The sequence below is a fragment of the Maylandia zebra genome, linkage group LG18 (genome assembly GCF_041146795.1).
Source record: "Maylandia zebra isolate NMK-2024a linkage group LG18, Mzebra_GT3a, whole genome shotgun sequence".
Taxonomy (NCBI): Eukaryota; Metazoa; Chordata; class Actinopteri; order Cichliformes; family Cichlidae; genus Maylandia; species Maylandia zebra.
Window position 1 is genome coordinate 24,015,135 of NC_135184.1, and position 70,915 is coordinate 24,086,049.

A 70,915-nucleotide genomic window follows, 5' to 3' on the forward strand; every position below is an offset into this window, starting at 1 on the left:
AGAGCATATGAAGGTAATATTGAAGTAGGCGCAGTTTTGAAGTGGTGAAAGGCAAAGGCATGAGTGCAAGCGTAATAAAAGGTAATAGGAGAGAGAGCCGGCAGAGGACTTGGCAAGAGCAGGAAAAAGCAAAAAGGAAAGGCGAGTGCACGTCTCCCCGCCCCCCAAGCCAGGCCGAGAGAAGGCTTGAAAAAAAAGGACATTTATCATTTCTTCTTCAGCCAGCTGTTTTTCTCATGGTTTTTACAAAGTACACAGCACTGCAGATTCTGCAATATTCTTACACACTAATTAAGCATTGGAAACCTACCTACTTCTTTGTTCATTGTAAACAATTGTACTTTCTGTAAAGTGGTTTGAATTAAAGAGAAAAGAAAAGTATGTTTTGTTTTCTTTTTTTTCTTCAAGATCTGTTCACATGTACTTAGCAAGAGTGAGTACACAGCGTTAAAAAATGGTACTTAGTGTAGTGAGGAAGGCGAAAAGCAAAGAGAGCATATGAAGGTAATATTGAAGTAGGCGCAGTTTTGAAGTGGTGAAAGGCAAAGGCATGAGTGCAAGCGTAATAAAAGGTAATAGGAGAGAGAGCCGGCAGAGGACTTGGCAAGAGCAGGAAAAAGCAAAAAGGAAAGGCGAGTGCACGTCTCCCCGCCCCCCAAGCCAGGCCGAGAGAAGGCTTGAAAAAAAAGGACATTTATCATTTCTTCTTCAGCCAGCTGTTTTTCTCATGGTTTTTACAAAGTACACAGCACTGCAGATTCTGCAATATTCTTACACACTAATTAAGCATTGGAAACCTACCTACTTCTTTGTTCATTGTAAACAATTGTACTTTCTGTAAAGTGGTTTGAATTAAAGAGAAAAGAAAAGTATGTTTTGTTTTCTTTTTTTTCTTCAAGATCTGTTCACATGTACTTAGCAAGAGTGAGTACACAGCGTTAAAAAATGGTACTTAGTGTAGTGAGGAAGGCGAAAAGCAAAGAGAGCATATGAAGGTAATATTGAAGTAGGCGCAGTTTTGAAGTGGTGAAAGGCAAAGGCATGAGTGCAAGCGTAATAAAGGGTAATAGGAGAGATGTCGAGCAGGCGGAGGACTTGGCTGGAGCAGGCAAAAGGGGAAACGCGAATGCGCATCCCCGCCCCCCAAGCTAGGGCCGTGGCAGCGAGATCGTGGGGGTTCGAACTGGCGGCGCTCTGTACCAGAGTGCTCTGCCACACATCATACGCCAAACGGCCGGCCGAGAGAACGCTTAAAAAAAAGGACATTTATCATTTCTTCTCCAGCCAGCCAGCCAGCCAGCCCTTCTCATGGTTTTTACAAAGTACACAGCACAGCAGATTCTGCAATATTCTTACACACTAATTAAGCATTGGAAACCTACCTACTTCTTTGTTCATTGTAAACAATTGTACTTTCTGTAAAGTGGTTTGAATTAAAGAGAAAAGAAAAGTATGTTTTGTTTTCTTTTTTTTCTTCAAGATCTGTTCACATGTACTTAGCAAGAGTGAGTACACAGCGTTAAAAAATGGTACTTAGTGTAGTGAGGAAGGCGAAAAGCAAAGAGAGCATATGAAGGTAATATTGAAGTAGGCGCAGTTTTGAAGTGGTGAAAGGCAAAGGCATGAGTGCAAGCGTAATAAAAGGTAATAGGAGAGATGTCGAGCAGGCGGAGGACTTGGCTGGAGCAGGAAAAGGCAAAAGGGGAAACGCAAATGCGCATCCCCGCCCCCCAAGCTAGGGCCGTGGCAGCGGGATCGTGGGGGTTCGAACTGGCGGCGCTCTGTACCAGAGTGCTCTGCCACACATCATACGCCAAACGGCCGGCCGAGAGAATGCTTAAAAAAAAGGACATTTATCATTTCTTCTCCAGCCAGCCAGCCAGCCAGCCCTTCTCATGGTTTTTACAAAGTACACAGCACTGCAGATTCTGCAATATTCTTACACACTAATTAAGCATTGGAAACCTACCTACTTCTTTGTTCATTGTAAACAATTGTACTTTCTGTAAAGTGGTTTGAATTAAAGAGAAAAGAAAAGTATGTTTTGTTTTCTTTTTTTTCTTCAAGATCTGTTCACATGTACTTAGCAAGAGTGAGTACACAGCGTTAAAAAATGGTACTTAGTGTAGTGAGGAAGGCGAAAAGCAAAGAGAGCATATGAAGGTAATATTGAAGTAGGCGCAGTTTTGAAGTGGTGAAAGGCAAAGGCATGAGTGCAAGCGTAATAAAAGGTAATAGGAGAGAGAGCCGGCAGAGGACTTGGCAAGAGCAGGAAAAAGCAAAAAGGAAAGGCGAGTGCACGTCTCCCCGCCCCCCAAGCCAGGCCGAGAGAAGGCTTGAAAAAAAAGGACATTTATCATTTCTTCTTCAGCCAGCTGTTTTTCTCATGGTTTTTACAAAGTACACAGCACTGCAGATTCTGCAATATTCTTACACACTAATTAAGCATTGGAAACCTACCTACTTCTTTGTTCATTGTAAACAATTGTACTTTCTGTAAAGTGGTTTGAATTAAAGAGAAAAGAAAAGTATGTTTTGTTTTGTTTTTTTTCTTCAAGATCTGTTCACATGTACTTAGCAAGAGTGAGTACACAGCGTTAAAAAATGGTACTTAGTGTAGTGAGGAAGGCGAAAAGCAAAGAGAGCATATGAAGGTAATATTGAAGTAGGCGCAGTTTTGAAGTGGTGAAAGGCAAAGGCATGAGTGCAAGCGTAATAAAAGGTAATAGGAGAGATGTCGAGCAGGCGGAGGACTTGGCTGGAGCAGGCAAAAGGGGAAACGCGAATGCGCATCCCCGCCCCCCAAGCTAGGGCCGTGGCAGCGAGATCGTGGGGGTTCGAACTGGCGGCGCTCTGTACCAGAGTGCTCTGCCACACATCATACGCCAAACGGCCGGCCGAGAGAACGCTTAAAAAAAAGGACATTTATCATTTCTTCTCCAGCCAGCCAGCCAGCCAGCCCTTCTCATGGTTTTTACAAAGTACACAGCACAGCAGATTCTGCAATATTCTTACACACTAATTAAGCATTGGAAACCTACCTACTTCTTTGTTCATTGTAAACAATTGTACTTTCTGTAAAGTGGTTTGAATTAAAGAGAAAAGAAAAGTATGTTTTGTTTTCTTTTTTTTCTTCAAGATCTGTTCACATGTACTTAGCAAGAGTGAGTACACAGCGTTAAAAAATGGTACTTAGTGTAGTGAGGAAGGCGAAAAGCAAAGAGAGCATATGAAGGTAATATTGAAGTAGGCGCAGTTTTGAAGTGGTGAAAGGCAAAGGCATGAGTGCAAGCGTAATAAAAGGTAATAGGAGAGATGTCGAGCAGGCGGAGGACTTGGCTGGAGCAGGAAAAGGCAAAAGGGGAAACGCAAATGCGCATCCCCGCCCCCCAAGCTAGGGCTGTGGCAGCGAGATCGTGGGGGTTCGAACTGGCGGCGCTCTGTACCAGAGTGCTCTGCCACACATCATACGCCAAACGGCCGGCCAAGAGAATGCTTAAAAAAAAGGACATTTATCATTTCTTCTCCAGCCAGCCAGCCAGCCAGCCCTTCTCATGGTTTTTACAAAGTACACAGCACAGCAGATTCTGCAATATTCTTACACACTAATTAAGCATTGGAAACCTACCTACTTCTTTGTTCATTGTAAACAATTGTACTTTCTGTAAAGTGGTTTGAATTAAAGAGAAAAGAAAAGTATGTTTTGTTTTCTTTTTTTTCTTCAAGATCTGTTCACATGTACTTAGCAAGAGTGAGTACACAGCGTTAAAAAATGGTACTTAGTGTAGTGAGGAAGGCGAAAAGCAAAGAGAGCATATGAAGGTAATATTGAAGTAGGCGCAGTTTTGAAGTGGTGAAAGGCAAAGGCATGAGTGCAAGCGTAATAAAAGGTAATAGGAGAGATGTCGAGCAGGCGGAGGACTTGGCTGGAGCAGGAAAAGGCAAAAGGGGAAACGCAAATGCGCATCCCCGCCCCCCAAGCTAGGGCCGTGGCAGCGAGATCGTGGGGGTTCGAACTGGCGGCGCTCTGTACCAGAGTGCTCTGCCACACATCATACGCCAAACGGCCGGCCGAGAGAATGCTTAAAAAAAAGGACATTTATCATTTCTTCTCCAGCCAGCCAGCCAGCCAGCCCTTCTCATGGTTTTTACAAAGTACACAGCACAGCAGATTCTGCAATATTCTTACACACTAATTAAGCATTGGAAACCTACCTACTTCTTTGTTCATTGTAAACAATTGTACTTTCTGTAAAGTGGTTTGAATTAAAGAGAAAAGAAAAGTATGTTTTGTTTTCTTTTTTTTCTTCAAGATCTGTTCACATGTACTTAGCAAGAGTGAGTACACAGCGTTAAAAAATGGTACTTAGTGTAGTGAGGAAGGCGAAAAGCAAAGAGAGCATATGAAGGTAATATTGAAGTAGGCGCAGTTTTGAAGTGGTGAAAGGCAAAGGCATGAGTGCAAGCGTAATAAAAGGTAATAGGAGAGAGAGCCGGCAGAGGACTTGGCAAGAGCAGGAAAAAGCAAAAAGGAAAGGCGAGTGCACGTCTCCCCGCCCCCCAAGCCAGGCCGAGAGAAGGCTTGAAAAAAAAGGACATTTATCATTTCTTCTTCAGCCAGCTGTTTTTCTCATGGTTTTTACAAAGTACACAGCACTGCAGATTCTGCAATATTCTTACACACTAATTAAGCATTGGAAACCTACCTACTTCTTTGTTCATTGTAAACAATTGTACTTTCTGTAAAGTGGTTTGAATTAAAGAGAAAAGAAAAGTATGTTTTGTTTTGTTTTTTTTCTTCAAGATCTGTTCACATGTACTTAGCAAGAGTGAGTACACAGCGTTAAAAAATGGTACTTAGTGTAGTGAGGAAGGCGAAAAGCAAAGAGAGCATATGAAGGTAATATTGAAGTAGGCGCAGTTTTGAAGTGGTGAAAGGCAAAGGCATGAGTGCAAGCGTAATAAAAGGTAATAGGAGAGAGAGCCGGCAGAGGACTTGGCAAGAGCAGGAAAAAGCAAAAAGGAAAGGCGAGTGCACGTCTCCCCGCCCCCCAAGCCAGGCCGAGAGAAGGCTTGAAAAAAAAGGACATTTATCATTTCTTCTTCAGCCAGCTGTTTTTCTCATGGTTTTTACAAAGTACACAGCACTGCAGATTCTGCAATATTCTTACACACTAATTAAGCATTGGAAACCTACCTACTTCTTTGTTCATTGTAAACAATTGTACTTTCTGTAAAGTGGTTTGAATTAAAGAGAAAAGAAAAGTATGTTTTGTTTTCTTTTTTTTCTTCAAGATCTGTTCACATGTACTTAGCAAGAGTGAGTACACAGCGTTAAAAAATGGTACTTAGTGTAGTGAGGAAGGCGAAAAGCAAAGAGAGCATATGAAGGTAATATTGAAGTAGGCGCAGTTTTGAAGTGGTGAAAGGCAAAGGCATGAGTGCAAGCGTAATAAAGGGTAATAGGAGAGATGTCGAGCAGGCGGAGGACTTGGCTGGAGCAGGCAAAAGGGGAAACGCGAATGCGCATCCCCGCCCCCCAAGCTAGGGCCGTGGCAGCGAGATCGTGGGGGTTCGAACTGGCGGCGCTCTGTACCAGAGTGCTCTGCCACACATCATACGCCAAACGGCCGGCCGAGAGAACGCTTAAAAAAAAGGACATTTATCATTTCTTCTCCAGCCAGCCAGCCAGCCAGCCCTTCTCATGGTTTTTACAAAGTACACAGCACAGCAGATTCTGCAATATTCTTACACACTAATTAAGCATTGGAAACCTACCTACTTCTTTGTTCATTGTAAACAATTGTACTTTCTGTAAAGTGGTTTGAATTAAAGAGAAAAGAAAAGTATGTTTTGTTTTCTTTTTTTTCTTCAAGATCTGTTCACATGTACTTAGCAAGAGTGAGTACACAGCGTTAAAAAATGGTACTTAGTGTAGTGAGGAAGGCGAAAAGCAAAGAGAGCATATGAAGGTAATATTGAAGTAGGCGCAGTTTTGAAGTGGTGAAAGGCAAAGGCATGAGTGCAAGCGTAATAAAAGGTAATAGGAGAGATGTCGAGCAGGCGGAGGACTTGGCTGGAGCAGGAAAAGGCAAAAGGGGAAACGCAAATGCGCATCCCCGCCCCCCAAGCTAGGGCCGTGGCAGCGGGATCGTGGGGGTTCGAACTGGCGGCGCTCTGTACCAGAGTGCTCTGCCACACATCATACGCCAAACGGCCGGCCGAGAGAATGCTTAAAAAAAAGGACATTTATCATTTCTTCTCCAGCCAGCCAGCCAGCCAGCCCTTCTCATGGTTTTTACAAAGTACACAGCACTGCAGATTCTGCAATATTCTTACACACTAATTAAGCATTGGAAACCTACCTACTTCTTTGTTCATTGTAAACAATTGTACTTTCTGTAAAGTGGTTTGAATTAAAGAGAAAAGAAAAGTATGTTTTGTTTTCTTTTTTTTCTTCAAGATCTGTTCACATGTACTTAGCAAGAGTGAGTACACAGCGTTAAAAAATGGTACTTAGTGTAGTGAGGAAGGCGAAAAGCAAAGAGAGCATATGAAGGTAATATTGAAGTAGGCGCAGTTTTGAAGTGGTGAAAGGCAAAGGCATGAGTGCAAGCGTAATAAAAGGTAATAGGAGAGAGAGCCGGCAGAGGACTTGGCAAGAGCAGGAAAAAGCAAAAAGGAAAGGCGAGTGCACGTCTCCCCGCCCCCCAAGCCAGGCCGAGAGAAGGCTTGAAAAAAAAGGACATTTATCATTTCTTCTTCAGCCAGCTGTTTTTCTCATGGTTTTTACAAAGTACACAGCACTGCAGATTCTGCAATATTCTTACACACTAATTAAGCATTGGAAACCTACCTACTTCTTTGTTCATTGTAAACAATTGTACTTTCTGTAAAGTGGTTTGAATTAAAGAGAAAAGAAAAGTATGTTTTGTTTTGTTTTTTTTCTTCAAGATCTGTTCACATGTACTTAGCAAGAGTGAGTACACAGCGTTAAAAAATGGTACTTAGTGTAGTGAGGAAGGCGAAAAGCAAAGAGAGCATATGAAGGTAATATTGAAGTAGGCGCAGTTTTGAAGTGGTGAAAGGCAAAGGCATGAGTGCAAGCGTAATAAAAGGTAATAGGAGAGATGTCGAGCAGGCGGAGGACTTGGCTGGAGCAGGAAAAGGCAAAAGGGGAAACGCAAATGCGCATCCCCGCCCCCCAAGCTAGGGCCGTGGCAGCGAGATCGTGGGGGTTCGAACTGGCGGCGCTCTGTACCAGAGTGCTCTGCCACACATCATACGCCAAACGGCCGGCCGAGAGAACGCTTAAAAAAAAGGACATTTATCATTTCTTCTCCAGGAAGCCAGCCAGCCAGCCCTTCTCATGGTTTTTACAAAGTACACAGCACAGCAGATTCTGCAATATTCTTACACACTAATTAAGCATTGGAAACCTACCTACTTCTTTGTTCATTGTAAACAATTGTACTTTCTGTAAAGTGGTTTGAATTAAAGAGAAAAGAAAAGTATGTTTTGTTTTCTTTTTTTTCTTCAAGATCTGTTCACATGTACTTAGCAAGAGTGAGTACACAGCGTTAAAAAATGGTACTTAGTGTAGTGAGGAAGGCGAAAAGCAAAGAGAGCATATGAAGGTAATATTGAAGTAGGCGCAGTTTTGAAGTGGTGAAAGGCAAAGGCATGAGTGCAAGCGTAATAAAAGGTAATAGGAGAGATGTCGAGCAGGCGGAGGACTTGGCTGGAGCAGGAAAAGGCAAAAGGGGAAACGCAAATGCGCATCCCCGCCCCCCAAGCTAGGGCTGTGGCAGCGAGATCGTGGGGGTTCGAACTGGCGGCGCTCTGTACCAGAGTGCTCTGCCACACATCATACGCCAAACGGCCGGCCAAGAGAATGCTTAAAAAAAAGGACATTTATCATTTCTTCTCCAGCCAGCCAGCCAGCCAGCCCTTCTCATGGTTTTTACAAAGTACACAGCACAGCAGATTCTGCAATATTCTTACACACTAATTAAGCATTGGAAACCTACCTACTTCTTTGTTCATTGTAAACAATTGTACTTTCTGTAAAGTGGTTTGAATTAAAGAGAAAAGAAAAGTATGTTTTGTTTTCTTTTTTTTCTTCAAGATCTGTTCACATGTACTTAGCAAGAGTGAGTACACAGCGTTAAAAAATGGTACTTAGTGTAGTGAGGAAGGCGAAAAGCAAAGAGAGCATATGAAGGTAATATTGAAGTAGGCGCAGTTTTGAAGTGGTGAAAGGCAAAGGCATGAGTGCAAGCGTAATAAAAGGTAATAGGAGAGATGTCGAGCAGGCGGAGGACTTGGCTGGAGCAGGAAAAGGCAAAAGGGGAAACGCAAATGCGCATCCCCGCCCCCCAAGCTAGGGCCGTGGCAGCGAGATCGTGGGGGTTCGAACTGGCGGCGCTCTGTACCAGAGTGCTCTGCCACACATCATACGCCAAACGGCCGGCCGAGAGAATGCTTAAAAAAAAGGACATTTATCATTTCTTCTCCAGCCAGCCAGCCAGCCAGCCCTTCTCATGGTTTTTACAAAGTACACAGCACAGCAGATTCTGCAATATTCTTACACACTAATTAAGCATTGGAAACCTACCTACTTCTTTGTTCATTGTAAACAATTGTACTTTCTGTAAAGTGGTTTGAATTAAAGAGAAAAGAAAAGTATGTTTTGTTTTCTTTTTTTTCTTCAAGATCTGTTCACATGTACTTAGCAAGAGTGAGTACACAGCGTTAAAAAATGGTACTTAGTGTAGTGAGGAAGGCGAAAAGCAAAGAGAGCATATGAAGGTAATATTGAAGTAGGCGCAGTTTTGAAGTGGTGAAAGGCAAAGGCATGAGTGCAAGCGTAATAAAAGGTAATAGGAGAGAGAGCCGGCAGAGGACTTGGCAAGAGCAGGAAAAAGCAAAAAGGAAAGGCGAGTGCACGTCTCCCCGCCCCCCAAGCCAGGCCGAGAGAAGGCTTGAAAAAAAAGGACATTTATCATTTCTTCTTCAGCCAGCTGTTTTTCTCATGGTTTTTACAAAGTACACAGCACTGCAGATTCTGCAATATTCTTACACACTAATTAAGCATTGGAAACCTACCTACTTCTTTGTTCATTGTAAACAATTGTACTTTCTGTAAAGTGGTTTGAATTAAAGAGAAAAGAAAAGTATGTTTTGTTTTCTTTTTTTTCTTCAAGATCTGTTCACATGTACTTAGCAAGAGTGAGTACACAGCGTTAAAAAATGGTACTTAGTGTAGTGAGGAAGGCGAAAAGCAAAGAGAGCATATGAAGGTAATATTGAAGTAGGCGCAGTTTTGAAGTGGTGAAAGGCAAAGGCATGAGTGCAAGCGTAATAAAAGGTAATAGGAGAGAGAGCCGGCAGAGGACTTGGCAAGAGCAGGAAAAAGCAAAAAGGAAAGGCGAGTGCACGTCTCCCCGCCCCCCAAGCCAGGCCGAGAGAAGGCTTGAAAAAAAAGGACATTTATCATTTCTTCTTCAGCCAGCTGTTTTTCTCATGGTTTTTACAAAGTACACAGCACTGCAGATTCTGCAATATTCTTACACACTAATTAAGCATTGGAAACCTACCTACTTCTTTGTTCATTGTAAACAATTGTACTTTCTGTAAAGTGGTTTGAATTAAAGAGAAAAGAAAAGTATGTTTTGTTTTCTTTTTTTTCTTCAAGATCTGTTCACATGTACTTAGCAAGAGTGAGTACACAGCGTTAAAAAATGGTACTTAGTGTAGTGAGGAAGGCGAAAAGCAAAGAGAGCATATGAAGGTAATATTGAAGTAGGCGCAGTTTTGAAGTGGTGAAAGGCAAAGGCATGAGTGCAAGCGTAATAAAGGGTAATAGGAGAGATGTCGAGCAGGCGGAGGACTTGGCTGGAGCAGGCAAAAGGGGAAACGCGAATGCGCATCCCCGCCCCCCAAGCTAGGGCCGTGGCAGCGAGATCGTGGGGGTTCGAACTGGCGGCGCTCTGTACCAGAGTGCTCTGCCACACATCATACGCCAAACGGCCGGCCGAGAGAACGCTTAAAAAAAAGGACATTTATCATTTCTTCTCCAGCCAGCCAGCCAGCCAGCCCTTCTCATGGTTTTTACAAAGTACACAGCACAGCAGATTCTGCAATATTCTTACACACTAATTAAGCATTGGAAACCTACCTACTTCTTTGTTCATTGTAAACAATTGTACTTTCTGTAAAGTGGTTTGAATTAAAGAGAAAAGAAAAGTATGTTTTGTTTTCTTTTTTTTCTTCAAGATCTGTTCACATGTACTTAGCAAGAGTGAGTACACAGCGTTAAAAAATGGTACTTAGTGTAGTGAGGAAGGCGAAAAGCAAAGAGAGCATATGAAGGTAATATTGAAGTAGGCGCAGTTTTGAAGTGGTGAAAGGCAAAGGCATGAGTGCAAGCGTAATAAAAGGTAATAGGAGAGATGTCGAGCAGGCGGAGGACTTGGCTGGAGCAGGAAAAGGCAAAAGGGGAAACGCAAATGCGCATCCCCGCCCCCCAAGCTAGGGCTGTGGCAGCGAGATCGTGGGGGTTCGAACTGGCGGCGCTCTGTACCAGAGTGCTCTGCCACACATCATACGCCAAACGGCCGGCCGAGAGAATGCTTAAAAAAAAGGACATTTATCATTTCTTCTCCAGCCAGCCAGCCAGCCAGCCCTTCTCATGGTTTTTACAAAGTACACAGCACAGCAGATTCTGCAATATTCTTACACACTAATTAAGCATTGGAAACCTACCTACTTCTTTGTTCATTGTAAACAATTGTACTTTCTGTAAAGTGGTTTGAATTAAAGAGAAAAGAAAAGTATGTTTTGTTTTCTTTTTTTTCTTCAAGATCTGTTCACATGTACTTAGCAAGAGTGAGTACACAGCGTTAAAAAATGGTACTTAGTGTAGTGAGGAAGGCGAAAAGCAAAGAGAGCATATGAAGGTAATATTGAAGTAGGCGCAGTTTTGAAGTGGTGAAAGGCAAAGGCATGAGTGCAAGCGTAATAAAAGGTAATAGGAGAGAGAGCCGGCAGAGGACTTGGCAAGAGCAGGAAAAAGCAAAAAGGAAAGGCGAGTGCACGTCTCCCCGCCCCCCAAGCCAGGCCGAGAGAAGGCTTGAAAAAAAAGGACATTTATCATTTCTTCTTCAGCCAGCTGTTTTTCTCATGGTTTTTACAAAGTACACAGCACTGCAGATTCTGCAATATTCTTACACACTAATTAAGCATTGGAAACCTACCTACTTCTTTGTTCATTGTAAACAATTGTACTTTCTGTAAAGTGGTTTGAATTAAAGAGAAAAGAAAAGTATGTTTTGTTTTCTTTTTTTTCTTCAAGATCTGTTCACATGTACTTAGCAAGAGTGAGTACACAGCGTTAAAAAATGGTACTTAGTGTAGTGAGGAAGGCGAAAAGCAAAGAGAGCATATGAAGGTAATATTGAAGTAGGCGCAGTTTTGAAGTGGTGAAAGGCAAAGGCATGAGTGCAAGCGTAATAAAAGGTAATAGGAGAGAGAGCCGGCAGAGGACTTGGCAAGAGCAGGAAAAAGCAAAAAGGAAAGGCGAGTGCACGTCTCCCCGCCCCCCAAGCCAGGCCGAGAGAAGGCTTGAAAAAAAAGGACATTTATCATTTCTTCTTCAGCCAGCTGTTTTTCTCATGGTTTTTACAAAGTACACAGCACTGCAGATTCTGCAATATTCTTACACACTAATTAAGCATTGGAAACCTACCTACTTCTTTGTTCATTGTAAACAATTGTACTTTCTGTAAAGTGGTTTGAATTAAAGAGAAAAGAAAAGTATGTTTTGTTTTCTTTTTTTTCTTCAAGATCTGTTCACATGTACTTAGCAAGAGTGAGTACACAGCGTTAAAAAATGGTACTTAGTGTAGTGAGGAAGGCGAAAAGCAAAGAGAGCATATGAAGGTAATATTGAAGTAGGCGCAGTTTTGAAGTGGTGAAAGGCAAAGGCATGAGTGCAAGCGTAATAAAGGGTAATAGGAGAGATGTCGAGCAGGCGGAGGACTTGGCTGGAGCAGGCAAAAGGGGAAACGCGAATGCGCATCCCCGCCCCCCAAGCTAGGGCCGTGGCAGCGAGATCGTGGGGGTTCGAACTGGCGGCGCTCTGTACCAGAGTGCTCTGCCACACATCATACGCCAAACGGCCGGCCGAGAGAACGCTTAAAAAAAAGGACATTTATCATTTCTTCTCCAGCCAGCCAGCCAGCCAGCCCTTCTCATGGTTTTTACAAAGTACACAGCACAGCAGATTCTGCAATATTCTTACACACTAATTAAGCATTGGAAACCTACCTACTTCTTTGTTCATTGTAAACAATTGTACTTTCTGTAAAGTGGTTTGAATTAAAGAGAAAAGAAAAGTATGTTTTGTTTTCTTTTTTTTCTTCAAGATCTGTTCACATGTACTTAGCAAGAGTGAGTACACAGCGTTAAAAAATGGTACTTAGTGTAGTGAGGAAGGCGAAAAGCAAAGAGAGCATATGAAGGTAATATTGAAGTAGGCGCAGTTTTGAAGTGGTGAAAGGCAAAGGCATGAGTGCAAGCGTAATAAAAGGTAATAGGAGAGATGTCGAGCAGGCGGAGGACTTGGCTGGAGCAGGAAAAGGCAAAAGGGGAAACGCAAATGCGCATCCCCGCCCCCCAAGCTAGGGCCGTGGCAGCGAGATCGTGGGGGTTCGAACTGGCGGCGCTCTGTACCAGAGTGCTCTGCCACACATCATACGCCAAACGGCCGGCCGAGAGAATGCTTAAAAAAAAGGACATTTATCATTTCTTCTCCAGCCAGCCAGCCAGCCAGCCCTTCTCATGGTTTTTACAAAGTACACAGCACAGCAGATTCTGCAATATTCTTACACACTAATTAAGCATTGGAAACCTACCTACTTCTTTGTTCATTGTAAACAATTGTACTTTCTGTAAAGTGGTTTGAATTAAAGAGAAAAGAAAAGTATGTTTTGTTTTCTTTTTTTTCTTCAAGATCTGTTCACATGTACTTAGCAAGAGTGAGTACACAGCGTTAAAAAATGGTACTTAGTGTAGTGAGGAAGGCGAAAAGCAAAGAGAGCATATGAAGGTAATATTGAAGTAGGCGCAGTTTTGAAGTGGTGAAAGGCAAAGGCATGAGTGCAAGCGTAATAAAAGGTAATAGGAGAGAGAGCCGGCAGAGGACTTGGCAAGAGCAGGAAAAAGCAAAAAGGAAAGGCGAGTGCACGTCTCCCCGCCCCCCAAGCCAGGCCGAGAGAAGGCTTGAAAAAAAAGGACATTTATCATTTCTTCTTCAGCCAGCTGTTTTTCTCATGGTTTTTACAAAGTACACAGCACTGCAGATTCTGCAATATTCTTACACACTAATTAAGCATTGGAAACCTACCTACTTCTTTGTTCATTGTAAACAATTGTACTTTCTGTAAAGTGGTTTGAATTAAAGAGAAAAGAAAAGTATGTTTTGTTTTCTTTTTTTTCTTCAAGATCTGTTCACATGTACTTAGCAAGAGTGAGTACACAGCGTTAAAAAATGGTACTTAGTGTAGTGAGGAAGGCGAAAAGCAAAGAGAGCATATGAAGGTAATATTGAAGTAGGCGCAGTTTTGAAGTGGTGAAAGGCAAAGGCATGAGTGCAAGCGTAATAAAAGGTAATAGGAGAGAGAGCCGGCAGAGGACTTGGCAAGAGCAGGAAAAAGCAAAAAGGAAAGGCGAGTGCACGTCTCCCCGCCCCCCAAGCCAGGCCGAGAGAAGGCTTGAAAAAAAAGGACATTTATCATTTCTTCTTCAGCCAGCTGTTTTTCTCATGGTTTTTACAAAGTACACAGCACTGCAGATTCTGCAATATTCTTACACACTAATTAAGCATTGGAAACCTACCTACTTCTTTGTTCATTGTAAACAATTGTACTTTCTGTAAAGTGGTTTGAATTAAAGAGAAAAGAAAAGTATGTTTTGTTTTGTTTTTTTTCTTCAAGATCTGTTCACATGTACTTAGCAAGAGTGAGTACACAGCGTTAAAAAATGGTACTTAGTGTAGTGAGGAAGGCGAAAAGCAAAGAGAGCATATGAAGGTAATATTGAAGTAGGCGCAGTTTTGAAGTGGTGAAAGGCAAAGGCATGAGTGCAAGCGTAATAAAAGGTAATAGGAGAGATGTCGAGCAGGCGGAGGACTTGGCTGGAGCAGGAAAAGGCAAAAGGGGAAACGCAAATGCGCATCCCCGCCCCCCAAGCTAGGGCCGTGGCAGCGAGATCGTGGGGGTTCGAACTGGCGGCGCTCTGTACCAGAGTGCTCTGCCACACATCATACGCCAAACGGCCGGCCGAGAGAATGCTTAAAAAAAAGGACATTTATCATTTCTTCTCCAGCCAGCCAGCCAGCCAGCCCTTCTCATGGTTTTTACAAAGTACACAGCACAGCAGATTCTGCAATATTCTTACACACTAATTAAGCATTGGAAACCTACCTACTTCTTTGTTCATTGTAAACAATTGTACTTTCTGTAAAGTGGTTTGAATTAAAGAGAAAAGAAAAGTATGTTTTGTTTTCTTTTTTTTCTTCAAGATCTGTTCACATGTACTTAGCAAGAGTGAGTACACAGCGTTAAAAAATGGTACTTAGTGTAGTGAGGAAGGCGAAAAGCAAAGAGAGCATATGAAGGTAATATTGAAGTAGGCGCAGTTTTGAAGTGGTGAAAGGCAAAGGCATGAGTGCAAGCGTAATAAAAGGTAATAGGAGAGAGAGCCGGCAGAGGACTTGGCAAGAGCAGGAAAAAGCAAAAAGGAAAGGCGAGTGCACGTCTCCCCGCCCCCCAAGCCAGGCCGAGAGAAGGCTTGAAAAAAAAGGACATTTATCATTTCTTCTTCAGCCAGCTGTTTTTCTCATGGTTTTTACAAAGTACACAGCACTGCAGATTCTGCAATATTCTTACACACTAATTAAGCATTGGAAACCTACCTACTTCTTTGTTCATTGTAAACAATTGTACTTTCTGTAAAGTGGTTTGAATTAAAGAGAAAAGAAAAGTATGTTTTGTTTTCTTTTTTTTCTTCAAGATCTGTTCACATGTACTTAGCAAGAGTGAGTACACAGCGTTAAAAAATGGTACTTAGTGTAGTGAGGAAGGCGAAAAGCAAAGAGAGCATATGAAGGTAATATTGAAGTAGGCGCAGTTTTGAAGTGGTGAAAGGCAAAGGCATGAGTGCAAGCGTAATAAAAGGTAATAGGAGAGAGAGCCGGCAGAGGACTTGGCAAGAGCAGGAAAAAGCAAAAAGGAAAGGCGAGTGCACGTCTCCCCGCCCCCCAAGCCAGGCCGAGAGAAGGCTTGAAAAAAAAGGACATTTATCATTTCTTCTTCAGCCAGCTGTTTTTCTCATGGTTTTTACAAAGTACACAGCACTGCAGATTCTGCAATATTCTTACACACTAATTAAGCATTGGAAACCTACCTACTTCTTTGTTCATTGTAAACAATTGTACTTTCTGTAAAGTGGTTTGAATTAAAGAGAAAAGAAAAGTATGTTTTGTTTTGTTTTTTTTCTTCAAGATCTGTTCACATGTACTTAGCAAGAGTGAGTACACAGCGTTAAAAAATGGTACTTAGTGTAGTGAGGAAGGCGAAAAGCAAAGAGAGCATATGAAGGTAATATTGAAGTAGGCGCAGTTTTGAAGTGGTGAAAGGCAAAGGCATGAGTGCAAGCGTAATAAAAGGTAATAGGAGAGATGTCGAGCAGGCGGAGGACTTGGCTGGAGCAGGAAAAGGCAAAAGGGGAAACGCGAATGCGCATCCCCGCCCCCCAAGCTAGGGCCGTGGCAGCGAGATCGTGGGGGTTCGAACTGGCGGCGCTCTGTACCAGAGTGCTCTGCCACACATCATACGCCAAACGGCCGGCCGAGAGAACGCTTAAAAAAAAGGACATTTATCATTTCTTCTCCAGCCAGCCAGCCAGCCAGCCCTTCTCATGGTTTTTACAAAGTACACAGCACAGCAGATTCTGCAATATTCTTACACACTAATTAAGCATTGGAAACCTACCTACTTCTTTGTTCATTGTAAACAATTGTACTTTCTGTAAAGTGGTTTGAATTAAAGAGAAAAGAAAAGTATGTTTTGTTTTCTTTTTTTTCTTCAAGATCTGTTCACATGTACTTAGCAAGAGTGAGTACACAGCGTTAAAAAATGGTACTTAGTGTAGTGAGGAAGGCGAAAAGCAAAGAGAGCATATGAAGGTAATATTGAAGTAGGCGCAGTTTTGAAGTGGTGAAAGGCAAAGGCATGAGTGCAAGCGTAATAAAAGGTAATAGGAGAGATGTCGAGCAGGCGGAGGACTTGGCTGGAGCAGGAAAAGGCAAAAGGGGAAACGCAAATGCGCATCCCGGCCCCCCAAGCTAGGGCTGTGGCAGCGAGATCGTGGGGGTTCGAACTGGCGGCGCTCTGTACCAGAGTGCTCTGCCACACATCATACGCCAAACGGCCGGCCGAGAGAACGCTTAAAAAAAAGGACATTTATCATTTCTTCTCCAGCCAGCCAGCCAGCCAGCCCTTCTCATGGTTTTTACAAAGTACACAGCACAGCAGATTCTGCAATATTCTTACACACTAATTAAGCATTGGAAACCTACCTACTTCTTTGTTCATTGTAAACAATTGTACTTTCTGTAAAGTGGTTTGAATTAAAGAGAAAAGAAAAGTATGTTTTGTTTTCTTTTTTTTCTTCAAGATCTGTTCACATGTACTTAGCAAGAGTGAGTACACAGCGTTAAAAAATGGTACTTAGTGTAGTGAGGAAGGCGAAAAGCAAAGAGAGCATATGAAGGTAATATTGAAGTAGGCGCAGTTTTGAAGTGGTGAAAGGCAAAGGCATGAGTGCAAGCGTAATAAAAGGTAATAGGAGAGATGTCGAGCAGGCGGAGGACTTGGCTGGAGCAGGAAAAGGCAAAAGGGGAAACGCAAATGCGCATCCCCGCCCCCCAAGCTAGGGCCGTGGCAGCGAGATCGTGGGGGTTCGAACTGGCGGCGCTCTGTACCAGAGTGCTCTGCCACACATCATACGCCAAACGGCCGGCCGAGAGAATGCTTAAAAAAAAGGACATTTATCATTTCTTCTCCAGCCAGCCAGCCAGCCAGCCCTTCTCATGGTTTTTACAAAGTACACAGCACAGCAGATTCTGCAATATTCTTACACACTAATTAAGCATTGGAAACCTACCTACTTCTTTGTTCATTGTAAACAATTGTACTTTCTGTAAAGTGGTTTGAATTAAAGAGAAAAGAAAAGTATGTTTTGTTTTCTTTTTTTTCTTCAAGATCTGTTCACATGTACTTAGCAAGAGTGAGTACACAGCGTTAAAAAATGGTACTTAGTGTAGTGAGGAAGGCGAAAAGCAAAGAGAGCATATGAAGGTAATATTGAAGTAGGCGCAGTTTTGAAGTGGTGAAAGGCAAAGGCATGAGTGCAAGCGTAATAAAAGGTAATAGGAGAGAGAGCCGGCAGAGGACTTGGCAAGAGCAGGAAAAAGCAAAAAGGAAAGGCGAGTGCACGTCTCCCCGCCCCCCAAGCCAGGCCGAGAGAAGGCTTGAAAAAAAAGGACATTTATCATTTCTTCTTCAGCCAGCTGTTTTTCTCATGGTTTTTACAAAGTACACAGCACTGCAGATTCTGCAATATTCTTACACACTAATTAAGCATTGGAAACCTACCTACTTCTTTGTTCATTGTAAACAATTGTACTTTCTGTAAAGTGGTTTGAATTAAAGAGAAAAGAAAAGTATGTTTTGTTTTCTTTTTTTTCTTCAAGATCTGTTCACATGTACTTAGCAAGAGTGAGTACACAGCGTTAAAAAATGGTACTTAGTGTAGTGAGGAAGGCGAAAAGCAAAGAGAGCATATGAAGGTAATATTGAAGTAGGCGCAGTTTTGAAGTGGTGAAAGGCAAAGGCATGAGTGCAAGCGTAATAAAAGGTAATAGGAGAGATGTCGAGCAGGCGGAGGACTTGGCTGGAGCAGGAAAAGGCAAAAGGGGAAACGCGAATGCGCATCCCCGCCCCCCAAGCTAGGGCCGTGGCAGCGAGATCGTGGGGGTTCGAACTGGCGGCGCTCTGTACCAGAGTGCTCTGCCACACATCATACGCCAAACGGCCGGCCAGAGAATGCTTAAAAAAAAGGACATTTATCATTTCTTCTCCAGCCAGCCAGCCAGCCAGCCCTTCTCATGGTTTTTACAAAGTACACAGCACAGCAGATTCTGCAATATTCTTACACACTAATTAAGCATTGGAAACCTACCTACTTCTTTGTTCATTGTAAACAATTGTACTTTCTGTAAAGTGGTTTGAATTAAAGAGAAAAGAAAAGTATGTTTTGTTTTCTTTTTTTTCTTCAAGATCTGTTCACATGTACTTAGCAAGAGTGAGTACACAGCGTTAAAAAATGGTACTTAGTGTAGTGAGGAAGGCGAAAAGCAAAGAGAGCATATGAAGGTAATATTGAAGTAGGCGCAGTTTTGAAGTGGTGAAAGGCAAAGGCATGAGTGCAAGCGTAATAAAAGGTAATAGGAGAGATGTCGAGCAGGCGGAGGACTTGGCTGGAGCAGGAAAAGGCAAAAGGGGAAACGCAAATGCGCATCCCCGCCCCCCAAGCTAGGGCTGTGGCAGCGAGATCGTGGGGGTTCGAACTGGCGGCGCTCTGTACCAGAGTGCGCTGCCACACATCATACGCCAAACGGCCGGCCGAGAGAACGCTTAAAAAAAAGGACATTTATCATTTCTTCTCCAGCCAGCCAGCCAGCCAGCCCTTCTCATGGTTTTTACAAAGTACACAGCACAGCAGATTCTGCAATATTCTTACACACTAATTAAGCATTGGAAACCTACCTACTTCTTTGTTCATTGTAAACAATTGTACTTTCTGTAAAGTGGTTTGAATTAAAGAGAAAAGAAAAGTATGTTTTGTTTTCTTTTTTTTCTTCAAGATCTGTTCACATGTACTTAGCAAGAGTGAGTACACAGCGTTAAAAAATGGTACTTAGTGTAGTGAGGAAGGCGAAAAGCAAAGAGAGCATATGAAGGTAATATTGAAGTAGGCGCAGTTTTGAAGTGGTGAAAGGCAAAGGCATGAGTGCAAGCGTAATAAAAGGTAATAGGAGAGATGTCGAGCAGGCGGAGGACTTGGCTGGAGCAGGAAAAGGCAAAAGGGGAAACGCAAATGCGCATCCCCGCCCCCCAAGCTAGGGCCGTGGCAGCGAGATCGTGGGGGTTCGAACTGGCGGCGCTCTGTACCAGAGTGCTCTGCCACACATCATACGCCAAACGGCCGGCCGAGAGAATGCTTAAAAAAAAGGACATTTATCATTTCTTCTCCAGCCAGCCAGCCAGCCAGCCCTTCTCATGGTTTTTACAAAGTACACAGCACAGCAGATTCTGCAATATTCTTACACACTAATTAAGCATTGGAAACCTACCTACTTCTTTGTTCATTGTAAACAATTGTACTTTCTGTAAAGTGGTTTGAATTAAAGAGAAAAGAAAAGTATGTTTTGTTTTCTTTTTTTTCTTCAAGATCTGTTCACATGTACTTAGCAAGAGTGAGTACACAGCGTTAAAAAATGGTACTTAGTGTAGTGAGGAAGGCGAAAAGCAAAGAGAGCATATGAAGGTAATATTGAAGTAGGCGCAGTTTTGAAGTGGTGAAAGGCAAAGGCATGAGTGCAAGCGTAATAAAAGGTAATAGGAGAGATGTCGAGCAGGCGGAGGACTTGGCTGGAGCAGGAAAAGGCAAAAGGGGAAACGCGAATGCGCATCCCCGCCCCCCAAGCTAGGGCCGTGGCAGCGAGATCGTGGGGGTTCGAACTGGCGGCGCTCTATACCAGAGTGCTCTGCCACACATCATACGCCAAACGGCCGGCCGAGAGAACGCTTAAAAAAAAGGACATTTATCATTTCTTCTCCAGCCAGCCAGCCAGCCAGCCCTTCTCATGGTTTTTACAAAGTACACAGCACAGCAGATTCTGCAATATTCTTACACACTAATTAAGCATTGGAAACCTACCTACTTCTTTGTTCATTGTAAACAATTGTACTTTCTGTAAAGTGGTTTGAATTAAAGAGAAAAGAAAAGTATGTTTTGTTTTCTTTTTTTTCTTCAAGATCTGTTCACATGTACTTAGCAAGAGTGAGTACACAGCGTTAAAAAATGGTACTTAGTGTAGTGAGGAAGGCGAAAAGCAAAGAGAGCATATGAAGGTAATATTGAAGTAGGCGCAGTTTTGAAGTGGTGAAAGGCAAAGGCATGAGTGCAAGCGTAATAAAAGGTAATAGGAGAGAGAGCCGGCAGAGGACTTGGCAAGAGCAGGAAAAAGCAAAAAGGAAAGGCGAGTGCACGTCTCCCCGCCCCCCAAGCCAGGCCGAGAGAAGGCTTGAAAAAAAAGGACATTTATCATTTCTTCTTCAGCCAGCTGTTTTTCTCATGGTTTTTACAAAGTACACAGCACTGCAGATTCTGCAATATTCTTACACACTAATTAAGCATTGGAAACCTACCTACTTCTTTGTTCATTGTAAACAATTGTACTTTCTGTAAAGTGGTTTGAATTAAAGAGAAAAGAAAAGTATGTTTTGTTTTCTTTTTTTTCTTCAAGATCTGTTCACATGTACTTAGCAAGAGTGAGTACACAGCGTTAAAAAATGGTACTTAGTGTAGTGAGGAAGGCGAAAAGCAAAGAGAGCATATGAAGGTAATATTGAAGTAGGCGCAGTTTTGAAGTGGTGAAAGGCAAAGGCATGAGTGCAAGCGTAATAAAAGGTAATAGGAGAGATGTCGAGCAGGCGGAGGACTTGGCTGGAGCAGGAAAAGGCAAAAGGGGAAACGCGAATGCGCATCCCCGCCCCCAAAGCTAGGGCCGTGGCAGCGAGATCGTGGGGGTTCGAACTGGCGGCGCTCTGCACCAGAGTGCTCTGCCACACATCATACGCCAAACGGCCGGCCGAGAGAATGCTTAAAAAAAAGGACATTTATCATTTCTTCTCCAGCCAGCCAGCCAGCCAGCCCTTCTCATGGTTTTTACAAAGTACACAGCACAGCAGATTCTGCAATATTCTTACACACTAATTAAGCATTGGAAACCTACCTACTTCTTTGTTCATTGTAAACAATTGTACTTTCTGTAAAGTGGTTTGAATTAAAGAGAAAAGAAAAGTATGTTTTGTTTTCTTTTTTTTCTTCAAGATCTGTTCACATGTACTTAGCAAGAGTGAGTACACAGCGTTAAAAAATGGTACTTAGTGTAGTGAGGAAGGCGAAAAGCAAAGAGAGCATATGAAGGTAATATTGAAGTAGGCGCAGTTTTGAAGTGGTGAAAGGCAAAGGCATGAGTGCAAGCGTAATAAAAGGTAATAGGAGAGAGAGCCGGCAGAGGACTTGGCAAGAGCAGGAAAAAGCAAAAAGGAAAGGCGAGTGCACGTCTCCCCGCCCCCCAAGCCAGGCCGAGAGAAGGCTTGAAAAAAAAGGACATTTATCATTTCTTCTTCAGCCAGCTGTTTTTCTCATGGTTTTTACAAAGTACACAGCACTGCAGATTCTGCAATATTCTTACACACTAATTAAGCATTGGAAACCTACCTACTTCTTTGTTCATTGTAAACAATTGTACTTTCTGTAAAGTGGTTTGAATTAAAGAGAAAAGAAAAGTATGTTTTGTTTTCTTTTTTTTCTTCAAGATCTGTTCACATGTACTTAGCAAGAGTGAGTACACAGCGTTAAAAAATGGTACTTAGTGTAGTGAGGAAGGCGAAAAGCAAAGAGAGCATATGAAGGTAATATTGAAGTAGGCGCAGTTTTGAAGTGGTGAAAGGCAAAGGCATGAGTGCAAGCGTAATAAAAGGTAATAGGAGAGAGAGCCGGCAGAGGACTTGGCAAGAGCAGGAAAAAGCAAAAAGGAAAGGCGAGTGCACGTCTCCCCGCCCCCCAAGCCAGGCCGAGAGAAGGCTTGAAAAAAAAGGACATTTATCATTTCTTCTTCAGCCAGCTGTTTTTCTCATGGTTTTTACAAAGTACACAGCACTGCAGATTCTGCAATATTCTTACACACTAATTAAGCATTGGAAACCTACCTACTTCTTTGTTCATTGTAAACAATTGTACTTTCTGTAAAGTGGTTTGAATTAAAGAGAAAAGAAAAGTATGTTTTGTTTTCTTTTTTTTCTTCAAGATCTGTTCACATGTACTTAGCAAGAGTGAGTACACAGCGTTAAAAAATGGTACTTAGTGTAGTGAGGAAGGCGAAAAGCAAAGAGAGCATATGAAGGTAATATTGAAGTAGGCGCAGTTTTGAAGTGGTGAAAGGCAAAGGCATGAGTGCAAGCGTAATAAAGGGTAATAGGAGAGATGTCGAGCAGGCGGAGGACTTGGCTGGAGCAGGCAAAAGGGGAAAGGCGAATGCGCATCCCCGCCCCCCAAGCTAGGGCCGTGGCAGCGAGATCGTGGGGGTTCGAACTGGCGGCGCTCTGTACCAGAGTGCTCTGCCACACATCATACGCCAAACGGCCGGCCGAGAGAACGCTTAAAAAAAAGGACATTTATCATTTCTTCTCCAGCCAGCCAGCCAGCCAGCCCTTCTCATGGTTTTTACAAAGTACACAGCACAGCAGATTCTGCAATATTCTTACACACTAATTAAGCATTGGAAACCTACCTACTTCTTTGTTCATTGTAAACAATTGTACTTTCTGTAAAGTGGTTTGAATTAAAGAGAAAAGAAAAGTATGTTTTGTTTTCTTTTTTTTCTTCAAGATCTGTTCACATGTACTTAGCAAGAGTGAGTACACAGCGTTAAAAAATGGTACTTAGTGTAGTGAGGAAGGCGAAAAGCAAAGAGAGCATATGAAGGTAATATTGAAGTAGGCGCAGTTTTGAAGTGGTGAAAGGCAAAGGCATGAGTGCAAGCGTAATAAAAGGTAATAGGAGAGATGTCGAGCAGGCGGAGGACTTGGCTGGAGCAGGAAAAGGCAAAAAGGGAAACGCAAATGCGCATCCCCGCCCCCCAAGCTAGGGCCGTGGCAGCGAGATCGTGGGGGTTCGAACTGGCGGCGCTCTGTACCAGAGTGCTCTGCCACACATCATACGCCAAACGGCCGGCCGAGAGAATGCTTAAAAAAAAGGACATTTATCATTTCTTCTCCAGCCAGCCAGCCAGCCAGCCCTTCTCATGGTTTTTACAAAGTACACAGCACAGCAGATTCTGCAATATTCTTACACACTAATTAAGCATTGGAAACCTACCTACTTCTTTGTTCATTGTAAACAATTGTACTTTCTGTAAAGTGGTTTGAATTAAAGAGAAAAGAAAAGTATGTTTTGTTTTCTTTTTTTTCTTCAAGATCTGTTCACATGTACTTAGCAAGAGTGAGTACACAGCGTTAAAAAATGGTACTTAGTGTAGTGAGGAAGGCGAAAAGCAAAGAGAGCATATGAAGGTAATATTGAAGTAGGCGCAGTTTTGAAGTGGTGAAAGGCAAAGGCATGAGTGCAAGCGTAATAAAAGGTAATAGGAGAGAGAGCCGGCAGAGGACTTGGCAAGAGCAGGAAAAAGCAAAAAGGAAAGGCGAGTGCACGTCTCCCCGCCCCCCAAGCCAGGCCGAGAGAAGGCTTGAAAAAAAAGGACATTTATCATTTCTTCTTCAGCCAGCTGTTTTTCTCATGGTTTTTACAAAGTACACAGCACTGCAGATTCTGCAATATTCTTACACACTAATTAAGCATTGGAAACCTACCTACTTCTTTGTTCATTGTAAACAATTGTACTTTCTGTAAAGTGGTTTGAATTAAAGAGAAAAGAAAAGTATGTTTTGTTTTGTTTTTTTTCTTCAAGATCTGTTCACATGTACTTAGCAAGAGTGAGTACACAGCGTTAAAAAATGGTACTTAGTGTAGTGAGGAAGGCGAAAAGCAAAGAGAGCATATGAAGGTAATATTGAAGTAGGCGCAGTTTTGAAGTGGTGAAAGGCAAAGGCATGAGTGCAAGCGTAATAAAAGGTAATAGGAGAGAGAGCCGGCAGAGGACTTGGCAAGAGCAGGAAAAAGCAAAAAGGAAAGGCGAGTGCACGTCTCCCCGCCCCCCAAGCCAGGCCGAGAGAAGGCTTGAAAAAAAAGGACATTTATCATTTCTTCTTCAGCCAGCTGTTTTTCTCATGGTTTTTACAAAGTACACAGCACTGCAGATTCTGCAATATTCTTACACACTAATTAAGCATTGGAAACCTACCTACTTCTTTGTTCATTGTAAACAATTGTACTTTCTGTAAAGTGGTTTGAATTAAAGAGAAAAGAAAAGTATGTTTTGTTTTGTTTTTTTTCTTCAAGATCTGTTCACATGTACTTAGCAAGAGTGAGTACACAGCGTTAAAAAATGGTACTTAGTGTAGTGAGGAAGGCGAAAAGCAAAGAGAGCATATGAAGGTAATATTGAAGTAGGCGCAGTTTTGAAGTGGTGAAAGGCAAAGGCATGAGTGCAAGCGTAATAAAAGGTAATAGGAGAGATGTCGAGCAGGCGGAGGACTTGGCTGGAGCAGGAAAAGGCAAAAGGGGAAACGCAAATGCGCATCCCCGCCCCCCAAGCTAGGGCCGTGGCAGCGAGATCGTGGGGGTTCGAACTGGCGGCGCTCTGTACCAGAGTGCTCTGCCACACATCATACGCCAAACGGCCGGCCGAGAGAATGCTTAAAAAAAAGGACATTTATCATTTCTTCTCCAGCCAGCCAGCCAGCCAGCCCTTCTCATGGTTTTTACAAAGTACACAGCACAGCAGATTCTGCAATATTCTTACACACTAATTAAGCATTGGAAACCTACCTACTTCTTTGTTCATTGTAAACAATTGTACTTTCTGTAAAGTGGTTTGAATTAAAGAGAAAAGAAAAGTATGTTTTGTTTTCTTTTTTTTCTTCAAGATCTGTTCACATGTACTTAGCAAGAGTGAGTACACAGCGTTAAAAAATGGTACTTAGTGTAGTGAGGAAGGCGAAAAGCAAAGAGAGCATATGAAGGTAATATTGAAGTAGGCGCAGTTTTGAAGTGGTGAAAGGCAAAGGCATGAGTGCAAGCGTAATAAAAGGTAATAGGAGAGAGAGCCGGCAGAGGACTTGGCAAGAGCAGGAAAAAGCAAAAAGGAAAGGCGAGTGCACGTCTCCCCGCCCCCCAAGCCAGGCCGAGAGAAGGCTTGAAAAAAAAGGACATTTATCATTTCTTCTTCAGCCAGCTGTTTTTCTCATGGTTTTTACAAAGTACACAGCACTGCAGATTCTGCAATATTCTTACACACTAATTAAGCATTGGAAACCTACCTACTTCTTTGTTCATTGTAAACAATTGTACTTTCTGTAAAGTGGTTTGAATTAAAGAGAAAAGAAAAGTATGTTTTGTTTTCTTTTTTTTCTTCAAGATCTGTTCACATGTACTTAGCAAGAGTGAGTACACAGCGTTAAAAAATGGTACTTAGTGTAGTGAGGAAGGCGAAAAGCAAAGAGAGCATATGAAGGTAATATTGAAGTAGGCGCAGTTTTGAAGTGGTGAAAGGCAAAGGCATGAGTGCAAGCGTAATAAAAGGTAATAGGAGAGAGAGCCGGCAGAGGACTTGGCAAGAGCAGGAAAAAGCAAAAAGGAAAGGCGAGTGCACGTCTCCCCGCCCCCCAAGCCAGGCCGAGAGAAGGCTTGAAAAAAAAGGACATTTATCATTTCTTCTTCAGCCAGCTGTTTTTCTCATGGTTTTTACAAAGTACACAGCACTGCAGATTCTGCAATATTCTTACACACTAATTAAGCATTGGAAACCTACCTACTTCTTTGTTCATTGTAAACAATTGTACTTTCTGTAAAGTGGTTTGAATTAAAGAGAAAAGAAAAGTATGTTTTGTTTTGTTTTTTTTCTTCAAGATCTGTTCACATGTACTTAGCAAGAGTGAGTACACAGCGTTAAAAAATGGTACTTAGTGTAGTGAGGAAGGCGAAAAGCAAAGAGAGCATATGAAGGTAATATTGAAGTAGGCGCAGTTTTGAAGTGGTGAAAGGCAAAGGCATGAGTGCAAGCGTAATAAAAGGTAATAGGAGAGATGTCGAGCAGGCGGAGGACTTGGCTGGAGCAGGAAAAGGCAAAAGGGGAAACGCGAATGCGCATCCCCGCCCCCCAAGCTAGGGCCGTGGCAGCGAGATCGTGGGGGTTCGAACTGGCGGCGCTCTGTACCAGAGTGCTCTGCCACACATCATACGCCAAACGGCCGGCCGAGAGAACGCTTAAAAAAAAGGACATTTATCATTTCTTCTCCAGCCAGCCAGCCAGCCAGCCCTTCTCATGGTTTTTACAAAGTACACAGCACAGCAGATTCTGCAATATTCTTACACACTAATTAAGCATTGGAAACCTACCTACTTCTTTGTTCATTGTAAACAATTGTACTTTCTGTAAAGTGGTTTGAATTAAAGAGAAAAGAAAAGTATGTTTTGTTTTCTTTTTTTTCTTCAAGATCTGTTCACATGTACTTAGCAAGAGTGAGTACACAGCGTTAAAAAATGGTACTTAGTGTAGTGAGGAAGGCGAAAAGCAAAGAGAGCATATGAAGGTAATATTGAAGTAGGCGCAGTTTTGAAGTGGTGAAAGGCAAAGGCATGAGTGCAAGCGTAATAAAAGGTAATAGGAGAGATGTCGAGCAGGCGGAGGACTTGGCTGGAGCAGGAAAAGGCAAAAGGGGAAACGCAAATGCGCATCCCGGCCCCCCAAGCTAGGGCTGTGGCAGCGAGATCGTGGGGGTTCGAACTGGCGGCGCTCTGTACCAGAGTGCTCTGCCACACATCATACGCCAAACGGCCGGCCGAGAGAACGCTTAAAAAAAAGGACATTTATCATTTCTTCTCCAGCCAGCCAGCCAGCCAGCCCTTCTCATGGTTTTTACAAAGTACACAGCACAGCAGATTCTGCAATATTCTTACACACTAATTAAGCATTGGAAACCTACCTACTTCTTTGTTCATTGTAAACAATTGTACTTTCTGTAAAGTGGTTTGAATTAAAGAGAAAAGAAAAGTATGTTTTGTTTTCTTTTTTTTCTTCAAGATCTGTTCACATGTACTTAGCAAGAGTGAGTACACAGCGTTAAAAAATGGTACTTAGTGTAGTGAGGAAGGCGAAAAGCAAAGAGAGCATATGAAGGTAATATTGAAGTAGGCGCAGTTTTGAAGTGGTGAAAGGCAAAGGCATGAGTGCAAGCGTAATAAAAGGTAATAGGAGAGATGTCGAGCAGGCGGAGGACTTGGCTGGAGCAGGAAAAGGCAAAAGGGGAAACGCGAATGCGCATCCCCGCCCCCCAAGCTAGGGCCGTGGCAGCGAGATCGTGGGGGTTCGAACTGGCGGCGCTCTATACCAGAGTGCTCTGCCACACATCATACGCCAAACGGCCGGCCGAGAGAACGCTTAAAAAAAAGGACATTTATCATTTCTTCTCCAGCCAGCCAGCCAGCCAGCCCTTCTCATGGTTTTTACAAAGTACACAGCACAGCAGATTCTGCAATATTCTTACACACTAATTAAGCATTGGAAACCTACCTACTTCTTTGTTCATTGTAAACAATTGTACTTTCTGTAAAGTGGTTTGAATTAAAGAGAAAAGAAAAGTATGTTTTGTTTTCTTTTTTTTCTTCAAGATCTGTTCACATGTACTTAGCAAGAGTGAGTACACAGCGTTAAAAAATGGTACTTAGTGTAGTGAGGAAGGCGAAAAGCAAAGAGAGCATATGAAGGTAATATTGAAGTAGGCGCAGTTTTGAAGTGGTGAAAGGCAAAGGCATGAGTGCAAGCGTAATAAAAGGTAATAGGAGAGAGAGCCGGCAGAGGACTTGGCAAGAGCAGGAAAAAGCAAAAAGGAAAGGCGAGTGCACGTCTCCCCGCCCCCCAAGCCAGGCCGAGAGAAGGCTTGAAAAAAAAGGACATTTATCATTTCTTCTTCAGCCAGCTGTTTTTCTCATGGTTTTTACAAAGTACACAGCACTGCAGATTCTGCAATATTCTTACACACTAATTAAGCATTGGAAACCTACCTACTTCTTTGTTCATTGTAAACAATTGTACTTTCTGTAAAGTGGTTTGAATTAAAGAGAAAAGAAAAGTATGTTTTGTTTTCTTTTTTTTCTTCAAGATCTGTTCACATGTACTTAGCAAGAGTGAGTACACAGCGTTAAAAAATGGTACTTAGTGTAGTGAGGAAGGCGAAAAGCAAAGAGAGCATATGAAGGTAATATTGAAGTAGGCGCAGTTTTGAAGTGGTGAAAGGCAAAGGCATGAGTGCAAGCGTAATAAAAGGTAATAGGAGAGATGTCGAGCAGGCGGAGGACTTGGCTGGAGCAGGAAAAGGCAAAAGGGGAAACGCGAATGCGCATCCCCGCCCCCAAAGCTAGGGCCGTGGCAGCGAGATCGTGGGGGTTCGAACTGGCGGCGCTCTGCACCAGAGTGCTCTGCCACACATCATACGCCAAACGGCCGGCCGAGAGAATGCTTAAAAAAAAGGACATTTATCATTTCTTCTCCAGCCAGCCAGCCAGCCAGCCCTTCTCATGGTTTTTACAAAGTACACAGCACAGCAGATTCTGCAATATTCTTACACACTAATTAAGCATTGGAAACCTACCTACTTCTTTGTTCATTGTAAACAATTGTACTTTCTGTAAAGTGGTTTGAATTAAAGAGAAAAGAAAAGTATGTTTTGTTTTCTTTTTTTTCTTCAAGATCTGTTCACATGTACTTAGCAAGAGTGAGTACACAGCGTTAAAAAATGGTACTTAGTGTAGTGAGGAAGGCGAAAAGCAAAGAGAGCATATGAAGGTAATATTGAAGTAGGCGCAGTTTTGAAGTGGTGAAAGGCAAAGGCATGAGTGCAAGCGTAATAAAAGGTAATAGGAGAGAGAGCCGGCAGAGGACTTGGCAAGAGCAGGAAAAAGCAAAAAGGAAAGGCGAGTGCACGTCTCCCCGCCCCCCAAGCCAGGCCGAGAGAAGGCTTGAAAAAAAAGGACATTTATCATTTCTTCTTCAGCCAGCTGTTTTTCTCATGGTTTTTACAAAGTACACAGCACTGCAGATTCTGCAATATTCTTACACACTAATTAAGCATTGGAAACCTACCTACTTCTTTGTTCATTGTAAACAATTGTACTTTCTGTAAAGTGGTTTGAATTAAAGAGAAAAGAAAAGTATGTTTTGTTTTCTTTTTTTTCTTCAAGATCTGTTCACATGTACTTAGCAAGAGTGAGTACACAGCGTTAAAAAATGGTACTTAGTGTAGTGAGGAAGGCGAAAAGCAAAGAGAGCATATGAAGGTAATATTGAAGTAGGCGCAGTTTTGAAGTGGTGAAAGGCAAAGGCATGAGTGCAAGCGTAATAAAAGGTAATAGGAGAGAGAGCCGGCAGAGGACTTGGCAAGAGCAGGAAAAAGCAAAAAGGAAAGGCGAGTGCACGTCTCCCCGCCCCCCAAGCCAGGCCGAGAGAAGGCTTGAAAAAAAAGGACATTTATCATTTCTTCTTCAGCCAGCTGTTTTTCTCATGGTTTTTACAAAGTACACAGCACTGCAGATTCTGCAATATTCTTACACACTAATTAAGCATTGGAAACCTACCTACTTCTTTGTTCATTGTAAACAATTGTACTTTCTGTAAAGTGGTTTGAATTAAAGAGAAAAGAAAAGTATGTTTTGTTTTCTTTTTTTTCTTCAAGATCTGTTCACATGTACTTAGCAAGAGTGAGTACACAGCGTTAAAAAATGGTACTTAGTGTAGTGAGGAAGGCGAAAAGCAAAGAGAGCATATGAAGGTAATATTGAAGTAGGCGCAGTTTTGAAGTGGTGAAAGGCAAAGGCATGAGTGCAAGCGTAATAAAGGGTAATAGGAGAGATGTCGAGCAGGCGGAGGACTTGGCTGGAGCAGGCAAAAGGGGAAAGGCGAATGCGCATCCCCGCCCCCCAAGCTAGGGCCGTGGCAGCGAGATCGTGGGGGTTCGAACTGGCGGCGCTCTGTACCAGAGTGCTCTGCCACACATCATACGCCAAACGGCCGGCCGAGAGAACGCTTAAAAAAAAGGACATTTATCATTTCTTCTCCAGCCAGCCAGCCAGCCAGCCCTTCTCATGGTTTTTACAAAGTACACAGCACAGCAGATTCTGCAATATTCTTACACACTAATTAAGCATTGGAAACCTACCTACTTCTTTGTTCATTGTAAACAATTGTACTTTCTGTAAAGTGGTTTGAATTAAAGAGAAAAGAAAAGTATGTTTTGTTTTCTTTTTTTTCTTCAAGATCTGTTCACATGTACTTAGCAAGAGTGAGTACACAGCGTTAAAAAATGGTACTTAGTGTAGTGAGGAAGGCGAAAAGCAAAGAGAGCATATGAAGGTAATATTGAAGTAGGCGCAGTTTTGAAGTGGTGAAAGGCAAAGGCATGAGTGCAAGCGTAATAAAAGGTAATAGGAGAGATGTCGAGCAGGCGGAGGACTTGGCTGGAGCAGGAAAAGGCAAAAAGGGAAACGCAAATGCGCATCCCCGCCCCCCAAGCTAGGGCCGTGGCAGCGAGATCGTGGGGGTTCGAACTGGCGGCGCTCTGTACCAGAGTGCTCTGCCACACATCATACGCCAAACGGCCGGCCGAGAGAATGCTTAAAAAAAAGGACATTTATCATTTCTTCTCCAGCCAGCCAGCCAGCCAGCCCTTCTCATGGTTTTTACAAAGTACACAGCACAGCAGATTCTGCAATATTCTTACACACTAATTAAGCATTGGAAACCTACCTACTTCTTTGTTCATTGTAAACAATTGTACTTTCTGTAAAGTGGTTTGAATTAAAGAGAAAAGAAAAGTATGTTTTGTTTTCTTTTTTTTCTTCAAGATCTGTTCACATGTACTTAGCAAGAGTGAGTACACAGCGTTAAAAAATGGTACTTAGTGTAGTGAGGAAGGCGAAAAGCAAAGAGAGCATATGAAGGTAATATTGAAGTAGGCGCAGTTTTGAAGTGGTGAAAGGCAAAGGCATGAGTGCAAGCGTAATAAAAGGTAATAGGAGAGAGAGCCGGCAGAGGACTTGGCAAGAGCAGGAAAAAGCAAAAAGGAAAGGCGAGTGCACGTCTCCCCGCCCCCCAAGCCAGGCCGAGAGAAGGCTTGAAAAAAAAGGACATTTATCATTTCTTCTTCAGCCAGCTGTTTTTCTCATGGTTTTTACAAAGTACACAGCACTGCAGATTCTGCAATATTCTTACACACTAATTAAGCATTGGAAACCTACCTACTTCTTTGTTCATTGTAAACAATTGTACTTTCTGTAAAGTGGTTTGAATTAAAGAGAAAAGAAAAGTATGTTTTGTTTTGTTTTTTTTCTTCAAGATCTGTTCACATGTACTTAGCAAGAGTGAGTACACAGCGTTAAAAAATGGTACTTAGTGTAGTGAGGAAGGCGAAAAGCAAAGAGAGCATATGAAGGTAATATTGAAGTAGGCGCAGTTTTGAAGTGGTGAAAGGCAAAGGCATGAGTGCAAGCGTAATAAAAGGTAATAGGAGAGAGAGCCGGCAGAGGACTTGGCAAGAGCAGGAAAAAGCAAAAAGGAAAGGCGAGTGCACGTCTCCCCGCCCCCCAAGCCAGGCCGAGAGAAGGCTTGAAAAAAAAGGACATTTATCATTTCTTCTTCAGCCAGCTGTTTTTCTCATGGTTTTTACAAAGTACACAGCACTGCAGATTCTGCAATATTCTTACACACTAATTAAGCATTGGAAACCTACCTACTTCTTTGTTCATTGTAAACAATTGTACTTTCTGTAAAGTGGTTTGAATTAAAGAGAAAAGAAAAGTATGTTTTGTTTTGTTTTTTTTCTTCAAGATCTGTTCACATGTACTTAGCAAGAGTGAGTACACAGCGTTAAAAAATGGTACTTAGTGTAGTGAGGAAGGCGAAAAGCAAAGAGAGCATATGAAGGTAATATTGAAGTAGGCGCAGTTTTGAAGTGGTGAAAGGCAAAGGCATGAGTGCAAGCGTAATAAAAGGTAATAGGAGAGATGTCGAGCAGGCGGAGGACTTGGCTGGAGCAGGAAAAGGCAAAAGGGGAAACGCAAATGCGCATCCCCGCCCCCCAAGCTAGGGCCGTGGCAGCGAGATCGTGGGGGTTCGAACTGGCGGCGCTCTGTACCAGAGTGCTCTGCCACACATCATACGCCAAACGGCCGGCCGAGAGAATGCTTAAAAAAAAGGACATTTATCATTTCTTCTCCAGCCAGCCAGCCAGCCAGCCCTTCTCATGGTTTTTACAAAGTACACAGCACAGCAGATTCTGCAATATTCTTACACACTAATTAAGCATTGGAAACCTACCTACTTCTTTGTTCATTGTAAACAATTGTACTTTCTGTAAAGTGGTTTGAATTAAAGAGAAAAGAAAAGTATGTTTTGTTTTCTTTTTTTTCTTCAAGATCTGTTCACATGTACTTAGCAAGAGTGAGTACACAGCGTTAAAAAATGGTACTTAGTGTAGTGAGGAAGGCGAAAAGCAAAGAGAGCATATGAAGGTAATATTGAAGTAGGCGCAGTTTTGAAGTGGTGAAAGGCAAAGGCATGAGTGCAAGCGTAATAAAAGGTAATAGGAGAGAGAGCCGGCAGAGGACTTGGCAAGAGCAGGAAAAAGCAAAAAGGAAAGGCGAGTGCACGTCTCCCCGCCCCCCAAGCCAGGCCGAGAGAAGGCTTGAAAAAAAAGGACATTTATCATTTCTTCTTCAGCCAGCTGTTTTTCTCATGGTTTTTACAAAGTACACAGCACTGCAGATTCTGCAATATTCTTACACACTAATTAAGCATTGGAAACCTACCTACTTCTTTGTTCATTGTAAACAATTGTACTTTCTGTAAAGTGGTTTGAATTAAAGAGAAAAGAAAAGTATGTTTTGTTTTCTTTTTTTTCTTCAAGATCTGTTCACATGTACTTAGCAAGAGTGAGTACACAGCGTTAAAAAATGGTACTTAGTGTAGTGAGGAAGGCGAAAAGCAAAGAGAGCATATGAAGGTAATATTGAAGTAGGCGCAGTTTTGAAGTGGTGAAAGGCAAAGGCATGAGTGCAAGCGTAATAAAAGGTAATAGGAGAGAGAGCCGGCAGAGGACTTGGCAAGAGCAGGAAAAAGCAAAAAGGAAAGGCGAGTGCACGTCTCCCCGCCCCCCAAGCCAGGCCGAGAGAAGGCTTGAAAAAAAAGGACATTTATCATTTCTTCTTCAGCCAGCTGTTTTTCTCATGGTTTTTACAAAGTACACAGCACTGCAGATTCTGCAATATTCTTACACACTAATTAAGCATTGGAAACCTACCTACTTCTTTGTTCATTGTAAACAATTGTACTTTCTGTAAAGTGGTTTGAATTAAAGAGAAAAGAAAAGTATGTTTTGTTTTGTTTTTTTTCTTCAAGATCTGTTCACATGTACTTAGCAAGAGTGAGTACACAGCGTTAAAAAATGGTACTTAGTGTAGTGAGGAAGGCGAAAAGCAAAGAGAGCATATGAAGGTAATATTGAAGTAGGCGCAGTTTTGAAGTGGTGAAAGGCAAAGGCATGAGTGCAAGCGTAATAAAAGGTAATAGGAGAGATGTCGAGCAGGCGGAGGACTTGGCTGGAGCAGGAAAAGGCAAAAGGGGAAACGCGAATGCGCATCCCCGCCCCCCAAGCTAGGGCCGTGGCAGCGAGATCGTGGGGGTTCGAACTGGCGGCGCTCTGTACCAGAGTGCTCTGCCACACATCATACGCCAAACGGCCGGCCGAGAGAACGCTTAAAAAAAAGGACATTTATCATTTCTTCTCCAGCCAGCCAGCCAGCCAGCCCTTCTCATGGTTTTTACAAAGTACACAGCACAGCAGATTCTGCAATATTCTTACACACTAATTAAGCATTGGAAACCTACCTACTTCTTTGTTCATTGTAAACAATTGTACTTTCTGTAAAGTGGTTTGAATTAAAGAGAAAAGAAAAGTATGTTTTGTTTTCTTTTTTTTCTTCAAGATCTGTTCACATGTACTTAGCAAGAGTGAGTACACAGCGTTAAAAAATGGTACTTAGTGTAGTGAGGAAGGCGAAAAGCAAAGAGAGCATATGAAGGTAATATTGAAGTAGGCGCAGTTTTGAAGTGGTGAAAGGCAAAGGCATGAGTGCAAGCGTAATAAAAGGTAATAGGAGAGATGTCGAGCAGGCGGAGGACTTGGCTGGAGCAGGAAAAGGCAAAAGGGGAAACGCAAATGCGCATCCCGGCCCCCCAAGCTAGGGCTGTGGCAGCGAGATCGTGGGGGTTCGAACTGGCGGCGCTCTGTACCAGAGTGCTCTGCCACACATCATACGCCAAACGGCCGGCCGAGAGAACGCTTAAAAAAAAGGACATTTATCATTTCTTCTCCAGCCAGCCAGCCAGCCAGCCCTTCTCATGGTTTTTACAAAGTACACAGCACAGCAGATTCTGCAATATTCTTACACACTAATTAAGCATTGGAAACCTACCTACTTCTTTGTTCATTGTAAACAATTGTACTTTCTGTAAAGTGGTTTGAATTAAAGAGAAAAGAAAAGTATGTTTTGTTTTCTTTTTTTTCTTCAAGATCTGTTCACATGTACTTAGCAAGAGTGAGTACACAGCGTTAAAAAATGGTACTTAGTGTAGTGAGGAAGGCGAAAAGCAAAGAGAGCATATGAAGGTAATATTGAAGTAGGCGCAGTTTTGAAGTGGTGAAAGGCAAAGGCATGAGTGCAAGCGTAATAAAAGGTAATAGGAGAGATGTCGAGCAGGCGGAGGACTTGGCTGGAGCAGGAAAAGGCAAAAGGGGAAACGCAAATGCGCATCCCCGCCCCCCAAGCTAGGGCCGTGGCAGCGAGATCGTGGGGGTTCGAACTGGCGGCGCTCTGTACCAGAGTGCTCTGCCACACATCATACGCCAAACGGCCGGCCGAGAGAATGCTTAAAAAAAAGGACATTTATCATTTCTTCTCCAGCCAGCCAGCCAGCCAGCCCTTCTCATGGTTTTTACAAAGTACACAGCACAGCAGATTCTGCAATATTCTTACACACTAATTAAGCATTGGAAACCTACCTACTTCTTTGTTCATTGTAAACAATTGTACTTTCTGTAAAGTGGTTTGAATTAAAGAGAAAAGAAAAGTATGTTTTGTTTTCTTTTTTTTCTTCAAGATCTGTTCACATGTACTTAGCAAGAGTGAGTACACAGCGTTAAAAAATGGTACTTAGTGTAGTGAGGAAGGCGAAAAGCAAAGAGAGCATATGAAGGTAATATTGAAGTAGGCGCAGTTTTGAAGTGGTGAAAGGCAAAGGCATGAGTGCAAGCGTAATAAAAGGTAATAGGAGAGAGAGCCGGCAGAGGACTTGGCAAGAGCAGGAAAAAGCAAAAAGGAAAGGCGAGTGCACGTCTCCCCGCCCCCCAAGCCAGGCCGAGAGAAGGCTTGAAAAAAAAGGACATTTATCATTTCTTCTTCAGCCAGCTGTTTTTCTCATGGTTTTTACAAAGTACACAGCACTGCAGATTCTGCAATATTCTTACACACTAATTAAGCATTGGAAACCTACCTACTTCTTTGTTCATTGTAAACAATTGTACTTTCTGTAAAGTGGTTTGAATTAAAGAGAAAAGAAAAGTATGTTTTGTTTTGTTTTTTTTCTTCAAGATCTGTTCACATGTACTTAGCAAGAGTGAGTACACAGCGTTAAAAAATGGTACTTAGTGTAGTGAGGAAGGCGAAAAGCAAAGAGAGCATATGAAGGTAATATTGAAGTAGGCGCAGTTTTGAAGTGGTGAAAGGCAAAGGCATGAGTGCAAGCGTAATAAAAGGTAATAGGAGAGATGTCGAGCAGGCGGAGGACTTGGCTGGAGCAGGAAAAGGCAAAAGGGGAAACGCGAATGCGCATCCCCGCCCCCCAAGCTAGGGCCGTGGCAGCGAGATCGTGGGGGTTCGAACTGGCGGCGCTCTGTACCAGAGTGCTCTGCCACACATCATACGCCAAACGGCCGGCCAGAGAATGCTTAAAAAAAAGGACATTTATCATTTCTTCTCCAGCCAGCCAGCCAGCCAGCCCTTCTCATGGTTTTTACAAAGTACACAGCACAGCAGATTCTGCAATATTCTTACACACTAATTAAGCATTGGAAACCTACCTACTTCTTTGTTCATTGTAAACAATTGTACTTTCTGTAAAGTGGTTTGAATTAAAGAGAAAAGAAAAGTATGTTTTGTTTTCTTTTTTTTCTTCAAGATCTGTTCACATGTACTTAGCAAGAGTGAGTACACAGCGTTAAAAAATGGTACTTAGTGTAGTGAGGAAGGCGAAAAGCAAAGAGAGCATATGAAGGTAATATTGAAGTAGGCGCAGTTTTGAAGTGGTGAAAGGCAAAGGCATGAGTGCAAGCGTAATAAAAGGTAATAGGAGAGATGTCGAGCAGGCGGAGGACTTGGCTGGAGCAGGAAAAGGCAAAAGGGGAAACGCAAATGCGCATCCCCGCCCCCCAAGCTAGGGCTGTGGCAGCGAGATCGTGGGGGTTCGAACTGGCGGCGCTCTGTACCAGAGTGCTCTGCCACACATCATACGCCAAACGGCCGGCCGAGAGAACGCTTAAAAAAAAGGACATTTATCATTTCTTCTCCAGCCAGCCAGCCAGCCAGCCCTTCTCATGGTTTTTACAAAGTACACAGCACAGCAGATTCTGCAATATTCTTACACACTAATTAAGCATTGGAAACCTACCTACTTCTTTGTTCATTGTAAACAATTGTACTTTCTGTAAAGTGGTTTGAATTAAAGAGAAAAGAAAAGTATGTTTTGTTTTCTTTTTTTTCTTCAAGATCTGTTCACATGTACTTAGCAAGAGTGAGTACACAGCGTTAAAAAATGGTACTTAGTGTAGTGAGGAAGGCGAAAAGCAAAGAGAGCATATGAAGGTAATATTGAAGTAGGCGCAGTTTTGAAGTGGTGAAAGGCAAAGGCATGAGTGCAAGCGTAATAAAAGGTAATAGGAGAGATGTCGAGCAGGCGGAGGACTTGGCTGGAGCAGGAAAAGGCAAAAGGGGAAACGCAAATGCGCATCCCCGCCCCCCAAGCTAGGGCCGTGGCAGCGAGATCGTGGGGGTTCGAACTGGCGGCGCTCTGTACCAGAGTGCTCTGCCACACATCATACGCCAAACGGCCGGCCGAGAGAATGCTTAAAAAAAAGGACATTTATCATTTCTTCTCCAGCCAGCCAGCCAGCCAGCCCTTCTCATGGTTTTTACAAAGTACACAGCACAGCAGATTCTGCAATATTCTTACACACTAATTAAGCATTGGAAACCTACCTACTTCTTTGTTCATTGTAAACAATTGTACTTTCTGTAAAGTGGTTTGAATTAAAGAGAAAAGAAAAGTATGTTTTGTTTTCTTTTTTTTCTTCAAGATCTGTTCACATGTACTTAGCAAGAGTGAGTACACAGCGTTAAAAAATGGTACTTAGTGTAGTGAGGAAGGCGAAAAGCAAAGAGAGCATATGAAGGTAATATTGAAGTAGGCGCAGTTTTGAAGTGGTGAAAGGCAAAGGCATGAGTGCAAGCGTAATAAAAGGTAATAGGAGAGATGTCGAGCAGGCGGAGGACTTGGCTGGAGCAGGAAAAGGCAAAAGGGGAAACGCAAATGCGCATCCCCGCCCCCCAAGCTAGGGCCGTGGCAGCGAGATCGTGGGGGTTCGAACTGGCGGCGCTCTATACCAGAGTGCTCTGCCACACATCATACGCCAAACGGCCGGCCGAGAGAACGCTTAAAAAAAAGGACATTTATCATTTCTTCTCCAGCCAGCCAGCCAGCCAGCCCTTCTCATGGTTTTTACAAAGTACACAGCACAGCAGATTCTGCAATATTCTTACACACTAATTAAGCATTGGAAACCTACCTACTTCTTTGTTCATTGTAAACAATTGTACTTTCTGTAAAGTGGTTTGAATTAAAGAGAAAAGAAAAGTATGTTTTGTTTTCTTTTTTTTCTTCAAGATCTGTTCACATGTACTTAGCAAGAGTGAGTACACAGCGTTAAAAAATGGTACTTAGTGTAGTGAGGAAGGCGAAAAGCAAAGAGAGCATATGAAGGTAATATTGAAGTAGGCGCAGTTTTGAAGTGGTGAAAGGCAAAGGCATGAGTGCAAGCGTAATAAAAGGTAATAGGAGAGATGTCGAGCAGGCGGAGGACTTGGCTGGAGCAGGAAAAGGCAAAAGGGGAAACGCAAATGCGCATCCCCGCCCCCCAAGCTAGGGCTGTGGCAGCGAGATCGTGGGGGTTCGAACTGGCGGCGCTCTGTACCAGAGTGCTCTGCCACACATCATACGCCAAACGGCCGGCCAAGAGAATGCTTAAAAAAAAGGACATTTATCATTTCTTCTCCAGCCAGCCAGCCAGCCAGCCCTTCTCATGGTTTTTACAAAGTACACAGCACAGCAGATTCTGCAATATTCTTACACACTAATTAAGCATTGGAAACCTACCTACTTCTTTGTTCATTGTAAACAATTGTACTTTCTGTAAAGTGGTTTGAATTAAAGAGAAAAGAAAAGTATGTTTTGTTTTCTTTTTTTTCTTCAAGATCTGTTCACATGTACTTAGCAAGAGTGAGTACACAGCGTTAAAAAATGGTACTTAGTGTAGTGAGGAAGGCGAAAAGCAAAGAGAGCATATGAAGGTAATATTGAAGTAGGCGCAGTTTTGAAGTGGTGAAAGGCAAAGGCATGAGTGCAAGCGTAATAAAAGGTAATAGGAGAGAGAGCCGGCAGAGGACTTGGCAAGAGCAGGAAAAAGCAAAAAGGAAAGGCGAGTGCACGTCTCCCCGCCCCCCAAGCCAGGCCGAGAGAAGGCTTGAAAAAAAAGGACATTTATCATTTCTTCTTCAGCCAGCTGTTTTTCTCATGGTTTTTACAAAGTACACAGCACTGCAGATTCTGCAATATTCTTACACACTAATTAAGCATTGGAAACCTACCTACTTCTTTGTTCATTGTAAACAATTGTACTTTCTGTAAAGTGGTTTGAATTAAAGAGAAAAGAAAAGTATGTTTTGTTTTCTTTTTTTTCTTCAAGATCTGTTCACATGTACTTAGCAAGAGTGAGTACACAGCGTTAAAAAATGGTACTTAGTGTAGTGAGGAAGGCGAAAAGCAAAGAGAGCATATGAAGGTAATATTGAAGTAGGCGCAGTTTTGAAGTGGTGAAAGGCAAAGGCATGAGTGCAAGCGTAATAAAAGGTAATAGGAGAGAGAGCCGGCAGAGGACTTGGCAAGAGCAGGAAAAAGCAAAAAGGAAAGGCGAGTGCACGTCTCCCCGCCCCCCAAGCCAGGCCGAGAGAAGGCTTGAAAAAAAAGGACATTTATCATTTCTTCTTCAGCCAGCTGTTTTTCTCATGGTTTTTACAAAGTACACAGCACTGCAGATTCTGCAATATTCTTACACACTAATTAAGCATTGGAAACCTACCTACTTCTTTGTTCATTGTAAACAATTGTACTTTCTGTAAAGTGGTTTGAATTAAAGAGAAAAGAAAAGTATGTTTTGTTTTCTTTTTTTTCTTCAAGATCTGTTCACATGTACTTAGCAAGAGTGAGTACACAGCGTTAAAAAATGGTACTTAGTGTAGTGAGGAAGGCGAAAAGCAAAGAGAGCATATGAAGGTAATATTGAAGTAGGCGCAGTTTTGAAGTGGTGAAAGGCAAAGGCATGAGTGCAAGCGTAATAAAGGGTAATAGGAGAGATGTCGAGCAGGCGGAGGACTTGGCTGGAGCAGGCAAAAGGGGAAACGCGAATGCGCATCCCCGCCCCCCAAGCTAGGGCCGTGGCAGCGAGATCGTGGGGGTTCGAACTGGCGGCGCTCTGTACCAGAGTGCTCTGCCACACATCATACGCCAAACGGCCGGCCGAGAGAACGCTTAAAAAAAAGGACATTTATCATTTCTTCTCCAGCCAGCCAGCCAGCCAGCCCTTCTCATGGTTTTTACAAAGTACACAGCACAGCAGATTCTGCAATATTCTTACACACTAATTAAGCATTGGAAACCTACCTACTTCTTTGTTCATTGTAAACAATTGTACTTTCTGTAAAGTGGTTTGAATTAAAGAGAAAAGAAAAGTATGTTTTGTTTTGTTTTTTTTCTTCAAGATCTGTTCACATGTACTTAGCAAGAGTGAGTACACAGCGTTAAAAAATGGTACTTAGTGTAGTGAGGAAGGCGAAAAGCAAAGAGAGCATATGAAGGTAATATTGAAGTAGGCGCAGTTTTGAAGTGGTGAAAGGCAAAGGCATGAGTGCAAGCGTAATAAAAGGTAATAGGAGAGATGTCGAGCAGGCGGAGGACTTGGCTGGAGCAGGAAAAGGCAAAAGGGGAAACGCAAATGCGCATCCCCGCCCCCCAAGCTAGGGCCGTGGCAGCGAGATCGTGGGGGTTCGAACTGGCGGCGCTCTGTACCAGAGTGCTCTGCCACACATCATACGCCAAACGGCCGGCCGAGAGAATGCTTAAAAAAAAGGACATTTATCATTTCTTCTCCAGCCAGCCAGCCAGCCAGCCCTTCTCATGGTTTTTACAAAGTACACAGCACAGCAGATTCTGCAATATTCTTACACACTAATTAAGCATTGGAAACCTACCTACTTCTTTGTTCATTGTAAACAATTGTACTTTCTGTAAAGTGGTTTGAATTAAAGAGAAAAGAAAAGTATGTTTTGTTTTCTTTTTTTTCTTCAAGATCTGTTCACATGTACTTAGCAAGAGTGAGTACACAGCGTTAAAAAATGGTACTTAGTGTAGTGAGGAAGGCGAAAAGCAAAGAGAGCATATGAAGGTAATATTGAAGTAGGCGCAGTTTTGAAGTGGTGAAAGGCAAAGGCATGAGTGCAAGCGTAATAAAAGGTAATAGGAGAGAGAGCCGGCAGAGGACTTGGCAAGAGCAGGAAAAAGCAAAAAGGAAAGGCGAGTGCACGTCTCCCCGCCCCCCAAGCCAGGCCGAGAGAAGGCTTGAAAAAAAAGGACATTTATCATTTCTTCTTCAGCCAGCTGTTTTTCTCATGGTTTTTACAAAGTACACAGCACTGCAGATTCTGCAATATTCTTACACACTAATTAAGCATTGGAAACCTACCTACTTCTTTGTTCATTGTAAACAATTGTACTTTCTGTAAAGTGGTTTGAATTAAAGAGAAAAGAAAAGTATGTTTTGTTTTGTTTTTTTTCTTCAAGATCTGTTCACATGTACTTAGCAAGAGTGAGTACACAGCGTTAAAAAATGGTACTTAGTGTAGTGAGGAAGGCGAAAAGCAAAGAGAGCATATGAAGGTAATATTGAAGTAGGCGCAGTTTTGAAGTGGTGAAAGGCAAAGGCATGAGTGCAAGCGTAATAAAAGGTAATAGGAGAGAGAGCCGGCAGAGGACTTGGCAAGAGCAGGAAAAAGCAAAAAGGAAAGGCGAGTGCACGTCTCCCCGCCCCCCAAGCCAGGCCGAGAGAAGGCTTGAAAAAAAAGGACATTTATCATTTCTTCTTCAGCCAGCTGTTTTTCTCATGGTTTTTACAAAGTACACAGCACTGCAGATTCTGCAATATTCTTACACACTAATTAAGCATTGGAAACCTACCTACTTCTTTGTTCATTGTAAACAATTGTACTTTCTGTAAAGTGGTTTGAATTAAAGAGAAAAGAAAAGTATGTTTTGTTTTGTTTTTTTTCTTCAAGATCTGTTCACATGTACTTAGCAAGAGTGAGTACACAGCGTTAAAAAATGGTACTTAGTGTAGTGAGGAAGGCGAAAAGCAAAGAGAGCATATGAAGGTAATATTGAAGTAGGCGCAGTTTTGAAGTGGTGAAAGGCAAAGGCATGAGTGCAAGCGTAATAAAAGGTAATAGGAGAGATGTCGAGCAGGCGGAGGACTTGGCTGGAGCAGGAAAAGGCAAAAGGGGAAACGCAAATGCGCATCCCCGCCCCCCAAGCTAGGGCCGTGGCAGCGAGATCGTGGGGGTTCGAACTGGCGGCGCTCTGTACCAGAGTGCTCTGCCACACATCATACGCCAAACGGCCGGCCGAGAGAATGCTTAAAAAAAAGGACATTTATCATTTCTTCTCCAGCCAGCCAGCCAGCCAGCCCTTCTCATGGTTTTTACAAAGTACACAGCACAGCAGATTCTGCAATATTCTTACACACTAATTAAGCATTGGAAACCTACCTACTTCTTTGTTCATTGTAAACAATTGTACTTTCTGTAAAGTGGTTTGAATTAAAGAGAAAAGAAAAGTATGTTTTGTTTTCTTTTTTTTCTTCAAGATCTGTTCACATGTACTTAGCAAGAGTGAGTACACAGCGTTAAAAAATGGTACTTAGTGTAGTGAGGAAGGCGAAAAGCAAAGAGAGCATATGAAGGTAATATTGAAGTAGGCGCAGTTTTGAAGTGGTGAAAGGCAAAGGCATGAGTGCAAGCGTAATAAAAGGTAATAGGAGAGAGAGCCGGCAGAGGACTTGGCAAGAGCAGGAAAAAGCAAAAAGGAAAGGCGAGTGCACGTCTCCCCGCCCCCCAAGCCAGGCCGAGAGAAGGCTTGAAAAAAAAGGACATTTATCATTTCTTCTTCAGCCAGCTGTTTTTCTCATGGTTTTTACAAAGTACACAGCACTGCAGATTCTGCAATATTCTTACACACTAATTAAGCATTGGAAACCTACCTACTTCTTTGTTCATTGTAAACAATTGTACTTTCTGTAAAGTGGTTTGAATTAAAGAGAAAAGAAAAGTATGTTTTGTTTTCTTTTTTTTCTTCAAGATCTGTTCACATGTACTTAGCAAGAGTGAGTACACAGCGTTAAAAAATGGTACTTAGTGTAGTGAGGAAGGCGAAAAGCAAAGAGAGCATATGAAGGTAATATTGAAGTAGGCGCAGTTTTGAAGTGGTGAAAGGCAAAGGCATGAGTGCAAGCGTAATAAAAGGTAATAGGAGAGATGTCGAGCAGGCGGAGGACTTGGCTGGAGCAGGAAAAGGCAAAAGGGGAAACGCGAATGTGCATCCCCGCCCCCCAAGCTAGGGCCGTGGCAGCGAGATCGTGGGGGTTCGAACTGGCGGCGCTCTGTACCAGAGTGCTCTGCCACACATCATACGCCAAACGGCCGGCCGAGAGAACGCTTAAAAAAAAGGACATTTATCATTTCTTCTCCAGCCAGCCAGCCAGCCAGCCCTTCTCATGGTTTTTACAAAGTACACAGCACAGCAGATTCTGCAATATTCTTACACACTAATTAAGCATTGGAAACCTACCTACTTCTTTGTTCATTGTAAACAATTGTACTTTCTGTAAAGTGGTTTGAATTAAAGAGAAAAGAAAAGTATGTTTTGTTTTCTTTTTTTTCTTCAAGATCTGTTCACATGTACTTAGCAAGAGTGAGTACACAGCGTTAAAAAATGGTACTTAGTGTAGTGAGGAAGGCGAAAAGCAAAGAGAGCATATGAAGGTAATATTGAAGTAGGCGCAGTTTTGAAGTGGTGAAAGGCAAAGGCATGAGTGCAAGCGTAATAAAAGGTAATAGGAGAGATGTCGAGCAGGCGGAGGACTTGGCTGGAGCAGGAAAAGGCAAAAGGGGAAACGCAAATGCGCATCCCGGCCCCCCAAGCTAGGGCTGTGGCAGCGAGATCGTGGGGGTTCGAACTGGCGGCGCTCTGTACCAGAGTGCTCTGCCACACATCATACGCCAAACGGCCGGCCGAGAGAACGCTTAAAAAAAAGGACATTTATCATTTCTTCTCCAGCCAGCCAGCCAGCCAGCCCTTCTCATGGTTTTTACAAAGTACACAGCACAGCAGATTCTGCAATATTCTTACACACTAATTAAGCATTGGAAACCTACCTACTTCTTTGTTCATTGTAAACAATTGTACTTTCTGTAAAGTGGTTTGAATTAAAGAGAAAAGAAAAGTATGTTTTGTTTTCTTTTTTTTCTTCAAGATCTGTTCACATGTACTTAGCAAGAGTGAGTACACAGCGTTAAAAAATGGTACTTAGTGTAGTGAGGAAGGCGAAAAGCAAAGAGAGCATATGAAGGTAATATTGAAGTAGGCGCAGTTTTGAAGTGGTGAAAGGCAAAGGCATGAGTGCAAGCGTAATAAAAGGTAATAGGAGAGATGTCGAGCAGGCGGAGGACTTGGCTGGAGCAGGAAAAGGCAAAAGGGGAAACGCAAATGCGCATCCCCGCCCCCCAAGCTAGGGCCGTGGCAGCGAGATCGTGGGGGTTCGAACTGGCGGCGCTCTGTACCAGAGTGCTCTGCCACACATCATACGCCAAACGGCCGGCCGAGAGAATGCTTAAAAAAAAGGACATTTATCATTTCTTCTCCAGCCAGCCAGCCAGCCAGCCCTTCTCATGGTTTTTACAAAGTACACAGCACAGCAGATTCTGCAATATTCTTACACACTAATTAAGCATTGGAAACCTACCTACTTCTTTGTTCATTGTAAACAATTGTACTTTCTGTAAAGTGGTTTGAATTAAAGAGAAAAGAAAAGTATGTTTTGTTTTCTTTTTTTTCTTCAAGATCTGTTCACATGTACTTAGCAAGAGTGAGTACACAGCGTTAAAAAATGGTACTTAGTGTAGTGAGGAAGGCGAAAAGCAAAGAGAGCATATGAAGGTAATATTGAAGTAGGCGCAGTTTTGAAGTGGTGAAAGGCAAAGGCATGAGTGCAAGCGTAATAAAAGGTAATAGGAGAGAGAGCCGGCAGAGGACTTGGCAAGAGCAGGAAAAAGCAAAAAGGAAAGGCGAGTGCACGTCTCCCCGCCCCCCAAGCCAGGCCGAGAGAAGGCTTGAAAAAAAAGGACATTTATCATTTCTTCTTCAGCCAGCTGTTTTTCTCATGGTTTTTACAAAGTACACAGCACTGCAGATTCTGCAATATTCTTACACACTAATTAAGCATTGGAAACCTACCTACTTCTTTGTTCATTGTAAACAATTGTACTTTCTGTAAAGTGGTTTGAATTAAAGAGAAAAGAAAAGTATGTTTTGTTTTGTTTTTTTTCTTCAAGATCTGTTCACATGTACTTAGCAAGAGTGAGTACACAGCGTTAAAAAATGGTACTTAGTGTAGTGAGGAAGGCGAAAAGCAAAGAGAGCATATGAAGGTAATATTGAAGTAGGCGCAGTTTTGAAGTGGTGAAAGGCAAAGGCATGAGTGCAAGCGTAATAAAAGGTAATAGGAGAGATGTCGAGCAGGCGGAGGACTTGGCTGGAGCAGGAAAAGGCAAAAGGGGAAACGCGAATGCGCATCCCCGCCCCCCAAGCTAGGGCCGTGGCAGCGAGATCGTGGGGGTTCGAACTGGCGGCGCTCTGTACCAGAGTGCTCTGCCACACATCATACGCCAAACGGCCGGCCGAGAGAACGCTTAAAAAAAAGGACATTTATCATTTCTTCTCCAGCCAGCCAGCCAGCCAGCCCTTCTCATGGTTTTTACAAAGTACACAGCACAGCAGATTCTGCAATATTCTTACACACTAATTAAGCATTGGAAACCTACCTACTTCTTTGTTCATTGTAAACAATTGTACTTTCTGTAAAGTGGTTTGAATTAAAGAGAAAAGAAAAGTATGTTTTGTTTTCTTTTTTTTCTTCAAGATCTGTTCACATGTACTTAGCAAGAGTGAGTACACAGCGTTAAAAAATGGTACTTAGTGTAGTGAGGAAGGCGAAAAGCAAAGAGAGCATATGAAGGTAATATTGAAGTAGGCGCAGTTTTGAAGTGGTGAAAGGCAAAGGCATGAGTGCAAGCGTAATAAAAGGTAATAGGAGAGATGTCGAGCAGGCGGAGGACTTGGCTGGAGCAGGAAAAGGCAAAAGGGGAAACGCAAATGCGCATCCCGGCCCCCCAAGCTAGGGCTGTGGCAGCGAGATCGTGGGGGTTCGAACTGGCGGCGCTCTGTACCAGAGTGCTCTGCCACACATCATACGCCAAACGGCCGGCCGAGAGAACGCTTAAAAAAAAGGACATTTATCATTTCTTCTCCAGCCAGCCAGCCAGCCAGCCCTTCTCATGGTTTTTACAAAGTACACAGCACAGCAGATTCTGCAATATTCTTACACACTAATTAAGCATTGGAAACCTACCTACTTCTTTGTTCATTGTAAACAATTGTACTTTCTGTAAAGTGGTTTGAATTAAAGAGAAAAGAAAAGTATGTTTTGTTTTCTTTTTTTTCTTCAAGATCTGTTCACATGTACTTAGCAAGAGTGAGTACACAGCGTTAAAAAATGGTACTTAGTGTAGTGAGGAAGGCGAAAAGCAAAGAGAGCATATGAAGGTAATATTGAAGTAGGCGCAGTTTTGAAGTGGTGAAAGGCAAAGGCATGAGTGCAAGCGTAATAAAAGGTAATAGGAGAGATGTCGAGCAGGCGGAGGACTTGGCTGGAGCAGGAAAAGGCAAAAGGGGAAACGCAAATGCGCATCCCCGCCCCCCAAGCTAGGGCCGTGGCAGCGAGATCGTGGGGGTTCGAACTGGCGGCGCTCTGTACCAGAGTGCTCTGCCACACATCATACGCCAAACGGCCGGCCGAGAGAATGCTTAAAAAAAAGGACATTTATCATTTCTTCTCCAGCCAGCCAGCCAGCCAGCCCTTCTCATGGTTTTTACAAAGTACACAGCACAGCAGATTCTGCAATATTCTTACACACTAATTAAGCATTGGAAACCTACCTACTTCTTTGTTCATTGTAAACAATTGTACTTTCTGTAAAGTGGTTTGAATTAAAGAGAAAAGAAAAGTATGTTTTGTTTTCTTTTTTTTCTTCAAGATCTGTTCACATGTACTTAGCAAGAGTGAGTACACAGCGTTAAAAAATGGTACTTAGTGTAGTGAGGAAGGCGAAAAGCAAAGAGAGCATATGAAGGTAATATTGAAGTAGGCGCAGTTTTGAAGTGGTGAAAGGCAAAGGCATGAGTGCAAGCGTAATAAAAGGTAATAGGAGAGAGAGCCGGCAGAGGACTTGGCAAGAGCAGGAAAAAGCAAAAAGGAAAGGCGAGTGCACGTCTCCCCGCCCCCCAAGCCAGGCCGAGAGAAGGCTTGAAAAAAAAGGACATTTATCATTTCTTCTTCAGCCAGCTGTTTTTCTCATGGTTTTTACAAAGTACACAGCACTGCAGATTCTGCAATATTCTTACACACTAATTAAGCATTGGAAACCTACCTACTTCTTTGTTCATTGTAAACAATTGTACTTTCTGTAAAGTGGTTTGAATTAAAGAGAAAAGAAAAGTATGTTTTGTTTTCTTTTTTTTCTTCAAGATCTGTTCACATGTACTTAGCAAGAGTGAGTACACAGCGTTAAAAAATGGTACTTAGTGTAGTGAGGAAGGCGAAAAGCAAAGAGAGCATATGAAGGTAATATTGAAGTAGGCGCAGTTTTGAAGTGGTGAAAGGCAAAGGCATGAGTGCAAGCGTAATAAAAGGTAATAGGAGAGATGTCGAGCAGGCGGAGGACTTGGCTGGAGCAGGAAAAGGCAAAAGGGGAAACGCGAATGCGCATCCCCGCCCCCCAAGCTAGGGCCGTGGCAGCGAGATCGTGGGGGTTCGAACTGGCGGCGCTCTGTACCAGAGTGCTCTGCCACACATCATACGCCAAACGGCCGGCCAGAGAATGCTTAAAAAAAAGGACATTTATCATTTCTTCTCCAGCCAGCCAGCCAGCCAGCCCTTCTCATGGTTTTTACAAAGTACACAGCACAGCAGATTCTGCAATATTCTTACACACTAATTAAGCATTGGAAACCTACCTACTTCTTTGTTCATTGTAAACAATTGTACTTTCTGTAAAGTGGTTTGAATTAAAGAGAAAAGAAAAGTATGTTTTGTTTTCTTTTTTTTCTTCAAGATCTGTTCACATGTACTTAGCAAGAGTGAGTACACAGCGTTAAAAAATGGTACTTAGTGTAGTGAGGAAGGCGAAAAGCAAAGAGAGCATATGAAGGTAATATTGAAGTAGGCGCAGTTTTGAAGTGGTGAAAGGCAAAGGCATGAGTGCAAGCGTAATAAAAGGTAATAGGAGAGATGTCGAGCAGGCGGAGGACTTGGCTGGAGCAGGAAAAGGCAAAAGGGGAAACGCAAATGCGCATCCCCGCCCCCCAAGCTAGGGCTGTGGCAGCGAGATCGTGGGGGTTCGAACTGGCGGCGCTCTGTACCAGAGTGCTCTGCCACACATCATACGCCAAACGGCCGGCCGAGAGAACGCTTAAAAAAAAGGACATTTATCATTTCTTCTCCAGCCAGCCAGCCAGCCAGCCCTTCTCATGGTTTTTACAAAGTACACAGCACTGCAGATTCTGCAATATTCTTACACACTAATTAAGCATTGGAAACCTACCTACTTCTTTGTTCATTGTAAACAATTGTACTTTCTGTAAAGTGGTTTGAATTAAAGAGAAAAGAAAAGTATGTTTTGTTTTCTTTTTTTTCTTCAAGATCTGTTCACATGTACTTAGCAAGAGTGAGTACACAGCGTTAAAAAATGGTACTTAGTGTAGTGAGGAAGGCGAAAAGCAAAGAGAGCATATGAAGGTAATATTGAAGTAGGCGCAGTTTTGAAGTGGTGAAAGGCAAAGGCATGAGTGCAAGCGTAATAAAAGGTAATAGGAGAGATGTCGAGCAGGCGGAGGACTTGGCTGGAGCAGGAAAAGGCAAAAGGGGAAACGCAAATGCGCATCCCCGCCCCCCAAGCTAGGGCCGTGGCAGCGAGATCGTGGGGGTTCGAACTGGCGGCGCTCTGTACCAGAGTGCTCTGCCACACATCATACGCCAAACGGCCGGCCGAGAGAATGCTTAAAAAAAAGGACATTTATCATTTCTTCTCCAGCCAGCCAGCCAGCCAGCCCTTCTCATGGTTTTTACAAAGTACACAGCACAGCAGATTCTGCAATATTCTTACACACTAATTAAGCATTGGAAACCTACCTACTTCTTTGTTCATTGTAAACAATTGTACTTTCTGTAAAGTGGTTTGAATTAAAGAGAAAAGAAAAGTATGTTTTGTTTTCTTTTTTTTCTTCAAGATCTGTTCACATGTACTTAGCAAGAGTGAGTACACAGCGTTAAAAAATGGTACTTAGTGTAGTGAGGAAGGCGAAAAGCAAAGAGAGCATATGAAGGTAATATTGAAGTAGGCGCAGTTTTGAAGTGGTGAAAGGCAAAGGCATGAGTGCAAGCGTAATAAAAGGTAATAGGAGAGATGTCGAGCAGGCGGAGGACTTGGCTGGAGCAGGAAAAGGCAAAAGGGGAAACGCAAATGCGCATCCCCGCCCCCCAAGCTAGGGCCGTGGCAGCGAGATCGTGGGGGTTCGAACTGGCGGCGCTCTATACCAGAGTGCTCTGCCACACATCATACGCCAAACGGCCGGCCGAGAGAACGCTTAAAAAAAAGGACATTTATCATTTCTTCTCCAGCCAGCCAGCCAGCCAGCCCTTCTCATGGTTTTTACAAAGTACACAGCACTGCAGATTCTGCAATATTCTTACACACTAATTAAGCATTGGAAACCTACCTACTTCTTTGTTCATTGTAAACAATTGTACTTTCTGTAAAGTGGTTTGAATTAAAGAGAAAAGAAAAGTATGTTTTGTTTTCTTTTTTTTCTTCAAGATCTGTTCACATGTACTTAGCAAGAGTGAGTACACAGCGTTAAAAAATGGTACTTAGTGTAGTGAGGAAGGCGAAAAGCAAAGAGAGCATATGAAGGTAATATTGAAGTAGGCGCAGTTTTGAAGTGGTGAAAGGCAAAGGCATGAGTGCAAGCGTAATAAAAGGTAATAGGAGAGAGAGCCGGCAGAGGACTTGGCAAGAGCAGGAAAAAGCAAAAAGGAAAGGCGAGTGCACGTCTCCCCGCCCCCCAAGCCAGGCCGAGAGAAGGCTTGAAAAAAAAGGACATTTATCATTTCTTCTTCAGCCAGCTGTTTTTCTCATGGTTTTTACAAAGTACACAGCACTGCAGATTCTGCAATATTCTTACACACTAATTAAGCATTGGAAACCTACCTACTTCTTTGTTCATTGTAAACAATTGTACTTTCTGTAAAGTGGTTTGAATTAAAGAGAAAAGAAAAGTATGTTTTGTTTTGTTTTTTTTCTTCAAGATCTGTTCACATGTACTTAGCAAGAGTGAGTACACAGCGTTAAAAAATGGTACTTAGTGTAGTGAGGAAGGCGAAAAGCAAAGAGAGCATATGAAGGTAATATTGAAGTAGGCGCAGTTTTGAAGTGGTGAAAGGCAAAGGCATGAGTGCAAGCGTAATAAAAGGTAATAGGAGAGATGTCGAGCAGGCGGAGGACTTGGCTGGAGCAGGAAAAGGCAAAAGGGGAAACGCGAATGCGCATCCCCGCCCCCCAAGCTAGGGCCGTGGCAGCGAGATCGTGGGGGTTCGAACTGGCGGCGCTCTGTACCAGAGTGCTCTGCCACACATCATACGCCAAACGGCCGGCCGAGAGAACGCTTAAAAAAAAGGACATTTATCATTTCTTCTCCAGCCAGCCAGCCAGCCAGCCCTTCTCATGGTTTTTACAAAGTACACAGCACAGCAGATTCTGCAATATTCTTACACACTAATTAAGCATTGGAAACCTACCTACTTCTTTGTTCATTGTAAACAATTGTACTTTCTGTAAAGTGGTTTGAATTAAAGAGAAAAGAAAAGTATGTTTTGTTTTCTTTTTTTTCTTCAAGATCTGTTCACATGTACTTAGCAAGAGTGAGTACACAGCGTTAAAAAATGGTACTTAGTGTAGTGAGGAAGGCGAAAAGCAAAGAGAGCATATGAAGGTAATATTGAAGTAGGCGCAGTTTTGAAGTGGTGAAAGGCAAAGGCATGAGTGCAAGCGTAATAAAAGGTAATAGGAGAGATGTCGAGCAGGCGGAGGACTTGGCTGGAGCAGGAAAAGGCAAAAGGGGAAACGCAAATGCGCATCCCGGCCCCCCAAGCTAGGGCTGTGGCAGCGAGATCGTGGGGGTTCGAACTGGCGGCGCTCTGTACCAGAGTGCTCTGCCACACATCATACGCCAAACGGCCGGCCGAGAGAACGCTTAAAAAAAAGGACATTTATCATTTCTTCTCCAGCCAGCCAGCCAGCCAGCCCTTCTCATGGTTTTTACAAAGTACACAGCACAGCAGATTCTGCAATATTCTTACACACTAATTAAGCATTGGAAACCTACCTACTTCTTTGTTCATTGTAAACAATTGTACTTTCTGTAAAGTGGTTTGAATTAAAGAGAAAAGAAAAGTATGTTTTGTTTTCTTTTTTTTCTTCAAGATCTGTTCACATGTACTTAGCAAGAGTGAGTACACAGCGTTAAAAAATGGTACTTAGTGTAGTGAGGAAGGCGAAAAGCAAAGAGAGCATATGAAGGTAATATTGAAGTAGGCGCAGTTTTGAAGTGGTGAAAGGCAAAGGCATGAGTGCAAGCGTAATAAAAGGTAATAGGAGAGATGTCGAGCAGGCGGAGGACTTGGCTGGAGCAGGAAAAGGCAAAAGGGGAAACGCAAATGCGCATCCCCGCCCCCCAAGCTAGGGCCGTGGCAGCGAGATCGTGGGGGTTCGAACTGGCGGCGCTCTGTACCAGAGTGCTCTGCCACACATCATACGCCAAACGGCCGGCCGAGAGAATGCTTAAAAAAAAGGACATTTATCATTTCTTCTCCAGCCAGCCAGCCAGCCAGCCCTTCTCATGGTTTTTACAAAGTACACAGCACAGCAGATTCTGCAATATTCTTACACACTAATTAAGCATTGGAAACCTACCTACTTCTTTGTTCATTGTAAACAATTGTACTTTCTGTAAAGTGGTTTGAATTAAAGAGAAAAGAAAAGTATGTTTTGTTTTCTTTTTTTTCTTCAAGATCTGTTCACATGTACTTAGCAAGAGTGAGTACACAGCGTTAAAAAATGGTACTTAGTGTAGTGAGGAAGGCGAAAAGCAAAGAGAGCATATGAAGGTAATATTGAAGTAGGCGCAGTTTTGAAGTGGTGAAAGGCAAAGGCATGAGTGCAAGCGTAATAAAAGGTAATAGGAGAGAGAGCCGGCAGAGGACTTGGCAAGAGCAGGAAAAAGCAAAAAGGAAAGGCGAGTGCACGTCTCCCCGCCCCCCAAGCCAGGCCGAGAGAAGGCTTGAAAAAAAAGGACATTTATCATTTCTTCTTCAGCCAGCTGTTTTTCTCATGGTTTTTACAAAGTACACAGCACTGCAGATTCTGCAATATTCTTACACACTAATTAAGCATTGGAAACCTACCTACTTCTTTGTTCATTGTAAACAATTGTACTTTCTGTAAAGTGGTTTGAATTAAAGAGAAAAGAAAAGTATGTTTTGTTTTCTTTTTTTTCTTCAAGATCTGTTCACATGTACTTAGCAAGAGTGAGTACACAGCGTTAAAAAATGGTACTTAGTGTAGTGAGGAAGGCGAAAAGCAAAGAGAGCATATGAAGGTAATATTGAAGTAGGCGCAGTTTTGAAGTGGTGAAAGGCAAAGGCATGAGTGCAAGCGTAATAAAAGGTAATAGGAGAGATGTCGAGCAGGCGGAGGACTTGGCTGGAGCAGGAAAAGGCAAAAGGGGAAACGCGAATGCGCATCCCCGCCCCCCAAGCTAGGGCCGTGGCAGCGAGATCGTGGGGGTTCGAACTGGCGGCGCTCTGTACCAGAGTGCTCTGCCACACATCATACGCCAAACGGCCGGCCAGAGAATGCTTAAAAAAAAGGACATTTATCATTTCTTCTCCAGCCAGCCAGCCAGCCAGCCCTTCTCATGGTTTTTACAAAGTACACAGCACAGCAGATTCTGCAATATTCTTACACACTAATTAAGCATTGGAAACCTACCTACTTCTTTGTTCATTGTAAACAATTGTACTTTCTGTAAAGTGGTTTGAATTAAAGAGAAAAGAAAAGTATGTTTTGTTTTCTTTTTTTTCTTCAAGATCTGTTCACATGTACTTAGCAAGAGTGAGTACACAGCGTTAAAAAATGGTACTTAGTGTAGTGAGGAAGGCGAAAAGCAAAGAGAGCATATGAAGGTAATATTGAAGTAGGCGCAGTTTTGAAGTGGTGAAAGGCAAAGGCATGAGTGCAAGCGTAATAAAAGGTAATAGGAGAGATGTCGAGCAGGCGGAGGACTTGGCTGGAGCAGGAAAAGGCAAAAGGGGAAACGCAAATGCGCATCCCCGCCCCCCAAGCTAGGGCTGTGGCAGCGAGATCGTGGGGGTTCGAACTGGCGGCGCTCTGTACCAGAGTGCTCTGCCACACATCATACGCCAAACGGCCGGCCGAGAGAACGCTTAAAAAAAAGGACATTTATCATTTCTTCTCCAGCCAGCCAGCCAGCCAGCCCTTCTCATGGTTTTTACAAAGTACACAGCACTGCAGATTCTGCAATATTCTTACACACTAATTAAGCATTGGAAACCTACCTACTTCTTTGTTCATTGTAAACAATTGTACTTTCTGTAAAGTGGTTTGAATTAAAGAGAAAAGAAAAGTATGTTTTGTTTTCTTTTTTTTCTTCAAGATCTGTTCACATGTACTTAGCAAGAGTGAGTACACAGCGTTAAAAAATGGTACTTAGTGTAGTGAGGAAGGCGAAAAGCAAAGAGAGCATATGAAGGTAATATTGAAGTAGGCGCAGTTTTGAAGTGGTGAAAGGCAAAGGCATGAGTGCAAGCGTAATAAAAGGTAATAGGAGAGATGTCGAGCAGGCGGAGGACTTGGCTGGAGCAGGAAAAGGCAAAAGGGGAAACGCAAATGCGCATCCCCGCCCCCCAAGCTAGGGCCGTGGCAGCGAGATCGTGGGGGTTCGAACTGGCGGCGCTCTGTACCAGAGTGCTCTGCCACACATCATACGCCAAACGGCCGGCCGAGAGAATGCTTAAAAAAAAGGACATTTATCATTTCTTCTCCAGCCAGCCAGCCAGCCAGCCCTTCTCATGGTTTTTACAAAGTACACAGCACAGCAGATTCTGCAATATTCTTACACACTAATTAAGCATTGGAAACCTACCTACTTCTTTGTTCATTGTAAACAATTGTACTTTCTGTAAAGTGGTTTGAATTAAAGAGAAAAGAAAAGTATGTTTTGTTTTCTTTTTTTTCTTCAAGATCTGTTCACATGTACTTAGCAAGAGTGAGTACACAGCGTTAAAAAATGGTACTTAGTGTAGTGAGGAAGGCGAAAAGCAAAGAGAGCATATGAAGGTAATATTGAAGTAGGCGCAGTTTTGAAGTGGTGAAAGGCAAAGGCATGAGTGCAAGCGTAATAAAAGGTAATAGGAGAGATGTCGAGCAGGCGGAGGACTTGGCTGGAGCAGGAAAAGGCAAAAGGGGAAACGCAAATGCGCATCCCCGCCCCCCAAGCTAGGGCCGTGGCAGCGAGATCGTGGGGGTTCGAACTGGCGGCGCTCTATACCAGAGTGCTCTGCCACACATCATACGCCAAACGGCCGGCCGAGAGAACGCTTAAAAAAAAGGACATTTATCATTTCTTCTCCAGCCAGCCAGCCAGCCAGCCCTTCTCATGGTTTTTACAAAGTACACAGCACTGCAGATTCTGCAATATTCTTACACACTAATTAAGCATTGGAAACCTACCTACTTCTTTGTTCATTGTAAACAATTGTACTTTCTGTAAAGTGGTTTGAATTAAAGAGAAAAGAAAAGTATGTTTTGTTTTCTTTTTTTTCTTCAAGATCTGTTCACATGTACTTAGCAAGAGTGAGTACACAGCGTTAAAAAATGGTACTTAGTGTAGTGAGGAAGGCGAAAAGCAAAGAGAGCATATGAAGGTAATATTGAAGTAGGCGCAGTTTTGAAGTGGTGAAAGGCAAAGGCATGAGTGCAAGCGTAATAAAAGGTAATAGGAGAGAGAGCCGGCAGAGGACTTGGCAAGAGCAGGAAAAAGCAAAAAGGAAAGGCGAGTGCACGTCTCCCCGCCCCCCAAGCCAGGCCGAGAGAAGGCTTGAAAAAAAAGGACATTTATCATTTCTTCTTCAGCCAGCTGTTTTTCTCATGGTTTTTACAAAGTACACAGCACTGCAGATTCTGCAATATTCTTACACACTAATTAAGCATTGGAAACCTACCTACTTCTTTGTTCATTGTAAACAATTGTACTTTCTGTAAAGTGGTTTGAATTAAAGAGAAAAGAAAAGTATGTTTTGTTTTGTTTTTTTTCTTCAAGATCTGTTCACATGTACTTAGCAAGAGTGAGTACACAGCGTTAAAAAATGGTACTTAGTGTAGTGAGGAAGGCGAAAAGCAAAGAGAGCATATGAAGGTAATATTGAAGTAGGCGCAGTTTTGAAGTGGTGAAAGGCAAAGGCATGAGTGCAAGCGTAATAAAAGGTAATAGGAGAGATGTCGAGCAGGCGGAGGACTTGGCTGGAGCAGGAAAAGGCAAAAGGGGAAACGCGAATGCGCATCCCCGCCCCCCAAGCTAGGGCCGTGGCAGCGAGATCGTGGGGGTTCGAACTGGCGGCGCTCTGTACCAGAGTGCTCTGCCACACATCATACGCCAAACGGCCGGCCGAGAGAACGCTTAAAAAAAAGGACATTTATCATTTCTTCTCCAGCCAGCCAGCCAGCCAGCCCTTCTCATGGTTTTTACAAAGTACACAGCACAGCAGATTCTGCAATATTCTTACACACTAATTAAGCATTGGAAACCTACCTACTTCTTTGTTCATTGTAAACAATTGTACTTTCTGTAAAGTGGTTTGAATTAAAGAGAAAAGAAAAGTATGTTTTGTTTTCTTTTTTTTCTTCAAGATCTGTTCACATGTACTTAGCAAGAGTGAGTACACAGCGTTAAAAAATGGTACTTAGTGTAGTGAGGAAGGCGAAAAGCAAAGAGAGCATATGAAGGTAATATTGAAGTAGGCGCAGTTTTGAAGTGGTGAAAGGCAAAGGCATGAGTGCAAGCGTAATAAAAGGTAATAGGAGAGATGTCGAGCAGGCGGAGGACTTGGCTGGAGCAGGAAAAGGCAAAAGGGGAAACGCAAATGCGCATCCCGGCCCCCCAAGCTAGGGCTGTGGCAGCGAGATCGTGGGGGTTCGAACTGGCGGCGCTCTGTACCAGAGTGCTCTGCCACACATCATACGCCAAACGGCCGGCCGAGAGAACGCTTAAAAAAAAGGACATTTATCATTTCTTCTCCAGCCAGCCAGCCAGCCAGCCCTTCTCATGGTTTTTACAAAGTACACAGCACAGCAGATTCTGCAATATTCTTACACACTAATTAAGCATTGGAAACCTACCTACTTCTTTGTTCATTGTAAACAATTGTACTTTCTGTAAAGTGGTTTGAATTAAAGAGAAAAGAAAAGTATGTTTTGTTTTCTTTTTTTTCTTCAAGATCTGTTCACATGTACTTAGCAAGAGTGAGTACACAGCGTTAAAAAATGGTACTTAGTGTAGTGAGGAAGGCGAAAAGCAAAGAGAGCATATGAAGGTAATATTGAAGTAGGCGCAGTTTTGAAGTGGTGAAAGGCAAAGGCATGAGTGCAAGCGTAATAAAAGGTAATAGGAGAGATGTCGAGCAGGCGGAGGACTTGGCTGGAGCAGGAAAAGGCAAAAGGGGAAACGCAAATGCGCATCCCCGCCCCCCAAGCTAGGGCCGTGGCAGCGAGATCGTGGGGGTTCGAACTGGCGGCGCTCTGTACCAGAGTGCTCTGCCACACATCATACGCCAAACGGCCGGCCGAGAGAATGCTTAAAAAAAAGGACATTTATCATTTCTTCTCCAGCCAGCCAGCCAGCCAGCCCTTCTCATGGTTTTTACAAAGTACACAGCACAGCAGATTCTGCAATATTCTTACACACTAATTAAGCATTGGAAACCTACCTACTTCTTTGTTCATTGTAAACAATTGTACTTTCTGTAAAGTGGTTTGAATTAAAGAGAAAAGAAAAGTATGTTTTGTTTTCTTTTTTTTCTTCAAGATCTGTTCACATGTACTTAGCAAGAGTGAGTACACAGCGTTAAAAAATGGTACTTAGTGTAGTGAGGAAGGCGAAAAGCAAAGAGAGCATATGAAGGTAATATTGAAGTAGGCGCAGTTTTGAAGTGGTGAAAGGCAAAGGCATGAGTGCAAGCGTAATAAAAGGTAATAGGAGAGAGAGCCGGCAGAGGACTTGGCAAGAGCAGGAAAAAGCAAAAAGGAAAGGCGAGTGCACGTCTCCCCGCCCCCCAAGCCAGGCCGAGAGAAGGCTTGAAAAAAAAGGACATTTATCATTTCTTCTTCAGCCAGCTGTTTTTCTCATGGTTTTTACAAAGTACACAGCACTGCAGATTCTGCAATATTCTTACACACTAATTAAGCATTGGAAACCTACCTACTTCTTTGTTCATTGTAAACAATTGTACTTTCTGTAAAGTGGTTTGAATTAAAGAGAAAAGAAAAGTATGTTTTGTTTTCTTTTTTTTCTTCAAGATCTGTTCACATGTACTTAGCAAGAGTGAGTACACAGCGTTAAAAAATGGTACTTAGTGTAGTGAGGAAGGCGAAAAGCAAAGAGAGCATATGAAGGTAATATTGAAGTAGGCGCAGTTTTGAAGTGGTGAAAGGCAAAGGCATGAGTGCAAGCGTAATAAAAGGTAATAGGAGAGATGTCGAGCAGGCGGAGGACTTGGCTGGAGCAGGAAAAGGCAAAAGGGGAAACGCGAATGCGCATCCCCGCCCCCCAAGCTAGGGCCGTGGCAGCGAGATCGTGGGGGTTCGAACTGGCGGCGCTCTGTACCAGAGTGCTCTGCCACACATCATACGCCAAACGGCCGGCCAGAGAATGCTTAAAAAAAAGGACATTTATCATTTCTTCTCCAGCCAGCCAGCCAGCCAGCCCTTCTCATGGTTTTTACAAAGTACACAGCACAGCAGATTCTGCAATATTCTTACACACTAATTAAGCATTGGAAACCTACCTACTTCTTTGTTCATTGTAAACAATTGTACTTTCTGTAAAGTGGTTTGAATTAAAGAGAAAAGAAAAGTATGTTTTGTTTTCTTTTTTTTCTTCAAGATCTGTTCACATGTACTTAGCAAGAGTGAGTACACAGCGTTAAAAAATGGTACTTAGTGTAGTGAGGAAGGCGAAAAGCAAAGAGAGCATATGAAGGTAATATTGAAGTAGGCGCAGTTTTGAAGTGGTGAAAGGCAAAGGCATGAGTGCAAGCGTAATAAAAGGTAATAGGAGAGATGTCGAGCAGGCGGAGGACTTGGCTGGAGCAGGAAAAGGCAAAAGGGGAAACGCAAATGCGCATCCCCGCCCCCCAAGCTAGGGCTGTGGCAGCGAGATCGTGGGGGTTCGAACTGGCGGCGCTCTGTACCAGAGTGCTCTGCCACACATCATACGCCAAACGGCCGGCCGAGAGAACGCTTAAAAAAAAGGACATTTATCATTTCTTCTCCAGCCAGCCAGCCAGCCAGCCCTTCTCATGGTTTTTACAAAGTACACAGCACAGCAGATTCTGCAATATTCTTACACACTAATTAAGCATTGGAAACCTACCTACTTCTTTGTTCATTGTAAACAATTGTACTTTCTGTAAAGTGGTTTGAATTAAAGAGAAAAGAAAAGTATGTTTTGTTTTCTTTTTTTTCTTCAAGATCTGTTCACATGTACTTAGCAAGAGTGAGTACACAGCGTTAAAAAATGGTACTTAGTGTAGTGAGGAAGGCGAAAAGCAAAGAGAGCATATGAAGGTAATATTGAAGTAGGCGCAGTTTTGAAGTGGTGAAAGGCAAAGGCATGAGTGCAAGCGTAATAAAAGGTAATAGGAGAGATGTCGAGCAGGCGGAGGACTTGGCTGGAGCAGGAAAAGGCAAAAGGGGAAACGCAAATGCGCATCCCCGCCCCCCAAGCTAGGGCCGTGGCAGCGAGATCGTGGGGGTTCGAACTGGCGGCGCTCTGTACCAGAGTGCTCTGCCACACATCATACGCCAAACGGCCGGCCGAGAGAATGCTTAAAAAAAAGGACATTTATCATTTCTTCTCCAGCCAGCCAGCCAGCCAGCCCTTCTCATGGTTTTTACAAAGTACACAGCACAGCAGATTCTGCAATATTCTTACACACTAATTAAGCATTGGAAACCTACCTACTTCTTTGTTCATTGTAAACAATTGTACTTTCTGTAAAGTGGTTTGAATTAAAGAGAAAAGAAAAGTATGTTTTGTTTTCTTTTTTTTCTTCAAGATCTGTTCACATGTACTTAGCAAGAGTGAGTACACAGCGTTAAAAAATGGTACTTAGTGTAGTGAGGAAGGCGAAAAGCAAAGAGAGCATATGAAGGTAATATTGAAGTAGGCGCAGTTTTGAAGTGGTGAAAGGCAAAGGCATGAGTGCAAGCGTAATAAAAGGTAATAGGAGAGATGTCGAGCAGGCGGAGGACTTGGCTGGAGCAGGAAAAGGCAAAAGGGGAAACGCAAATGCGCATCCCCGCCCCCCAAGCTAGGGCCGTGGCAGCGAGATCGTGGGGGTTCGAACTGGCGGCGCTCTATACCAGAGTGCTCTGCCACACATCATACGCCAAACGGCCGGCCGAGAGAACGCTTAAAAAAAAGGACATTTATCATTTCTTCTCCAGCCAGCCAGCCAGCCAGCCCTTCTCATGGTTTTTACAAAGTACACAGCACAGCAGATTCTGCAATATTCTTACACACTAATTAAGCATTGGAAACCTACCTACTTCTTTGTTCATTGTAAACAATTGTACTTTCTGTAAAGTGGTTTGAATTAAAGAGAAAAGAAAAGTATGTTTTGTTTTCTTTTTTTTCTTCAAGATCTGTTCACATGTACTTAGCAAGAGTGAGTACACAGCGTTAAAAAATGGTACTTAGTGTAGTGAGGAAGGCGAAAAGCAAAGAGAGCATATGAAGGTAATATTGAAGTAGGCGCAGTTTTGAAGTGGTGAAAGGCAAAGGCATGAGTGCAAGCGTAATAAAAGGTAATAGGAGAGAGAGCCGGCAGAGGACTTGGCAAGAGCAGGAAAAAGCAAAAAGGAAAGGCGAGTGCACGTCTCCCCGCCCCCCAAGCCAGGCCGAGAGAAGGCTTGAAAAAAAAGGACATTTATCATTTCTTCTTCAGCCAGCTGTTTTTCTCATGGTTTTTACAAAGTACACAGCACTGCAGATTCTGCAATATTCTTACACACTAATTAAGCATTGGAAACCTACCTACTTCTTTGTTCATTGTAAACAATTGTACTTTCTGTAAAGTGGTTTGAATTAAAGAGAAAAGAAAAGTATGTTTTGTTTTCTTTTTTTTCTTCAAGATCTGTTCACATGTACTTAGCAAGAGTGAGTACACAGCGTTAAAAAATGGTACTTAGTGTAGTGAGGAAGGCGAAAAGCAAAGAGAGCATATGAAGGTAATATTGAAGTAGGCGCAGTTTTGAAGTGGTGAAAGGCAAAGGCATGAGTGCAAGCGTAATAAAAGGTAATAGGAGAGATGTCGAGCAGGCGGAGGACTTGGCTGGAGCAGGAAAAGGCAAAAGGGGAAACGCGAATGCGCATCCCCGCCCCCCAAGCTAGGGCCGTGGCAGCGAGATCGTGGGGGTTCGAACTGGCGGCGCTCTGCACCAGAGTGCTCTGCCACACATCATACGCCAAACGGCCAGCCGAGAGAACGCTTAAAAAAAAGGACATTTATCATTTCTTCTCCAGCCAGCCAGCCAGCCAGCCCTTCTCATGGTTTTTACAAAGTACACAGCACAGCAGATTCTGCAATATTCTTACACACTAATTAAGCATTGGAAACCTACCTACTTCTTTGTTCATTGTAAACAATTGTACTTTCTGTAAAGTGGTTTGAATTAAAGAGAAAAGAAAAGTATGTTTTGTTTTCTTTTTTTTCTTCAAGATCTGTTCACATGTACTTAGCAAGAGTGAGTACACAGCGTTAAAAAATGGTACTTAGTGTAGTGAGGAAGGCGAAAAGCAAAGAGAGCATATGAAGGTAATATTGAAGTAGGCGCAGTTTTGAAGTGGTGAAAGGCAAAGGCATGAGTGCAAGCGTAATAAAAGGTAATAGGAGAGATGTCGAGCAGGCGGAGGACTTGGCTGGAGCAGGAAAAGGCAAAAGGGGAAACGCAAATGCGCATCCCCGCCCCCCAAGCTAGGGCTGTGGCAGCGAGATCGTGGGGGTTCGAACTGGCGGCGCTCTGTACCAGAGTGCTCTGCCACACATCATACGCCAAACGGCCGGCCGAGAGAACGCTTAAAAAAAAGGACATTTATCATTTCTTCTCCAGCCAGCCAGCCAGCCAGCCCTTCTCATGGTTTTTACAAAGTACACAGCACAGCAGATTCTGCAATATTCTTACACACTAATTAAGCATTGGAAACCTACCTACTTCTTTGTTCATTGTAAACAATTGTACTTTCTGTAAAGTGGTTTGAATTAAAGAGAAAAGAAAAGTATGTTTTGTTTTCTTTTTTTTCTTCAAGATCTGTTCACATGTACTTAGCAAGAGTGAGTACACAGCGTTAAAAAATGGTACTTAGTGTAGTGAGGAAGGCGAAAAGCAAAGAGAGCATATGAAGGTAATATTGAAGTAGGCGCAGTTTTGAAGTGGTGAAAGGCAAAGGCATGAGTGCAAGCGTAATAAAAGGTAATAGGAGAGAGAGCCGGCAGAGGACTTGGCAAGAGCAGGAAAAAGCAAAAAGGAAAGGCGAGTGCACGTCTCCCCGCCCCCCAAGCCAGGCCGAGAGAAGGCTTGAAAAAAAAGGACATTTATCATTTCTTCTTCAGCCAGCTGTTTTTCTCATGGTTTTTACAAAGTACACAGCACTGCAGATTCTGCAATATTCTTACACACTAATTAAGCATTGGAAACCTACCTACTTCTTTGTTCATTGTAAACAATTGTACTTTCTGTAAAGTGGTTTGAATTAAAGAGAAAAGAAAAGTATGTTTTGTTTTCTTTTTTTTCTTCAAGATCTGTTCACATGTACTTAGCAAGAGTGAGTACACAGCGTTAAAAAATGGTACTTAGTGTAGTGAGGAAGGCGAAAAGCAAAGAGAGCATATGAAGGTAATATTGAAGTAGGCGCAGTTTTGAAGTGGTGAAAGGCAAAGGCATGAGTGCAAGCGTAATAAAAGGTAATAGGAGAGATGTCGAGCAGGCGGAGGACTTGGCTGGAGCAGGAAAAGGCAAAAGGGGAAACGCAAATGCGCATCCCCGCCCCCCAAGCTAGGGCCGTGGCAGCGAGATCGTGGGGGTTCGAACTGGCGGGGCTCTGTACCAGAGTGCTCTGCCACACATCATACGCCAAACAGCCGGCCGAGAGAACGCTTAAAAAAAAGGACATTTATCATTTCTTCTCCAGCCAGCCAGCCAGCCAGCCCTTCTCATGGTTTTTACAAAGTACACAGCACAGCAGATTCTGCAATATTCTTACACACTAATTAAGCATTGGAAACCTACCTACTTCTTTGTTCATTGTAAACAATTGTACTTTCTGTAAAGTGGTTTGAATTAAAGAGAAAAGAAAAGTATGTTTTGTTTTGTTTTTTTTCTTCAAGATCTGTTCACATGTACTTAGCAAGAGTGAGTACACAGCGTTAAAAAATGGTACTTAGTGTAGTGAGGAAGGCGAAAAGCAAAGAGAGCATATGAAGGTAATATTGAAGTAGGCGCAGTTTTGAAGTGGTGAAAGGCAAAGGCATGAGTGCAAGCGTAATAAAAGGTAATAGGAGAGAGAGCCGGCAGAGGACTTGGCAAGAGCAGGAAAAAGCAAAAAGGAAAGGCGAGTGCACGTCTCCCCGCCCCCCAAGCCAGGCCGAGAGAAGGCTTGAAAAAAAAGGACATTTATCATTTCTTCTTCAGCCAGCTGTTTTTCTCATGGTTTTTACAAAGTACACAGCACTGCAGATTCTGCAATATTCTTACACACTAATTAAGCATTGGAAACCTACCTACTTCTTTGTTCATTGTAAACAATTGTACTTTCTGTAAAGTGGTTTGAATTAAAGAGAAAAGAAAAGTATGTTTTGTTTTCTTTTTTTTCTTCAAGATCTGTTCACATGTACTTAGCAAGAGTGAGTACACAGCGTTAAAAAATGGTACTTAGTGTAGTGAGGAAGGCGAAAAGCAAAGAGAGCATATGAAGGTAATATTGAAGTAGGCGCAGTTTTGAAGTGGTGAAAGGCAAAGGCATGAGTGCAAGCGTAATAAAAGGTAATAGGAGAGATGTCGAGCAGGCGGAGGACTTGGCTGGAGCAGGAAAAGGCAAAAGGGGAAACGCGAATGCGCATCCCCGCCCCCCAAGCTAGGGCCGTGGCAGCGAGATCGTGGGGGTTCGAACTGGCGGCGCTCTGTACCAGAGTGCTCTGCCACACATCATACGCCAAACGGCCAGCCGAGAGAAGGCTTAAAAAAAAGGACATTTATCATTTCTTCTCCAGCCAGCCAGCCAGCCAGCCCTTCTCATGGTTTTTACAAAGTACACAGCACAGCAGATTCTGCAATATTCTTACACACTAATTAAGCATTGGAAACCTACCTACTTCTTTGTTCATTGTAAACAATTGTACTTTCTGTAAAGTGGTTTGAATTAAAGAGAAAAGAAAAGTATGTTTTGTTTTCTTTTTTTTCTTCAAGATCTGTTCACATGTACTTAGCAAGAGTGAGTACACAGCGTTAAAAAATGGTACTTAGTGTAGTGAGGAAGGCGAAAAGCAAAGAGAGCATATGAAGGTAATATTGAAGTAGGCGCAGTTTTGAAGTGGTGAAAGGCAAAGGCATGAGTGCAAGCGTAATAAAAGGTAATAGGAGAGAGAGCCGGCAGAGGACTTGGCAAGAGCAGGAAAAAGCAAAAAGGAAAGGCGAGTGCACGTCTCCCCGCCCCCCAAGCCAGGCCGAGAGAAGGCTTGAAAAAAAAGGACATTTATCATTTCTTCTTCAGCCAGCTGTTTTTCTCATGGTTTTTACAAAGTACACAGCACTGCAGATTCTGCAATATTCTTACACACTAATTAAGCATTGGAAACCTACCTACTTCTTTGTTCATTGTAAACAATTGTACTTTCTGTAAAGTGGTTTGAATTAAAGAGAAAAGAAAAGTATGTTTTGTTTTCTTTTTTTTCTTCAAGATCTGTTCACATGTACTTAGCAAGAGTGAGTACACAGCGTTAAAAAATGGTACTTAGTGTAGTGAGGAAGGCGAAAAGCAAAGAGAGCATATGAAGGTAATATTGAAGTAGGCGCAGTTTTGAAGTGGTGAAAGGCAAAGGCATGAGTGCAAGCGTAATAAAAGGTAATAGGAGAGATGTCGAGCAGGCGGAGGACTTGGCTGGAGCAGGAAAAGGCAAAAGGGGAAACGCGAATGCGCATCCCCGCCCCCCAAGCTAGGGCCGTGGCAGCGAGATCGTGGGGGTTCGAACTGGCGGCGCTCTGTACCAGAGTGCTCTGCCACACATCATACGCCAAACGGCCGGCCGAGAGAACGCTTAAAAAAAAGGACATTTATCATTTCTTCTCCAGCCAGCCAGCCAGCCAGCCCTTCTCATGGTTTTTACAAAGTACACAGCACAGCAGATTCTGCAATATTCTTACACACTAATTAAGCATTGGAAACCTACCTACTTCTTTGTTCATTGTAAACAATTGTACTTTCTGTAAAGTGGTTTGAATTAAAGAGAAAAGAAAAGTATGTTTTGTTTTCTTTTTTTTCTTCAAGATCTGTTCACATGTACTTAGCAAGAGTGAGTACACAGCGTTAAAAAATGGTACTTAGTGTAGTGAGGAAGGCGAAAAGCAAAGAGAGCATATGAAGGTAATATTGAAGTAGGCGCAGTTTTGAAGTGGTGAAAGGCAAAGGCATGAGTGCAAGCGTAATAAAAGGTAATAGGAGAGAGAGCCGGCAGAGGACTTGGCAAGAGCAGGAAAAAGCAAAAAGGAAAGGCGAGTGCACGTCTCCCCGCCCCCCAAGCCAGGCCGAGAGAAGGCTTGAAAAAAAAGGACATTTATCATTTCTTCTTCAGCCAGCTGTTTTTCTCATGGTTTTTACAAAGTACACAGCACTGCAGATTCTGCAATATTCTTACACACTAATTAAGCATTGGAAACCTACCTACTTCTTTGTTCATTGTAAACAATTGTACTTTCTGTAAAGTGGTTTGAATTAAAGAGAAAAGAAAAGTATGTTTTGTTTTCTTTTTTTTCTTCAAGATCTGTTCACATGTACTTAGCAAGAGTGAGTACACAGCGTTAAAAAATGGTACTTAGTGTAGTGAGGAAGGCGAAAAGCAAAGAGAGCATATGAAGGTAATATTGAAGTAGGCGCAGTTTTGAAGTGGTGAAAGGCAAAGGCATGAGTGCAAGCGTAATAAAAGGTAATAGGAGAGATGTCGAGCAGGCGGAGGACTTGGCTGGAGCAGGAAAAGGCAAAAGGGGAAACGCAAATGCGCATCCCCGCCCCCCAAGCTAGGGCCGTGGCAGCGAGATCGTGGGGGTTCGAACTGGCGGCGCTCTGTACCAGAGTGCTCTGCCACACATCATACGCCAAACGGCCAGCCGAGAGAACGCTTAAAAAAAAGGACATTTATCATTTCTTCTCCAGCCAGCCAGCCAGCCAGCCCTTCTCATGGTTTTTACAAAGTACACAGCACAGCAGATTCTGCAATATTCTTACACACTAATTAAGCATTGGAAACCTACCTACTTCTTTGTTCATTGTAAACAATTGTACTTTCTGTAAAGTGGTTTGAATTAAAGAGAAAAGAAAAGTATGTTTTGTTTTCTTTTTTTTCTTCAAGATCTGTTCACATGTACTTAGCAAGAGTGAGTACACAGCGTTAAAAAATGGTACTTAGTGTAGTGAGGAAGGCGAAAAGCAAAGAGAGCATATGAAGGTAATATTGAAGTAGGCGCAGTTTTGAAGTGGTGAAAGGCAAAGGCATGAGTGCAAGCGTAATAAAAGGTAATAGGAGAGAGAGCCGGCAGAGGACTTGGCAAGAGCAGGAAAAAGCAAAAAGGAAAGGCGAGTGCACGTCTCCCCGCCCCCCAAGCCAGGCCGAGAGAAGGCTTGAAAAAAAAGGACATTTATCATTTCTTCTTCAGCCAGCTGTTTTTCTCATGGTTTTTACAAAGTACACAGCACTGCAGATTCTGCAATATTCTTACACACTAATTAAGCATTGGAAACCTACCTACTTCTTTGTTCATTGTAAACAATTGTACTTTCTGTAAAGTGGTTTGAATTAAAGAGAAAAGAAAAGTATGTTTTGTTTTCTTTTTTTTCTTCAAGATCTGTTCACATGTACTTAGCAAGAGTGAGTACACAGCGTTAAAAAATGGTACTTAGTGTAGTGAGGAAGGCGAAAAGCAAAGAGAGCATATGAAGGTAATATTGAAGTAGGCGCAGTTTTGAAGTGGTGAAAGGCAAAGGCATGAGTGCAAGCGTAATAAAAGGTAATAGGAGAGATGTCGAGCAGGCGGAGGACTTGGCTGGAGCAGGAAAAGGCAAAAGGGGAAACGCAAATGCGCATCCCCGCCCCCCAAGCTAGGGCCGTGGCAGCGAGATCGTGGGGGTTCGAACTGGCGGCGCTCTGTACCAGAGTGCTCTGCCACACATCATACGCCAAACGGCCAGCCGAGAGAACGCTTAAAAAAAAGGACATTTATCATTTCTTCTCCAGCCAGCCAGCCAGCCAGCCCTTCTCATGGTTTTTACAAAGTACACAGCACAGCAGATTCTGCAATATTCTTACACACTAATTAAGCATTGGAAACCTACCTACTTCTTTGTTCATTGTAAACAATTGTACTTTCTGTAAAGTGGTTTGAATTAAAGAGAAAAGAAAAGTATGTTTTGTTTTCTTTTTTTTCTTCAAGATCTGTTCACATGTACTTAGCAAGAGTGAGTACACAGCGTTAAAAAATGGTACTTAGTGTAGTGAGGAAGGCGAAAAGCAAAGAGAGCATATGAAGGTAATATTGAAGTAGGCGCAGTTTTGAAGTGGTGAAAGGCAAAGGCATGAGTGCAAGCGTAATAAAAGGTAATAGGAGAGAGAGCCGGCAGAGGACTTGGCAAGAGCAGGAAAAAGCAAAAAGGAAAGGCGAGTGCACGTCTCCCCGCCCCCCAAGCCAGGCCGAGAGAAGGCTTGAAAAAAAAGGACATTTATCATTTCTTCTTCAGCCAGCTGTTTTTCTCATGGTTTTTACAAAGTACACAGCACTGCAGATTCTGCAATATTCTTACACACTAATTAAGCATTGGAAACCTACCTACTTCTTTGTTCATTGTAAACAATTGTACTTTCTGTAAAGTGGTTTGAATTAAAGAGAAAAGAAAAGTATGTTTTGTTTTCTTTTTTTTCTTCAAGATCTGTTCACATGTACTTAGCAAGAGTGAGTACACAGCGTTAAAAAATGGTACTTAGTGTAGTGAGGAAGGCGAAAAGCAAAGAGAGCATATGAAGGTAATATTGAAGTAGGCGCAGTTTTGAAGTGGTGAAAGGCAAAGGCATGAGTGCAAGCGTAATAAAAGGTAATAGGAGAGATGTCGAGCAGGCGGAGGACTTGGCTGGAGCAGGAAAAGGCAAAAGGGGAAACGCAAATGCGCATCCCCGCCCCCCAAGCTAGGGCCGTGGCAGCGAGATCGTGGGGGTTCGAACTGGCGGCGCTCTGTACCAGAGTGCTCTGCCACACATCATACGCCAAACGGCCGGCCGAGAGAACGCTTAAAAAAAAGGACATTTATCATTTCTTCTCCAGCCAGCCAGCCAGCCAGCCCTTCTCATGGTTTTTACAAAGTACACAGCACAGCAGATTCTGCAATATTCTTACACACTAATTAAGCATTGGAAACCTACCTACTTCTTTGTTCATTGTAAACAATTGTACTTTCTGTAAAGTGGTTTGAATTAAAGAGAAAAGAAAAGTATGTTTTGTTTTCTTTTTTTTCTTCAAGATCTGTTCACATGTACTTAGCAAGAGTGAGTACACAGCGTTAAAAAATGGTACTTAGTGTAGTGAGGAAGGCGAAAAGCAAAGAGAGCATATGAAGGTAATATTGAAGTAGGCGCAGTTTTGAAGTGGTGAAAGGCAAAGGCATGAGTGCAAGCGTAATAAAAGGTAATAGGAGAGATGTCGAGCAGGCGGAGGACTTGGCTGGAGCAGGAAAAGGCAAAAGGGGAAACGCAAATGCGCATCCCCGCCCCCCAAGCTAGGGCTGTGGCAGCGAGATCGTGGGGGTTCGAACTGGCGGCGCTCTGTACCAGAGTGCTCTGCCACACATCATACGCCAAACGGCCGGCCGAGAGAACGCTTAAAAAAAAGGACATTTATCATTTCTTCTCCAGCCAGCCAGCCAGCCAGCCCTTCTCATGGTTTTTACAAAGTACACAGCACAGCAGATTCTGCAATATTCTTACACACTAATTAAGCATTGGAAACCTACCTACTTCTTTGTTCATTGTAAACAATTGTACTTTCTGTAAAGTGGTTTGAATTAAAGAGAAAAGAAAAGTATGTTTTGTTTTCTTTTTTTTCTTCAAGATCTGTTCACATGTACTTAGCAAGAGTGAGTACACAGCGTTAAAAAATGGTACTTAGTGTAGTGAGGAAGGCGAAAAGCAAAGAGAGCATATGAAGGTAATATTGAAGTAGGCGCAGTTTTGAAGTGGTGAAAGGCAAAGGCATGAGTGCAAGCGTAATAAAAGGTAATAGGAGAGAGAGCCGGCAGAGGACTTGGCAAGAGCAGGAAAAAGCAAAAAGGAAAGGCGAGTGCACGTCTCCCCGCCCCCCAAGCCAGGCCGAGAGAAGGCTTGAAAAAAAAGGACATTTATCATTTCTTCTTCAGCCAGCTGTTTTTCTCATGGTTTTTACAAAGTACACAGCACTGCAGATTCTGCAATATTCTTACACACTAATTAAGCATTGGAAACCTACCTACTTCTTTGTTCATTGTAAACAATTGTACTTTCTGTAAAGTGGTTTGAATTAAAGAGAAAAGAAAAGTATGTTTTGTTTTCTTTTTTTTCTTCAAGATCTGTTCACATGTACTTAGCAAGAGTGAGTACACAGCGTTAAAAAATGGTACTTAGTGTAGTGAGGAAGGCGAAAAGCAAAGAGAGCATATGAAGGTAATATTGAAGTAGGCGCAGTTTTGAAGTGGTGAAAGGCAAAGGCATGAGTGCAAGCGTAATAAAAGGTAATAGGAGAGATGTCGAGCAGGCGGAGGACTTGGCTGGAGCAGGAAAAGGCAAAAGGGGAAACGCAAATGCGCATCCCCGCCCCCCAAGCTAGGGCCGTGGCAGCGAGATCGTGGGGGTTCGAACTGGCGGCGCTCTGTACCAGAGTGCTCTGCCACACATCATACGCCAAACGGCCGGCCGAGAGAACGCTTAAAAAAAAGGACATTTATCATTTCTTCTCCAGCCAGCCAGCCAGCCAGCCCTTCTCATGGTTTTTACAAAGTACACAGCACAGCAGATTCTGCAATATTCTTACACACTAATTAAGCATTGGAAACCTACCTACTTCTTTGTTCATTGTAAACAATTGTACTTTCTGTAAAGTGGTTTGAATTAAAGAGAAAAGAAAAGTATGTTTTGTTTTCTTTTTTTTCTTCAAGATCTGTTCACATGTACTTAGCAAGAGTGAGTACACAGCGTTAAAAAATGGTACTTAGTGTAGTGAGGAAGGCGAAAAGCAAAGAGAGCATATGAAGGTAATATTGAAGTAGGCGCAGTTTTGAAGTGGTGAAAGGCAAAGGCATGAGTGCAAGCGTAATAAAAGGTAATAGGAGAGAGAGCCGGCAGAGGACTTGGCAAGAGCAGGAAAAAGCAAAAAGGAAAGGCGAGTGCACGTCTCCCCGCCCCCCAAGCCAGGCCGAGAGAAGGCTTGAAAAAAAAGGACATTTATCATTTCTTCTTCAGCCAGCTGTTTTTCTCATGGTTTTTACAAAGTACACAGCACTGCAGATTCTGCAATATTCTTACACACTAATTAAGCATTGGAAACCTACCTACTTCTTTGTTCATTGTAAACAATTGTACTTTCTGTAAAGTGGTTTGAATTAAAGAGAAAAGAAAAGTATGTTTTGTTTTCTTTTTTTTCTTCAAGATCTGTTCACATGTACTTAGCAAGAGTGAGTACACAGCGTTAAAAAATGGTACTTAGTGTAGTGAGGAAGGCGAAAAGCAAAGAGAGCATATGAAGGTAATATTGAAGTAGGCGCAGTTTTGAAGTGGTGAAAGGCAAAGGCATGAGTGCAAGCGTAATAAAAGGTAATAGGAGAGATGTCGAGCAGGCGGAGGACTTGGCTGGAGCAGGAAAAGGCAAAAGGGGAAACGCAAATGCGCATCCCCGCCCCCCAAGCTAGGGCCGTGGCAGCGAGATCGTGGGGGTTCGAACTGGCGGCGCTCTGTACCAGAGTGCTCTGCCACACATCATACACTGAAAAAAATATGTTGTTGGATTTACTTAATTCAATGGTGGACATTTGTTGCACACAGATGTTTTGCTTTGGCAGCAACTTAAACAATTGAGTTAAATTAACACAATTTATTCATGTTCAATAAACTTGTGCAATTTGTGTTGATAAAATGTGACTTAAACATGTTTTGATGAAGTAATTTGAGCTCTTGGAATATTTTAATCCTTCACAATTTTCTCACGTTATCCCAACACGATTCAATAACTTTTACCCAATACTACTTGGTCACTTAAATACTACATGTTATCTTCAAATTACATTTTGCTATTATATTCTAGTATCAAATACACAATTTTCAAATGGAGGCCTTATAACAGATTGTATTGTTCTCTTCCAAGATGG